The sequence below is a fragment of the Mytilus galloprovincialis genome, chromosome 5, assembly GCF_965363235.1.
Source record: "Mytilus galloprovincialis chromosome 5, xbMytGall1.hap1.1, whole genome shotgun sequence".
Classification (NCBI taxonomy): domain Eukaryota; kingdom Metazoa; phylum Mollusca; class Bivalvia; order Mytilida; family Mytilidae; genus Mytilus; species Mytilus galloprovincialis.
In genome coordinates this window covers 84,386,515-84,458,603 of record NC_134842.1, presented here as the reverse complement: position 1 = coordinate 84,458,603, position 72,089 = coordinate 84,386,515, and the positions used below count along the sequence as shown (strand labels likewise).

Here is a 72,089-nt window from a genome sequence, read left to right as displayed (position 1 = left end):
ACGCATACACAGCTAATGAATAGTATGCATGAATATAGATAAGATCAGCACGTGAAGTCATAGACCGAAAGTTGTAGATTTGTAGATGCCGTTTATAGAATACAAAATTAGATCACAAACATAGTTATTAAAATTGAGAAAGGAAATGGTGAATATGTCAAAGCGACAACCATCCGACCATAGAGCAGACAACAGCCGAAGGCAACAAATGGGTCTCCAATGTAGCGAGAATTCCCGCACCCGTAGGTGTCCTTCAGCTGGCCCCTAAAAATATGCATAATAGTACAGTGATAATGGACGTCAAACAAACTCCAAATTATACACAAGAAACTAAAATTAAAAATCATACAAGACTAACAAAGGCCAGAGGCTCCTGACTTGGGACAGGCGCAAAATTGCGGCGGGGTTACATAATTATGTTAATGAGATCTCAACCCTCCCCCTATACCTCTAGCCAATGTAGAAAAGTAAAAGCATAACAATACGCTCATTAAAATTCAGTTCAAGAGAAGTCCGAGTCCGATGTCAAAAGATGTAACAAAAGAAAATAAATAAAATGGCAATAATACATAAATAACAACAGACTACTAGCAGTTAACTGACATGCCAGCTCCAGACCTCAATTAAACTGATTGAAAGATTATGTGTTCATCATATGAATATCAGGCACAATCCCTCCCGTTAGGGGTTTAGTATCATACTATCATAAAATATATGAGAAGAACATAACCCGTGTCATGCCAACAACTGTTTTTTAGAAATAAATGTGTTTAGTTCCGGTGCAAAGACCCTATCAGAGAATCAATATTAAAGCCAAAATATGCAATCTCTGATGACCTGACAACAGTATCGTAACTATATCCCTTTTTAATAAGTCTATTTAAAGGTTTTGTTAGTTTCTGAGACGAATACTGACATTTTTGTGCTTTACAAAAAATATTTCCATAAAAAATGGATGTGAAATACCTGAACGTATAAGATGTCTGCATGTTGAGTTATATTTACGAATTATTTCCTTATACCGGTGATAAATTTTAGTAAATGTTTTGACCAGTTTGTAATATCGAAAACCCTGGTGTAATAATTTTTCAGTAATACATAAATTTCTCTTGCTAAAATCTAATACGTTGTTACATACACGAGCGAATCGTACAAGTTGAGATACATAAACACCATAAGATGGTGACAAGGGTACGTCACCATCTAAAAACGGATAATTAACAATAGGAAATAAAAAATCATCTCTTTTATCATAAATTTTTGTATTCAGCTTCCCGTTTATGATATAGATATCAAGATCGAGGAATGGGCAGTGGTCATTGTTAGCATTACATGTGTAGCTTTATTTAAAGTAAGTTCTACAGTATAAATTTCTTTAGTATACATACGGAAGTCGTCATTATTGAGAGCCAATATATCATCCAAATATCTAAAAGTATTGTTAAATATTTGTATCAAATGTTGTTTTGATGGGTCTTTGCTAATTTTAGTCATAAATTGTAACTCATAACAATACAAAAACAGGTCCGCAATAAGTGGTGCACAGTTAGTCCCCATTGGAATTTCAATAACTTGACGATATACGGAATCTCCAAAGCGAACAAAAATGTTATGAAGTAAAAATTCAAGCGCATAAGTAGTATCAAAGCATGTTCAATTGACATAGTTCTTTTGTTTATTGCTACTAAAAAATGATAAAAAAGAGTTTGAACATATGTACTCGCATTCCGACTTTTTAAATGCCCAGTTAATTAGAGATGTGAATTTTTCTTAATAAAAATATATAGGGTAGAAAAATCAAAACTTTGAACAGATTCAAAATCACCAATATATGCATGCAATTTATCAAGTACTTCCAACGAGTTTTTGACACTCCAAAAGTAATTAATTCCACTATTTTCAAAGGCCTTATTTCAACAATTTATTATCTGGTTTTTTATTGTACCAAGTGTACTAGTAAGTAAAACAGACAATTTAGTAGTTGAACAATGGACAGTGGCGGGTCCAGGGGTGTTCTGGGGATAGGAACCCTTTTTTGGAACCCTCTCCTTGTGTCCTGGATTGGAAACCCCCCCTTTTTTATAAATGGATGGATCCGCCACTGCCCCTCATGCAGTCGGACAAGATGGACTGATTTTCAATAACCTATCTATTAAATGTTATCATTTTCTACGTATGTTACTTTAAAAGAAGTAACCAAAATCAATATATGCGTTATCTGTCTATATGTAAGTGTCATATATTACCAAACACAATGATAGTCAAAGTTTCAACAGGACATTCACGAAACTTAGGCAGCAATCATTTCATTTTCATGGAGGGGGGGGGGGGCTGTAGATTTTGTTTAAAAGTTTGTTTCTAATTGTTTGAGAAACAAATAATTTGTTTTTGACCCTGAGGAAACAAAAATGTTTGTTTCACCCTCAGCTGCCACTATATGTAATGCTAAAATTGAAATGAAAGAAAAAAATGTTTTCGACTGGTCTCCAAAAAATATTGTCTTTTGCCGAAGGAAAACAATCCACGTTGAAAAGATCACAAATTAACCAAATATCTGGGTTTTTTTCGTGAATTATTTGTCGTAACTTATTGTCAAAAGTTGTATGTGTTCCTGTTTTCTCCTATTTTTCGCACATATACTGTCAGTCGAAATAGAAAGTACAATGATGTATTTTTAGTTTATTCTATTTTTAGATCATGTTATTACTACGCATAATGGGCACTATTGCCACGATTACCTGAGGGCACCGATTACCTCAGGGCATACAGCAGCGGACCTAACTGCCACCTGCGGGTTTTAACGGACAAAATCAGATGTTTGAGTTCCGGCTGACCAGACATATAGTTATAAAATAGGAAAAAACAGCTACCAATACTTGAGACATATATGATCGCTTTAAATTTATTTTGTCAATCAAATTTATTACAAATAAATAAACAAAAACAAAAAATATTGAGAATCCATTTGCTGCAACGAAATCATCTATCTAAAAATGTAGCTGAAATTATTTCTACATGTATACATAACGCCATATAATAAGGTGTGTATTTCCTAAACTCCCTAGGTACCCTCTCTTCTTTTTATGCTCAAAAATAGCCTACCCTAAACATGCTAAAGCTGTATTTAGCTGCATTATTTAATTTGTGCTTTCTTGAACAAAAAAAATCACCATGAACATGATGAATCAGGTTGCCAAAAATTCGGTTATATATTTTTTATTATTTCTTTTGATGAACATTATTTGTATAAACAAAATGGAGGAAATTAAAAACAGAAAGCTTAAATGATCTGATCTTCTTAATTTTCACATCTTTCTTCTTGACTTTATAAAGGCAACATGGTATCAATAATTTATGAATCAATAAGCCTTAATACATGTTATTTCACCAACCTCCTCTAGTCCTATAATATATGCCTTTGCATTATATAATTCACTATTTAATGTTTTCATGTTGATATTTTCATTTTTTATTTTTTGTCTAATGGGTGGCACTTTGATAGTGAAAAAAAATCAGAACAATAAATAGAAATAGTAAATAATGCCCCTGAGGTCATATGTTATAGGACTACACCCTCCTCCATATTTTCTATTATGGTTGTGGATGAATTTAGAGGAAAAAATGGTAGGAGTATGAAAAAAAGGGAATACTTGAACAACAATAAATAATGTTCACCAAAGATTTAAACTTAATTTAATAAAAAAAAAGCTGTATTTAGCTGCATTATTTCATTTGCGTTTTAGAAACAGAAACAAAAGATCTCAGTCATGGTTCACTTAGGTGTCAGAAAGCAAATTTATATATAGGATCAGGTAAATGTATAGTAATTAATCACTGGTGTTGCACAGTTTACAAACAATATCTTAACTTGGAAAAACTTGAAAGATTGAATTTTATATTTAGCCTAAATATTAGAATAATAGTAAATTTACAAATCGTTTTTTATGCTTGCTTATTTTATGTATAATAATTCCTGAAGTATTAGTTCAGGACAGGGACTAAATTCTTAGTATTTTGTATAATTTTTTTAAAGTAATAATCTTTTTCAGTTTTATTTTAACAAGCCTAAACATTTTAACATTTTAATGAGAAAAAATATAATTTTGATCGATCATGTTGATTATTTCCAATTGTTCGGAGACTATTTTCATTGCTCAATATTTACATTAAAATGATCAGATAATTCTAATTACCAAAAATATACAATTTGTCATCTCTTTTAGAAATGGAAAATAAAAATCATGCGCCAGATACCACACCAACAAAAAAAACCCATTTGATTGCTGCTGTTCTGGAATTTCTGTTAAATTTAATTTCAATGGAAAGAAATGTTCCGATTATGAGTTCTAAATTAAAATTAGTTTTTGGTTCAGATAGTTTTGATTTGATTGATGAATTATATCAAAATGAAGCCTCAGTTTGTAGAAATTGTTTTTCCTCATTTTCTCGTTTATTTGATTTTATTTCATCTAGCAAACATTGTTTTTCCTCTTTTTTGTCTCAAAAAAACACAGAAGAAGAGCATGGCCAATTTTTCTCCAGAAATATGCCAGGATTTGGGGTAAAAATAATAGATATAGATTTAGAATAAGAATTAATATATTCTATTTTGAAAAAGCTATATAATTGTTGTAGATTTGATGCCCCACCTAGGAGCATTACATTTGTGTCTGTGGATTATTTCCTTCATCTGTTATTCTGTCTGTCCCTCTTTGAGTTTCAATAACAAGTTGCGGTAGTTTTAAATGAAGTTGAAGTCCAATCAAGTTGAAACTTAGTACACATGTTCCCTATGATATGATCTTTCTATTGTTTAAGCCAAATTACAGTTTTTACCACAATTTCATGTTCCAGCAGTGGCGGATCCAGAAATTTTCATAAGTGGGGGCCAACTGACTGACCTAAGAGGGGGCCCGCTCAAGCCACGCTTCAGTGATTCCCTATATAAGCAACCAAAATCCCCCCCCCCTAAATCCGCCTCTGTCCAGTGAACATCGAAAATGATACTGTGAGTGCTGAATGGGTGTTCTATGTTGGTCTCTTAAGGATAGTTGTCTAATTGGCAATCCCCCATACCACATCTTATTTTTTATATATATATTATGTTTTCAAGATTACCCATGAGAAAAATAAACACCAGAAAACAGACTAGTTTCCTCCATTTATGTATGTAAAAAAAAGGAATAAAGTCCTAAATTCTTCAAGATGAACCATTTTTCCTGTACTTTTATTAAGAATGAATATTGGATTGAGGATAAAATAAATTGGAATTAATTATTTAAGAAACACTTTTACTTGTATTTTTACTGAGTATGACAGAAGAACAATTTTTTTTTTAAATTAGTTGTTTAGAAAGGCTTATTTTTTTTCTTTCAGATTCACATCAACATCAGTTACAGATGAAGTACCAGTCCCTGATGATACTTTGATATTTAGTCAGTAAGTTTTTTTGTAGACTTTTTGTCTTACGTATTCCTAAAAAGAAAGGAATCCAAAAAGTACATGTACAAAATATTTGGTCAATTTACACAAAAATATTACAGAAACGACTAGGCTAATCAAACTGTTATATAGTGTTTCTCTTAAAATTTAATATTGCATTAGGAAATGTAAATAGCCACAGACAATTATTCAATATAAATACAGCTGGAATTTACAACAACCTTGCAATAGCATGTACATACATTTATTTATTGAGAAGAGACTGCCAGATATTTTAGCTTGCAGAGAAACTGTTTTTTTCTTTTTGAAAAAATTATGTTTAACAATTAAAAGATAAAAATCTGGCTAGGATTCAAACTCATGCGTCTGAGATATCATGACATATATAATATATATATAGAGGTCTATAAAAAAAGGAGCAACCAGCAATTTTACTAGGTACCGGATTTTTTAGGAGAGAAGATACTGTGCAGATGAGGAAATAGGGAAATTTGCAAAAATATGTATATTTCAGTTTAGATGGAAGTATTGTACTACATCATGGGATGGCCAAGGTTAAAAAGACTGTAAGGTTAAGCAAGTAAGTTTCATAAATTCACAAGCAAATTTTCTTAGAAGTTTTGAATAATCCAGAGAAAAAAAGAGATGCGTTTAACCGATTATGATCTTGTATGCTTATATAAAATTAGATATATTTATAAAATTATATTTTGTTACTGCTTGAATTTTTTAAACAAAATTAATGCTTTTCCTACATGAACAACCATGTTCACTGCAAATTATTTATATCATTTATGAAATCTAATTTACTTCTTCACACTTCAGTGGCGGATCCAGAACTTTTCCTAAGGGGGGGGGGGGGGGGGGGGGGGGCTGACTGACCTAAGGGGGGGCTGATCCAGTCATGCTTCAATGATTCCCTATATAATCAACCAAATTTTTCCCACGAAAGGGGGGTCCCGGGCCCCCAGGGCCCCACTGGATCCGCCTATGCGCTTCTCAGTCTTCACGCTTAATCACATCGTCCTATACGGCCATAGCTTGTAAAATTGTTTTCGACCTTGTGAATTTCTTCTCTACAAGCTAACATAGTCCAACTATAATGTTCCAAAAAATTAATTTCTGGCTTGTGGACTCAAAAGTTAAGCGTGAAGACTGTCTACTTAATGTGTCTTAAAAATGCTGTAAATATAACTATAAATGTGTTGATATGCTATACTTACTGATTGAAAGTTAAACATATGCTTAAAATTCTTCTGCTTTTTTTGTTGTTGATTGTTATTTCCAAGTGTGACAGCAACATAAATAAAATCTACTTATAAATCAACAGAGAACATGGTTATAGCAAGACACCAAATATCAGAAGATCAACTGCTAGTGTTAGTGCAAATGAGTAAGTTACCTCTTCCATTTGATACTGCCAATCTTATGAGTTTATAATCAATAGTTACAAAATATGAAATTAAATTATCTCATCTAGCATGATTTGTTTAAAAAGGGGATGTTAATAATTTAAATGTTCAATAAAGACAAACAGCACCATAACCAATACATCTTGTATTAGAGCTATTTTCCTAAAGTATGTAGTTTAAAGGTTTGGTTTGCTTGTGTGTTTGCTAATTTGTTTGTATAAATTTTGCACAAGCATCCTATGGCATTATATAGCTTTAGCCCCAACTATCTTTTGATTGAAATTTTAAATTTATTGATAATACTCAAAGAAACAGTTATCAAAAAAGAAAGCCAAACCTTTGAACTACATGCATCAGGAAAATAGCTTTAAAGGGTATTAAATAAAAAATCAATTCTTGATAACATTTTATATGAACTTTATTTTGATTGTATTTAACTAGTGAAATAGAAGAACATGCCTACTGCAAGCCCAAACCCCCCTCTTGTAGGGAACTATTTCAAGAAAGTGTATTGGACTCTTTTATTGAAAACATCAGAACAAATGACAAAAAACAAACAGAACCAGGTATTTTGACTCTTAACCTAGTGGATAGCATATGAATTTAGAACATCTTACATTTACAGGATTTGTTTTTAATATTTTTTTTGTCAACATAAGAAATGTTTTTATTATACTTCATGTTAAAATGCCATATTTTGATTGGCTGACATGAGGGTGTTAATTTACTCTATCACATGGCTGAGCGGGTAACATTTTTTTTTAATGTCACCCTCTCGTCTGGACCAATCAAAATCGATAATTTAAGGACAATGAACTGAATTACATCAAGTAATTAAATACAATGCTTAAGACTTTAAGTTCTGTGTTTTAGCTCAGATTTTAGTATTTAACTGGAAAATAAAAAAATAATAAAAAAAACTTTCCTTACTTTTGTTGTTTTTCTAATACCTTGGCTTCACCGCGATTGACAATGTTTTCTCAAGGTAACAATCTGCTCTATCACCCTCTCCTCTATGTGTTATTTATATAATGTTGTACCTCAAATATTATGTCAAGATTACATTTACAATATACAACTGCCTGCATAATATTTATTCCCTGTTGACCTTCTCATAATAAATGAAATAAAACTGGTAACACAAAAAGAAGTACATTAAGTGAAACAATTTGTAAATTGGACAAAAATTTGAATGCTTTTATTTGCAATGATTGAATTTTAGATGACATAAGAGTAAGTGATGTATTTATAATGCAAAGAGCAAGATCATTGATAAATCAGGAAGTTAAAAATGTAAGCACTAAAAGAATGGGAGAACAAAGTCTGCTACTAACCAGGAAAAAAATGAAGCATTTATCAGAAGATTCAAGTAAATTGTGTGATTCCATGACTAGAGGAAATGAAAAACAGGTAACAATATAAATTACATTATCATGATTTAGAGTAACTTCTCACAATTTGATTGGCTGATATTGCCCTAATAATTTTCTGTAGATTTTTTTTTACGTCAATTGGAATGATCTCCCTTATACCATTGACCTAATAAAAACAATTGAGTTGCTTTATAGGCCTAAAATTTTGAATTTTATACAGATTTAGGTTAAATATGTAACATATATTTTGTTGATAGGTTTTGCTTCTCCTCACCTGATATGAATTTTATTGACCCGATAAATAATCGTACTTGGACAATTGAACACTGTGTAACTAATAATATAGCAGGTATCCTGCTCTGAGCATTCCTGTTAAAAAAAAAAATTTTGTTTAAAACATTTTTCCAAGTATCATTCAGCATACAATTTAAAAATTCCAATCTTCTTTACAGTGCTGTATTAAATTATTGATTTTTTTTTCAGAAAAAAACTTCCATCACCAAGGGAAGATTACTTTATTGAATTCAATGCTCAATATTGTATTCAATTATCAATATAATCATGTTCATGTTTTCAATATTCAGCCCCATTCTACTATTTAGTCAGCCATCAGTCCTACCCTGATATACCCCTGATATACCCTATCTTTTTCGGGTAATTTATACTGATAGCGTTTGACATTTTTAGCCGAACAAATTTATCCATTTTATATAACTTAAATTATTGTATGCTGGTTCATATTCTGGATGCCAATCTTTGCTTCTTTATTATAATATTCACTAACAAAACAATTATGAAGCTTAGAAATGGAAAATTACTAAATACTAAACTTGTTCAAAGGGTATCTACACGTCTCAATCTTCAAAATCGGTTATCTAAAAATACTACCATCGCTAACATTTTTAACAATAAAAATCGTGGTTACCCTTCTATCGATAAGTGTCATGCCAAAAAATGACTTACATGTCCCCGTCTTTCCACTAACAATACGGTAAGGTCCACGTTTAATGGTCGCACATTTTCTTTAAATTTTGAAACTGATATAACTTGAAAAACAAATAGTATTATTTATTTACTCACATGAAACAAACCGGGGTGTTGTATTCAGTACGTAGGAGAAACTGGACGATACTTATCTAAACGCACTCAAGAACATCTGTATCGTTTTAAAAGACCCAATAAATTCAAAAGTATCATTTACCAACACCTTAAGAAGCACAACCATCCTTTTAAATATTTAGCAGTTCAACCTTTAGAAGTAGTAAATAAGCAGCCTGGTGAATCGCATTCAAAGTTTGTACGATCACGGAAAATAATTGAATTAAATTGGATTAAAAAATTACAGACAGTTTACCCTCTCGGTCTACATGATAATATCATGGGAATTGGTAAAATAATATATCTAGAGCCAATTCCGTTAACATTTTGGATATAGTTTCTAAAACTGTTCGTAAAAAATGTTCTCACGGTCGTAGAACAAATCGCAATCATAGAAAATTTCGGGCCAATCATACCAATATTTCGGACCTAATTTCTATTTCAAAAAAACAACGGCAGACATTATCTGTTAACAAAACTCTGTTCGTTACCGGTTAATAAGTTAAATAAAATTTTGGAGGATTGCAACACAATTTCATATAGCAGTCCTAAGTATGAAATTGTTCAAATTATTATGGCATATTGTTATTCTAAATTATTTCCCAAAATTGATCGCCCTGAAGATCATAAAAACATTTTATTAAAATTAAGTATGTCAATAAAGGCTTTGATTTTGTAAATATTGCCGGTATATTTAACGACCATTCTGTTAAAGAACAAATTCCTGGATATTTTGACAATACTGAGCTACCTCTTATTTGTTATATTTACAAGAAATCTACCCGGAAATTTGTGTTTAATTATAGTCAATTGTGTAAAGATGTTAATATCAGTGAAAATACACCCACTTCATGTATTGCAGTAATTACGAATATATTTATGGACCCATTTCCCATGTTATAACAGGAGATCTTAACATCGTTAAAGACCGAGAGTTAAAATCATTCCTCAGTAAAGGACCTAAATATCGTCCCCCGTCTATTATTAATTGGAATGAGTGTCGTAATATCATCCACGACTCACTCCATACTTACTGTATGAAATGGATAAAACGGGAAAAAGCTGACAAAAAATCTTTGGACTCTTTTTTTAATTCAGTAATGAAGATAGTTGATATACGTATTCAACATTTTAAAGAACATTTTACTATTAACAATAACCACAATAAACCTATTTCTCGTATCAAACATAAACTAAAAGAACTAGCCAAGGAATTTGTTTTTGTTCCGGTCGATAAAGCTGCTATAATATTATTATTGTTTGACGTAAATTTTACATTGAGGTTCTGAAAAAAGGAAATCACCAATTCACCAACATTCCAACTGACTCCATTTTCAGAAAACGAAATCTGTAACAAACATAAACTTTTAGCCACCGCTTTACAAGCAGAGTCAAATACAATGAAAGTTCCAACTATCATAATATATTGGCTTCCGAAGCTACACAAAACCCCTTACAAATATAGATTTATTTCGTCTTCAAGCCATTGTTCAACTACTAAATTGTCTATTCTTCTTACCAGCACACTTGGTACAATTAAAAACCTGATAATAAATTGTTCAAATAAGGCCTTCGAAAATAGTGGAATAAATTACTTTTGGAGTGTCAAGAACTCGTTGGAAGTACTTGATAAATTGCATGCTTATATTGGTGATTTTGAATCTGTTCAAAGTTTTGATTTTTCTACCCTGTATACCACATTGCCTCACATTCTCATTAAGAAAAAATTCACACACCTAATTAAATGGGCATTCAAAAAATCAGAATGTGAATATATATGTTCAAACTCTTTTAGGTCATTTTTTAGTAGCAATAAACAAAAAAACTATGTTAATTGGACATGCTTTGATACTATATATGCCCTTGAATTTTTACTAGATAACATTTTTGTTCGCTTTGGGGATTCCGTATATCGTCAGATTTTAAGAATTCCAATGGGGACTAACTGTGCACCAGGTATTGCGGACCTGTTTTTGTATTGTTATGAGTTACAATTTATGACAAAAATAAGCAAAGACCCATCGAAACAACATCTGATAAACAAATTTAATAATACTTTTAGATATTTGGATGATATTTTGGCTCTCAATAATGACGACTTCAGTATGTATATTAATGAAATTTATCCTGTTGAACTTACTTTAAATAAAGCTAATACTAACAATGACAACTGCCCTTTTCTCGATCTTGATATCTATATCACTAATGGAAAGCTGAATACTAAAATTTATGATAAAAGAGATGATTTTTCATTTCCTATCGTTAATTATCCGTTTTTAGATGGTGACGTTCCCTTGTCACCATCTTACGGTGTTTATATATCTCAACTTGTACGATTCGCTCGTGTATGTAACAATGTTTTAGATTTTAACGAGAGAAATTTATGTATTACTGAAAAATTATTACACCAGGGTTTTCGATATAACAAACTAGTCAAAACATTTACTAAATTTTATCATCGGTATAAAGACATCATTCGTAAATATAGCTCAACATGCAGACTTCTAATACGTTCAGGTATTTCACATCCAATTTTTTATGGAAATATTCTTTATAAAGCACAAAGGTGTCAGTATTCACCTCAGAAACTTACAAAACCTTTGAATAGACTTATTAAGAAGGGATATAATTACGATACTGTTGTCGAGTCATTAAAGATTGCATATTTTGGCGTTAATATTGAGTCACTGATAAGGTCTTTGCATCGGAACTAAACACATTTATTCTAAAAACAATTGTTGGCATGACACGGGTTATTTTCTTCTCATATATGTTATGATGGTATGATACTAAACCCCTAACGGGAAGGATTGTGCCTGATGTTCATATGATGAAATCATAATCTTTCAGTCAGTTTAATTGAAGTCTGGAGCTGGCATGTCAGTTAACTGCTAGTAGTCTGTTGTTATTCATGTATTATTGTCATTTTGTTTATTTTCTTTGGTTACATCTTCTGACATCAGACTCGGACTTCTCTTGAACTGAATTTTAATGTGCGTATTGTTATGCGTTTACTTTTCTACATTGGTTAGAGGTATAGGGGGAGGGTTGAGATCTCACAAACATGTTTAACGCCGCCGCATTTTTGCGCCTGTCCCAAGTCAGGAGCCTCTGGCCTTTGTTAGTCTTGTATTATTTTAATTTTAGTTTCTTGTGTACAATTTGGAAATTAGTATGGCGTTCATTATCACTGGACTAGTATATATTTGTTTAGGGGCCAGCTGAAGGACGCCTCCGGGTGCGGGAATTTCTCGCTACATTGAAGACCTGTTGGTGACCCTCTGCTGTTGTTTTTTATTTGGTCGGGTTGTTGTCTCTTTGACACATTCCCCATTTCCATTCTCAATTTTATTTAACTACTGATTAATTTAGGACACCATTTCTATTGGAAATAATGCTGTCTGCATTTGATGAAAAACATCTACAAGGGCAAAAAAGCAGAATAACTGGATCATTGGCTATAGTATACAGCATTCTTATGTTTGCAAGAAATGCGGAAATGAGTGCATTCCAAAGAATGATGACAGCAATTTGTATAAGGGGACGAGCAGAAGATATGGTATTCATAAAAAAAAAAATGTTCAGATACTCAGTTAATTTTTATTTTGAAAAATTTATAGATAAATTTTATATTTACTGTAATACATGTAACTGGAAAAGTCTAAATTCTTAGTTTCAAATGTAATGATTGATAACAAGTAATAGTAAATTACAGAACTATTTATACATTGGTCTGAAATGTATTTCTAGGCACACGTTAATAATTATAGTTATAGAAATATAAATTTAACAATTCATTAATAGATAATAATTTTTTTATTCATAGAAGGTTTGATAATAGTGTCTTCTGTACAAAATGTGTTTGATTAATTTATTACTTTTAGCACTTATATATCATTTCAATGAAAGATGCACATTTTGTTTTGTTTCATAGCTTATTACTAGATTGAACAGAGTAGGTGTTACATTGTCACCAACCAGTAAGCAGAGATTGATAAAAGAAGCAGGACAAATCAGCCATAAAGCTCTGTGTGATTATTTGAAGGAAAAGCCACTGCTAAAAATTGCTGTTGATAATCTGGACATCTACATTAAAAGTCGATGTGTATCAACAGATTTGCATTTATTTGCCTCGAATGCCTTAACTAGCAGGTTATCATCTGTAGACATGGACAACAGAACCCCTGTAGTTCCTGAAGTTAATGGAGATGTTTTAAAACTAACAGAGGCAGAAATTGATAACATGAAGTATTCATATTCAATATTGTTAATAATTTAAGTAGATGAATATAAAGTAATTGATAAATAATCTTGAAATTGTTTTGTAAATTTTATCCTACTTTAATTTTAGAAAGAAAAAAAACCTTTTTGATTTTATTTATATACAACTTTGTTCGAATACTTCTTTTATCTCATTGTGGTGATAAGCAGTTTGAAATGGTAAGTATATAAACACATGCATGCTTTTCTGCTTATAAAACATGCTTAGATGTATATCAGTTTTCAACTAACATCTAACATGTTTACATTAATTTAATGGTGGTGGCTTTTTGTCTTTATCCTTCTTTTCAGCTTAATTGCACTTACAAATTATATGTAAATTCAGAGTTTTAAGTTACTTACCTTAATAGAAAATTTATTTCTGTATTTCTTAAATGTGGATGCCAAAGGATATTATATTCAAAACTGAAATGATGTTTCAATTTTTAATTTAAGTTTTAATAACACCATCAATATCTGAATTTACAGTAGTTTGGTCAGTTTTGTTAGAAATAATAGAATTCAACTAGCTTACAATTGCTGCTTAACATTTCCACTGCATTTATATTTTGCCTTTCCAAGCTTTTAGCACTAACATGATAATTGTACAAACAGAGTCTTTATCAGGAGAATACACTTGTTAGTGTAAGTTGGATCGACCCCAACGGGAGACCAGAAAAAGTACAATGCTACTTATAACATTTAGCAATTACTAATAGAAATTAACCTTTTGGAATATTATGACGAATCTTTCTCTTACTTCCTATTTATTTTATATTTTATATAAAGAGCTAAATATTTCCTATACAAATTTCCAAAAGGTTGAAATCTATGTAATTATAGCTTATGCTTGATTATTGCACGAAAACATCTCAGCTTTGCTTATAGCTTCGCAAATTGTGAAACAGAAAACTGTTTAATAATCTAGGAAGCAGGTTCATTGTGACTTTGAGAATATAAACATTAAAAAAAAACCTGTTCATTTGCATTTTGAGTGTGGTCTAAGTGAGTCTTTGTAATTATGTTTATCAACTCTGAGAAAATGACTTATTAAAATTTGGTAAAGCTTTGTTTTACTAAAACCGGATTTCTTACAAATTTTGAAAATGTGAAATTTTGTTTGGAAATTTAGGTTCCATCATTGTATACCACAAAGTATTGACTGACTGACATTATTATTTGATATAAGTTATTAATTCTTCATTGCAAAGTATAATGAATTTCTTGTTTATCTTGTAAACTGTTCTTAGATCTAATATAATTTATTCAAGAATTAATGTTGAAGTTTTTAGTTGTGTGGAAAGGTTGAGGAGAAAGCTATTTACTTTCAGATTGCAAGAATTTTGAGTACGTTGGATCAATTTAAATGGATGTCAACAGTAGTACCAGTACACATAAACCATGGATATAGTGCTGGAATGTCCCAAAAAAGCCAAGTGTTCCAGTTACCGATCCAACACAAAAATGAGGCCAAATATGAAGATATTCTTGATATCATGGATTCTTATGAGAAACTACTGCAAAAAACATTTCAGGAATCCGATGGTTTGTTGTTGTCAGTTGTAACTCACTTAATTACTGTTAGTGTTTATTTGAATTAATGTTATATTATTTTGACTGAATGTAATGCTGTTATATGATACAGAATAATAAGTAGTTTCGTTTTTGATACTGACTGTATCCTGTGGAATATCAAGACGAGCCCGTTAGGGCGAGTTAAGATATTTCACATGATATAGTCAGTATCAAAAACGAAAGTACCTATTATTCTGTTTATCGGTAATTATGACGTCACACAATGTATTGCCTGATATTTTCAGTGATACAGCCAGTACGTTGATACTCGAAAATATTAGGCAGTAAGATCAAAGGGAAAATATACGAATTACTGATAAATTGAAAGTAATGCTAATATATTGAATGTAATGCTATTATTTTGAATGTAATGCTATTTTGATTCCCTAAATTTTAAAGTTGTTCATTTTCAAAACTGAAATTGTTGCAATATTAACAAAATTCTACACATTTTGATGTTTTTCAAACATGGACATCTTTTTTCTTGTCGTCACAATAGGAATTTCAATAGAAATTAAGAAAATTAAACGTCATTTTTTTTTCTACCACTTATTTGCTGAAAATTGATATTTCACTGGTGAGGAGAAATATTTTCCTCACACCACTCAGGATATGTGAAAAAGCACAAAAATTGAGGAACAGAAAGTAAACAATTTAATTCATCGTATTGCCTTCAACAATGAAAGCAATGAAAAAGCACACACCACATATCCAGTAGTAAAAGGCAGCAAAAAAAACAAAATGATGTAATATATGGCCTGATTTATGTGCAAAAAAATAAATAAACAAAAACAAATATGTAAAGTTCTTATATAAAGTTCTTGATTATTTTTATTCTGGAACAGTTGAAATGTTAGATGAATTTGGAGTTATTGCATCTGGTAACCAACTAACCAAAGTCAGATTTGAAGGCGCAAAAAAACTACGTCTCATGTCTCCAACAACATCGGGAAGACTTGACCATTTGAGACCAGTTGTTATTGAGCTGTGGCATCTTAAACAAGATTACTTAGAAGTTTGTATGAATAAAATGTCTTTTTAATTATGGAATGCAGCCATAATTAGTGATGGTTTGGCCAAATATTACCTCAAATAATGGGGTCAGATTTTGTCTTGTCAACGTATATTACAATTCAGTGCTGAATTATTAAGTCGGATAATTTTGGTTGTTATTAAATTGCACTGATTAAATTGACATATGAATAAAAGGAGATTTGGATTAACCAGGGATCAGATAGAAACCCATTGGCAAAAATACAATTATACTTAGGAGATAACTGTATTGTATTTTATGCTCTGACGGCATCAATTGGGGATTTGATGGTCACAAATTAAGTTTACTGGCGACGCGTTAGCGGAGACAGTAAACGGGTATTTGCGACCATCAAATTCCAAATTGATGCCGTCAGAGCTTAAAATACTATATTGTTATCTCCATTCTAATGAAACTGACAGAAAACAACGTAAACACATGTACTATTTAAAATCTGTCACATGCCGCTTGCGCGTAAGTCCCATACCATCAATTGTCAATTGATGCCATGTAAATAAGTGACGTTATCCAATCAAAATGAACGTTACAAACGTTGTTGCATTAGAATTGAAGTTTCATGTTTTCTGTCTAATATGTTCTGTGTACTATTTTTTGTGATTTTGTCTGTTGATCTTTTAAATTTTTAGACATGGCTTTCTAAGTTCATTTTCAACTTATATCTAAATTTCCAATAACAAAATTATTGCTACTAGCACTCCATGTAATAATCCTCTCTCTATCAAGTAAGAAGTGCAAAATATGAGAGTACCAAGTGGAAAAGTATGTTGATTTTCTATAAAATTTCCATATCTTTAGTATTGAATGAACACATGGGTACATAGTCCTCAAACATGATAACATCTTTATTATATATATCTATAGACAAAGACTTTGTTAAGGCATGTATATCAGTTGTAAACTTTTAACGAGGTCAATGCCTTATTATGCTTATATATGGATCTGCATTTTTTTCAACTGTATCATGCAAGAAATTAAAAATGAAATTGAAAATTCAATTTGTTTTAACAACTGCATAGTTTGTTGCATTCTTGTATTATTTTCATCTGTATTAAACATAACATTCTTGAAATCTCATGATAAACTTGCAAATTTTCTTATCTGATGTTGCACTTCCTCTGTGTTTGTTAAGTGTCTCATGATGTCTCAAATCTAAATTTAGCAAGATTTTTTTTACATTGATCAATAATATACATATAATTCGTAACATGGGATCAATATATGAAAAAATAGAAACAAGGCGTCAGATTTGTAAAATAACAGTTGAATCATGTGATTGTCATATCCAATGAAAACAGTATAATGCTACTCAATATCAGAATAATTATATGTTTCCAATTTTATTTGACAGAAAACTTTTAAAGCACTTTACAAGATGGATTCCATGGACAAGTTAGGTACCTTGGCATTTTGGAGAAACAGACTGAAGAAGACTGATGTTAATAGCAAGGTGAAGGGTCACTTCAATTCCCACAGCGAATTTTTTAAATTTATAGTAAGGGAGCTTATTCGAGAACAGGCATTTGAACTCTTTAACATTAATATCGAAAACACTACAGCTTATCCACAAAATATCAGCAAGGCAAGCAGACTTACCAAAGAAAACAAAATGATGGAATTATCAGGTGAAATACTTCATAAATTTGATGTTATGCGTACAGGGGTACCTTCAGAAAGCAATGACGAATTATTTAATTACAGTACAAATTTAACAATTAGGGGATTACACTACCTACAAATGGAGGACACTGTAAAAGAAGGTGACATTTCTAGAATCATTCCAAACCTGAAAGTGTGCATTCCAATTTTTTATGCACATTCTTGCCTTTCAAAATACTTATTTGAATGTGTCGAATATTACATTACTAAAGTAACCTGTTTTCTTTCTCCTTTGGAAAAAATTAGAGTGTTGGAAGGCAGTATGGTGAATTTGAGAGGTGGGCAAGGCAATAACATCGAGGCGGATTTGGTACAGGAGCATTCCGTAAGGAATCAAAAAGAGTTGATCAGGGGTCTGGGCGCCAATAAAACTGAAACGGCTATTTCTGCTGTTACTGCAGCAGCACCAGTTATTTCACAAATATGCAGGAATTTTGATGCTGAACACAACATTGCAAAAAAAGCTTCAAGACATAGTAGAATTATTTCTACAGAGGATATCAAAGTTGTCAGTGAAAGTTTGAGAAAAATGAGACCATTCTCAAATACTAATGATAGAACATGTTCTTTCCCTAATTTACCATGTCAGCCTTCTGCAAATGTAGATATGATTAAAATGGACACTGACTTGAATGTGATGCTAGGTAGGGTGGGCAGAGGATACATATCTGTAGTTAACGAGGAAGATGGAAATCAAACAGCAGACATTGGAATTGATGATGGAGAGGAAGATGATGAAATTCCAGATATTCCTCTTTGATCCAGGTAAATTCAACTTAATGTATGGTATTGATGATATAAAATCACCGTACATTATTGGTGAGCTTCTGCTGTTCGTTGGTGGGGTTGTTGTCCCTTTGACACATCCCTCATTTTAATTTTATTGTCTTGAAATGTTATAATACTAGTAACATGGCTTAGAAACAGGTAGAAGAGGAGGTTGGTCCAACATTTCTATCCTGTTTAAAAAAAAAAAAAAAAAAAAAATCTACTGCAATAACCAAAACTGTTCCAACTAAAAAAAAATTTTTTTTTTTATTTGATGCAAAAAAGATCACATTTGAGCAAACTTATATTCTTTATTGAACTCAATCATCAAATTTCATGAAAACACCATGTCATCCACAAAAACAAGGTGCTATACAGTCAATGCAATGTAACTGCACAAAAATCACAGATGCAATATCTAGATGTAATGAAGTTATTATAGAAGAGATAATGGAATTGCTAAGTCATGGTTTGTTAAATCTTGATTGCAAAAATGTTAATATTTTGTTTTCAGTGTACATTTTTACTAATGATTACTTAGATCTTCAACATAACTTTTCATTAAAAACAATTCAAGCTGTTACTTTTTTATTTAAGGAATGACTGTAATATTTTTTCTGTCTATGAAGAAATAACATAAAAAAATGTGGTGCACACTGAATAACGTGTGTAGCGGGTTATTTAACAGTGTGCACCACATTTTTTATGTTATTTCGAATAGACAGAAAAAATATTACAGTCATTTCTTATAATTAAATTCTAAATTCCATTTTAAACCATTTTAAACGATGAAAAAACGTTGATGACGTCACGGTCACATGACTAAATTATGTGTATGGGCTCATAACAAACTAACATAAGCCAATCAGAAGACACGTTACATCCAAAATTAAGTTATTCAAAGATATGGTTATTTCATTGAATGGTTAAGACAATGAGAAATACAAAAACTGGAGTAATTCATACTGAGCTGCACTTATATGGCAGTTTAGAATATTCATTTAAAAGTATCATTTACATTATATACTGGTATCATTTATATTACATTTTACATATACAAACACAGAGATATATATTACAAATGTGTTGATGAAAATATTTGTTTTTATAATTTCAGTAATAACTCAGTGCAAGATGACCTGCAATATGTAAAAAGAAGTAGTCTTACATGATGAAGAGGCGTAAATACTTGTCATTAACTTATGTAGTTGTTCGCAAGTGACTTATTCAAATGTTACAAATTATTCAGAGTTACCGTAATGAATTACAGTTATATACTATAAATTTAAAATGTCCTGCAGACATCCCTGTACAATCAGTGTAGTCAATTATCCCCTCATGTCTTGTTTAAACTGTAGAACATTGTAGTTATTACTAGTTTTTTTATTTTCTTACTTTTATAGAACATTGATGGATTGTATATTGATTTTTTTATCTGTTACTATTGGACTTATAATGTTATATGTCACAGACATTGATAACAATGCAAATGTAATAATTAGATGTAGATAACTTATTTCCCTTGCCAATTGTCTCCCCTTTCCTCCAAGATATGAATTCTCAAAACAAATGTGAAAAAAATATATTCTATATTTAGTAAAACTATTTAATGTGTATTTCAGGTTTTTTGTAAATTTGTAACCAAATGTTACAAATTTGGAATTATTCTAGAAATGTCACCTCTTTTTTTTTATTTGTCATTTTTTTTTAAGCATCTATTACCCCTATTGTTTCATTACAAATAAACAGTACTCTTAGAGTTACCATTTGATTTTCAAACAGGCCACATTCTTTAAAAGTTTTTAACAGTTAAAGTGATTTATACTTCTAATTTATCAATGTAATATCCCCTAGTCACCTTAAATTTATCAAAATGTATTTACAAGTTCATTTCATCAACTACTCTTACCAACTGACAGTTTTCACACCTACATTGTAATGAACAAAAACTACAACACAAACAACCTTCAGGACTATTACTTGATTTTTTGTATCCAAATATTTCCAAGAGACATTCTCGATAACAGGCCTTATGCCTACAATAGCATAAAATGTCGTCTTGAATTCCTGGTAGGTTTTTTGCTAAGTCCATATTTGTATAGTATAAAGTTGCAGTTGACATTTGACCTCTCCTTCCAGCTCTCCCAATTTCCTGAAGGTAATTTGTTAAACTTCTTGGTGGTTTGCAATGGATAACCTGGGTCACTGAGGGAGGGTCAAAACCCATACCAACTACTGTTGTAGTAAAAACAAGCCTAAAACGAGGTTGAACACTCTATAGATCTGTGATAATACAAGTCAAAACTTCAGTATCTTGATTTGAGTATAGGCAACCAAAAACAGCATTATTTACTGTAATTTTGCTTACTCCACCGAATGCATAATAAGCATAGCTCATAGCAATGTATTCCATTGGCATAAACATTAAAGTTACAGGAAAATTATTTCTCTCAACAAGTAACTGGTCAATTTGACTCTTATAAATGTTTTCTATTTTTTCATAAGAGGTGCCTTTAACCTTTTCACATACTATGAGTTTTAAATTAGTTTTTTCAGGACTTACAGAAATGACTTTAAAATTGCTTATAAGCAACTGCTTGGATAAAGCATTTAAATGTTTTCCTGTTAGTGTTCCACTTAAACATGCTATAGGGACATTGTTGAAGAAAGATTTCAGAACTACTAATTCTGAAAAACTTTTTCTGAATTCTCTTCCCCTGAAAAATAAAAACATGTTTTATATAATGGGTAAAGTGAATAATAAGACTAAAACTAAATAACTTGTTGTTTGTAATATAAGTATATTTAGAAAATAGTGTGAACAGTCTAACTTTAAAATCAATCCTGTGTTACACAAATTATGTTACATTACCGGTATATATTTTATAATCAAAAGCATTTATACTGCTGATGACAGGTACTGTTTTGTACTGATGATTCCATTTAACTGAATGTGATGCTATATAAATTTTACTGAATGTAATGGTACTGAAATTGAATGTAATTCTATTTTAATGAATGTGATGATATTAAGATTTGTTGATACTTCTTTTTAACTTAATGTGATGCTATTTAGATTAAATTGAATACTACATTTGTATCTAAATGTCAAATGAATGTGATTGTATTTAGAATTAATTGAATACTTTTTTTCTGAATGTGATTTGAATTGAATGCAATACTATTCTACAGAATGTGATTTAAATTGAATGCAATACTATTCTACTGAATGTGATGATATTAAGTTTGAATGTAATACTATTTTACTAAATTTGAAGATATTAAGCTTGAATGCAATACTATTCTACTGAATGTGATATTTTAATTGAATGCAATATTATTCTACTGAATGTGAAGATATTAAGCTTGAATGCAATACTATTCTACTGAATGTGATATTTTAATCGAATGCAATACTATTCTACTGAATAGGATTTAAATTGAATTTAATACTATTCTACTGAATGTGATGATATTAAGCTTGAATGCAATACTATTTAATGAATGTGATGGTATTGAGATTTATTGTTCATCCCATGTTTTTAAATGAATCTGACAAGTAATTGTTGGGTTACTGTCAATAAATTTTAATTGAATGTGATGCTCTTAACTAACTTAAGTGTTATGCTTTTTTGATTCAATGTTATTCAGCGTTAATTGAATATGATGTTATTTTGATAGAGTGTCATTCTATTTTGAATGAATATGCTATTTTGATTGTATGAGTGTGATGCTATTTGAATCAATGTAATGTTAATTTGATTGAATGAAATGCTATTATATTGAATGTAATATATTCTGATTGAATGTAATGCTATTTTGATTGCAGGCAATGCTGTTATATTGATTTTAATGCTACATGTATTTTGATTGAATGCAATGTTGTTAAATTGAATGTAATACTTTTTTTTAATAACGATACTATTTTGATTGAATGGGCTGCTGTTTTATTAGAATATAATGCTTTTTAAATTGATTGTGATGCTATATAGATTGAGTGTTATTTTATTATAACTGAATGTGTTGTTTTTTGTTGTTGAATGTGGTGCTTTATTGATTTAAAGTGATAATATTTATTTTAATGAGATACCATTTTGACTGAATATGCTGCTACATTGATGTACATTAATGTGTTGATTTATTGCTTGACTGTGATGTTAAATGTAATAATAGGTATAATATGAAGAATTTTACAATCTGTTTTACATGTTTAAAACATGGTATATTAACTTTATCTAAGAAACTATGTAAATAAATATTGCCCTCAATCATATGAAATGGTATGTGATATAGTGATTATATGAATTCGAAGAAAAAAAATTCTGTGATTGTAATTATTTTTATGTGGTGCATGTATGAATATATTGGTTTTCTATCTGTGACTCTATTTATTTTGATGTTTGTTCAAATATGAATTAATAGTATTTGTACATGTATAAAATAGTGAATAAACAATTATTGTGTACTCAACGTAAATTGTATGATTTAATGTATTGTACCTATAGTAGTCCAGTCTATTTGTGAAACAATTGCTCAGATTGTGGTAAAAGCATAAAATTTTGCAGAGTGTTAGTTGAGGTCTTCACTAACAGTTATAGCTATGGACCCAATTCAGAAAATCAAAATGGCGGCTCGGGCGGCCATTTTGAAATCATGTCCAAAAAATTAATAAAAATTATTATTAAAAATATGAAAAATATATTACTTTACCAATTTTGATAAACTTTCGTATATCTTATGACAAGGAATATCAACTGAGGACTATTGAAGTATTAGGTGGCCATCTTGAATGGTGGCCATTTTGGAAACGTAAATTTCAAATACATCAGTATTTGCTATCCTAAATTGTTTTTTGAATTAATACTAAATTTTATATGCATTTACAACTAGTTTTTCTTATCATTCATTTATATGACTATTGCTATTCATATAGGATATATTCACCAAGTGCTCAAATAAGGCTTGTATATGTTAACAAATAAATGTATTTAAAAAATACGCGTAAATTCTTTTAATTGCAGTTTAGCATGTAGGGCTTAGTTACTTTTTTACCACCAAAAAATGCGTATATACAATATAAGTTATGACCACTGTATGTTGAAAAGGAATAATACATATTTATTATGTCAATGGAGCTGAAAAAATAATAAATAGACTGGAAACAATTCCGTAACGCCAAGTGAGGACACATGAGGATTTACAATGCCAATCAAATACAAAAAGAGCAGACATAGACATTTGAGCTGACAATCAGTCATTTTTGTAAGCATATAACTGTTCCAAGTTGATGAAGGCCATGTAATGGGAGAAACACTCCAGAATCACAAGGTAAAAGGTACTTATCATTTCAAAGCAAATCTTAAGATCAAAACATATTTTGTCAGGAAAAAAAGTCTAAGAAGAGTCACGGATTGAAAATACCAGTAAAATAACCAGCCACGGTTGTGATGAATTAACAAGAACAATATGATTGCAGGATTTTTATTTTCTTTCATTTTGATGAGGTATCTGACTATCATCATTAAGCCTCGACAATTATGATCGACAGTCGAGTATGTGACTGTCACTTGAACTACTAACCATTGTTCTTTTAGCAAGACTCAGTGCTGGAGATTAATATTTCAGGAGCAGATATCATACTAAATGTTTGTTAAAAACTGCATGACAGGGCAATTAGACAGAATTCGAGACTAAGAAAAAAAGTCAAGAATCTGTAATCCATGGAATGGGGCTGCCAAATTGAGAGAAAAAAGTGACGGCTCACACTCTAGAACAGATATTGTTTTAATATTCGAAATTAATGATATTGGTAAATTGTACAGTAAACGTTCTAAGTAAATATGAGTTGTCATGGAAGGAATGATTAATACAATACTTCTGAAAAATTTAATACTAGCTGCCATAGATGATATGCAAGCGCACATGAAAGGTTGCGTCTTTCTTCGGATTCTCAACGAATATGTTGGGGAAGTTCTGAAACACGCCATGTCTTTTAGTCGTGATGATGAAGGCCTCTTAATAGTCAAAGTAACTAGAATAGTTTTTTAAGAGTTAAGCTTGTTACTATAAAAAGGTTCAAGGGACATTCAATGTAGGTTTTTCCAAATGAATCAGTTCCACAATCTTAAAGACATCTTACTCTCTATCTGAGGACTGATAAGTTGCAGTTGTGTCCTTTCAACGACGAGTTGCACAATTGGACTATTATAGCTGAGAAATGGTAGTCTTGTCTGCCACTCAACGATATTTCTTGACTGTGTCTTGATGTTTGGCCATTCTTACTAAGGAAACTTATGTCTGATGAACTGATTCGTGTCAACAGCTGTTATTGAGTGTCCCTGTAAAGTTATTCTTAGTATCAAGCATATATATTTTGCCTGCTATGGCTATGGTCATGCCTTCATTTTTACCCTTTTATTATCACGATTTCATTTGTTAAAAATCAAGAGCACTAATTTATCTTGTATGCTTATAGATATCCTATGACAGCTACATTTCAATTTTGTTAACTGCGTTGTATCAGTTCTTCTTTCCATGATAACTCCAAGATCTTCCAGGCGTGATCTGCAAGCTTGGAGATTGGTACAATACTTCTTCCAGACCGTGTGCCGTCAATGTATTTCATTATTTAGGAAAGCACAACTCCAAGGATAAAAGATTCCTGGCTTTCTTTCTGTGTCTTTTATTCTGCCTATTTGCTATGTTGTCAAGTTTCATCGATCATCAAGCACGATACGATACGACCAGCTCTTACTTTGGCTAAGGGAATATGTCTTGTAGTACAAGCTAGTGCACAGTCGTGCCCTATTTTTGTCGATTTGAAAATGTCGATGTATCATGGAGATCTTCAGATACATCACCACAGAAAAAAATCATTGCAGTCATTGTTCTTTTTGATCCAGTTCCACTTTACAGTGTCTGTTTTCTTATTGTTTCCTTTCAATTGGCAACTTATCTTCAACATCAGAAGTATGTTTTACTATTTGCTGAGGTCTGAAAATTTGTTTGACATGATTTGTGCCATTTTGCCTTGTGATTCTGGAGTGCTTCTGCAGTTCCATAGCCCACATTCAACTGTTTCGATTTGAGCGAAAAGAAAACCAATTTAGACCCAACATCTTCGTACGCTTGCATCAAAAGAGTGATTGCCAGATCAAATGTCTATGACTGTTCTGTTTGTATCTTCTTGGCATTGCAAAACCTTACATGTCCTCTATTGCCGTTTCACACATTCCTTCCAGTCGAAATGCCCATTATGTTTTTCTTATATCTCATTCCAGTGTTTTCGAAATCTACAATTTTGATCTTTTCCAAAAAAACAAACTTTCGGTCATAAATTATATAATATATATGTAATTTCTGTTTTAAAAAGTTACTTAGGCAAACGTGTAAGTAACAGAAATTTTGATACTGATATCGTTATTTTGTAAACATGTGCATGCCTTATCTGACCTCTTTGTGAATATCCAATATAAATTAGTAAAAAACGTATGAATGCAAACAGTGAAGTAATAAGATTAGCGAATAATTATATATTGGAAATTCATGTTTTCAAAATGGCCATCATTCAAGATGGCTAACAAAAAATCAATATATATGAAGTCCTCGGATGACAGTCCTTGTCAATTGTGATGAATATACCATATGACTATATAATAATTTCCTGTAGCAAGCGCTTAACTTATAAGTCAAAGTGAACACGGTTACTAAGGAAATGCAAATGTGTAAAGGCAGTATTAAGTTGTTCTACTCTATGATGATGTGGAGGACAATGTGATAGAATATGATAAACAGAGTGTGGTTTAACAAAACATGTACATGTACATTTCATTTATTGTTAGATATTTTTAACGTCAATTAAGAACATTTGAGCAGTTGATGTTCTTATAACATTACTTGTATGATATAAAATTCATTATGTCTGCAATCAAGGTTTTGAAAGTTGTTTCAAATGAACAATATCAACAAAACGAATTATTCAGTAATCAGCCAATTTGCTGACAGCTAGGTATACAAATATTTTCTTGCTTTATTTCTATGTATAAAATAAAATTCTCCTGTTATTTTATGTCGAACAAGCGGTTGCATGAATATTGCTTTCAGAGTAATAGTTCATTTTATGATCCCCTTCGTGTCTGCGTTTTAATGCTTTTGTACACAAAACAGAAGAATAACTTGGGGGAGTGGGAAAGGATAGCTTTTTGTCCTGTTTATATAGCTCAAACAAATGCATTTGTATTTATCTTCCATAATGCATTTTTTTTTTATTATATCGAATAATGACTATATAGTTTGGCTTAAAAAAATTCAAGATGGCCGCCATTCAATATGGGGTAATATTTCCAAAACTTTTGTTCTACAAGACAATTTGATTCAGCACTGTTATTCTATCAACCAGATTTCATGTCAATGTCTTCTCTAATATTATTTTCATGATTTTCTATTATTAATCTATTGAGATCAAACGGCCGCCATCTTAAAATGGCCGCCGCTTCCGCCAATATCGATTTTTAGATTGGGTCCATAGCTAAAAATGTTGTCCATGACATATACTACTACTATGCCTAATTTCATGCTTTTACCACAATCTGAGCAATTTTGTCAAAAATCTTCACAAATCGACTGGACTATAGATACTGTAACAAGTTATATATCTGTTAAAAAAAAAACTTGTGCAAATACATATGATTAAAATAGGGTGGTTGGAAAACCTCTTGTTAACAACATTGAAAATTTCTATAACAAACCAAGTTGAGTTAACTTTCAAAACTTTGAAATTACAACAACTGAAACACTTAAGAAACCAAAGTATGTTCCAAAAACTAATAAAATTGTTTTCCTTGTTCAAAGAGAAGTTATGAAAGGCTCAAGTTAACAACTTTTTGTTATTATAAAAAAAAAAACATTTTGACATTTCAAATTGAGTTATTTCCCTTAGTCCATAATGTTACCTTAAAATTTCTTCTGTGTAAACATGCCAACCAGGCTATAAATCAGTAATAAATCGAAAAGATTAATGTATTCCACTTGAAATTGAATTAAATTAATTTTGTTAAATTATCAGAGTTCTGATAAGAGTGATTTTATGGCTACTGGTAATCTGTACTGCAATAGTGTGCATAAACATGATAAAACTACAAAATAACTAACAAATAACATTTTAACTTTCAATAACAATTTCAGAAATTATACAAAATACAAAAGCCTTTAAAAAAATCTAATGTTCAACAATGGAAACTTCTGAATTACCAGTCATCAATTTTGTGACATTCATCAATGACAATTGCGCCAACTTTTCCCTCTAATGCTTGTAACAATTTAACACCATTTTCTGCAACTAACAGTCCCTCAGGGTGTGTCAGAATGATACTGGCACTAAGTGATTCCTGTATGACTATATTATATACATAGATAAGTAATTTGTTCAGTTTGAGAAGTAAGGGCTTGACCTCAAAGGGATTCGATCCCATGCATCACGCAACCCTTCAATGTACATCAATGCCAATATCCATTTAAAAATGAAGATAAAGGCACCAATATGAGGAGAATCTTTTTCACTTTTGAGTATTTAATATTTCTTAAATAATACAGTAATAAATGTGAAAATTTTCTTAGTTTCTCAGACAGTTGATTTCTCATTAATCAAGTTAATGTTTCATTTCGGCAGAAAAAGATAAACCTCAATTATAATAAAGAGGTCTTTCCCATACTGAACTTATTACAGAAAATAAACTCAAATTATTAAAGTTATTTTAACATTCACATTCAGAAAATTTGCTAATAATGAAAACATTATAAAATAATTCCTTCTTATTCAGAATCAGGTATTGTTTAGAAACAAATGCAAAAAAGTATATGTTGCCTTCTTGATGTTATTGTTTTATGCTACATTTTGTATACTGTTTGGTTGCTATTCATCATGTACATATTGATAATACCATGAATACATACCATTTTCACAGCTGTCTTTGTTGTTCTCAATGATCTGGCACTTCTGGCTAAGCTGAACAACCTTGACATTAATCTTGTTCAACTTTTTACATTGATCTTCCATAATGGCATTTAGAGGAGACACCACCAATACCTTATTCTGCACTCTTCCAAGGTCTTCAAATATTTCTTTAAAAAATATAAACATTCAGAGATATACAAATGCAAGTAATATTTTTTGTATGTAGAATCTGTTGGCCGTTTACATGAACTAACCCCATTGTAAAAAATCTATAGAGCTTAATCATTATTATTATTCAGAAGCATACATTTTAGTAGCCTAGAGCCCCTATCAAATATATGTGAGCTGTAGTCATATTTTTTATTTATCATATTGATCATGTTGATGATTCAAAATAAAATTTGCTTAGTTTCAAGATGTCCCCAAAATTGCTTGGTCTTGTGTAAGAGAGGTTGGCCGAATCGCTAAAATACCAGAGATAATAAAATTCCAACAAATCAAAAATGAACTGAAAATACAATGGCTAAAAACATGAAATGCAAAATTGACAAACAACAGTTACATGTACAATGTATATCCAAAACACAAGATAGAACCTACATTGTACACAGAACACCATCCTAACAATACTGGTGGTGATCTAAGGTGCCCAGGAAAGGTAAGCAAATCCTGCTCCACATATGGCATCCAATGTGGTTATACTTGGATACAAACAAAAATATGGAAACAATTATTCAGTATACATGTATCTATCAAATCGTGTTACAGGAAGCACTCTTATACAGTTAGGTGTGTACATGTATTTTCCCATTTTGGCGCCTGTGGATTTTTGAAATAAGAGAGCAAGTGTGGAATAAAATTCTTGTTTGGATATATAGCTGAGGATTAATTTATATGAACATCAAGATTATGTAATGTATGTAATAGAGGCTGTTTCCTGTATGTCAGTCAGTATTTGCATATATCCATACCAAACATTGGTCCAGCATATATTGTAACGTTCTTTTTCAATTTTTTTGGGGGAACAAACTTTGTGATTATACACGATATTAAGAAAAATAATGAGGCGAAATAGACCCATTTTTTATTTGATCATGTCATAAGGTAGATTACTGTCAAGAGTTTCTGAAAAGGAAATGCTCAAAGGCATTGTAATTTTAGTTCAGTTCAAAATTAAAATTTTATGGGGGATATGTGACATTTTCACCCCCTTTTCGCAATATTCCATGGTAAATAAATGCAGAATGTTGCCATGAATACACATAGAGAAATTATTTTTCACCATTTTAACTTTTGAAAATCTTTGGAAGATACTTATTACATACATGTACATATGCACATGTATAAGCTTTCGGGTCGATCCGTCCCACGTCGATCCAGGCCCTCAAAATTTTTTTTTATAAGGATAAGGAATAAAAATAAAGATATATATTAATTGTAATTCATAAATGATTATGATTTATAATATACAACCCCAGCCAGGATTTGATTGAATTAAGTGATTACAAGTGGCATTACCTTAGTTCACAATCATCAGACAATTGTTGAATAAACAAACCAATTATAGACTAATGATTTCGTTTATATATACTGTTCAAATTGTCACAAATTCCTCCATATAGTGAATATAGTTTATTCATATTTTATTATGGGGCCGGATCGACTTGGGCCGGATCGACTTTGGGCCGGATTGACTTGAGGCCGGATCGGTTTGGGGCCGGAACGACCGGATACCCATGTATAACACAAACAGCTAGGTTAATGTATTAGAAAGCCAGGAATAGAGAATGATAAAACATTTTGTGGTTCAATTTTAATTTTATTTTCTTACGGTGAATAGTGGAGTGCTACCATTATATAACTAAACCACAAATTAACAGGTTAGGAACAACTCTTCATATATATATACTTCTTATATTTAGGGGTACATTTCAATTTTGTTGTAAAAACCCATTTTTGTTACAAAAGGGCACACATCTGTATTTTTGAAGATAAAATAGCTTTGCCAGACCTCACAATTATTTGAACTCATCTACATTGAATGTTTCCACATTTAAGTTATTTTTTTCTTTTTAATATTATAAATGATCACTTGCAGACTTGGCCCTTGTCTGAGCCGAGGGACAGTGACTGATTTCAGGCCTGAGCGATTCTTTTTGTTAGGTGGTGTTGCGAACCCGATTTAGGACTGGACAAATATTTAAAAGAGCCGTCAAGATCGAATTATAATAAAAGTTATAGTGTACAAAAATATATATTTTCACGATGTTTCATTGTTTGATTAGTTGATGGAATTAATATACTCACTGGGCAACAAATGGAATATTATACTCTTTCCAAACCCAACAGGCAGATTGACTATAATATTATTTCCCTGGAGAATGTTTTCTATGGAGGAAATTTGTTCATGTTTCAGTGTCAACTGTGGATACAGCTGACACTGTACGTTCCGTATCGTCTCTGTAACATCCATGTTGGACAAGGGTCAAATAAGTATACATACACCAAAATATATCTCCAGTTAGTCCAAATAATTATGACGTCTTGAAAGGCTATTATAATTTTTTTCTTTGACGGTCGATGTAAGGCGTCAAAGAAAAAAATTATAATAGCCTTTCAAGACGTCATAATTATTTGGACTAATCTCCAGTTTAAAATATCATTTTCTAAAAATTACTGCTAGTTTATATTGTAGTCTTTAAAATCTGTATTCAATTATTAATATAGTATAAAATTCCATACAAATAAAAACAATTTGAACATTTTTTTTTTTTTCAAGAATGTTGAAAAAAACCTACGCTAGATATAATATTCGATCTGAAAAACACCCGCTCCAGACGTCCTGAAAGTGTATTTTCTTTTTACAGTCAATTCTCAGTTTAATAATTGATCCACAGCGGGCATTGATATATTATTCAGACCCTCCCTATTACATAAACCCTGTGACTGCCGTGGATAGTAAACTTGAAAATGATATCAGACAGAAAATACACTTTATTCGTAGTAAATGCATTTGTTTCAAAATAAAAATAAAAACACAAACCGGAGGTCTAATCTGACTTAAGGTGGTATGGGAGTCTAAAATAAAAATGATAGAATTTGTTCATACTTTGTCAAAATGTAGTATCTATTGAAACATGATCAAAAATATTATAAAAATGAAAGGTCACCGTGCATTTTCTCAAGCTACAGGTTGAGACAAAATGACAAATTTTGTATGGATTATACAGGAAAACACACAATTTTGTGAATAAAAACTAAACAAAATGATAGAATTGTAAAATAAATTAGGAAAAGATTGCTTTCAGACAATGCTTTGAGAATATCAAAAGAAAAGATAGGGTCACCGTACGTTTTTTCCGGCTAAAAGACAAAATAGGAAAATTTCATGTAGAGTCCTTCAGAAAATGCACTGTTATAGAGTTACCTCCCCTTAAAATGCCAATTTGAAAAATATTCAAAAATAACCAAAATTAATCTACACTTGTAAAAATATTAATATTTCTAAGTTATATTCTTATAAATTGGTTCTTTTAAATGAAAATTCACATTAAATTCTGCATTCCTGCATCAAATTTTGCTAATTTGATAGAAAATATGGACCTTAGATTCTCTGTTTTTTACAATCCAAGATGGCGAAAGACACCCATACCACCTTAAATTTCGTCCAATGACGGATATAAGACAGAAAATACACTGTATTCGTAGTATTAATGTATGTTCAAAGTATACAGAAAAACGCAAACCGGAAGTCTAATCTGACTTAAAATTTCGCCCAATGACGGAAACATATCCGGACGTCTTTTTTCTCGTTTTTCACCCCAAATAACTTAATCTGAATAATCATATGAATGGATGACAAATGCGATTATGCACTGAACCCATGGGACACAGAGGCATGATGATTGATTTATTGTGGAAAGAAGAGAAGCGACACCCAAAATGAGGTCTTCTCGTTTAATAGTATAGATACTGTTTTAACGTGGATGTAACAATGATAACTACATCAACAGCACCATACAATTGCATAACATAAGGGTCAGATTCATTTCGTTGAATTTCGTTTCTTCATTTTCCATTTCGTTTCTTCATTTTTTCATTTCGTTTCGTTTCGCTATATTTCGTTGCGTTTCGTTGTATTTCGTTTCGTTTCGTTATATTTCGTTTCGTTTCGTTATATTTCGTTTCGTTTCGTTTCGATTCCGTTTCTCACTTTATAAGTACCCAAGCTAGCGTTAGGAGTTGGTGGCAGCTGTTTCGGATTTCCCTCAAAATCGTTAACTTTTTTTCAGATCTACTTCCTGTTCCGGTCTTGTTTGCATGAGACTTTCAATAAAATGTATATTTATCAACATATCAACAATAATAGGAAGGAATTCAACACCCCAGGCGCGGATCCAGGGGGGGGGGGTTCCGGAGGTTGGAACCCCCCTTTTTTTTGGACGATAAATGCATTTGAATGGGGACATGTAATTGGAACCCCCACTTTGTCATGGGTTAGGAACCCCCCCCCCCTTTTTGAAACGGCTGGATCCGCCCCTGCACCCAATCATAATAATAACGGTTTGATATGAAAAAAACATGACCTGGCGTGCTTTCCATTATCCGGTTCGTATCGACGGAACCGGTTCAGGATAATAGAACATCCAAGGGCAGACGATACGATCCAAGATGGCTTCCGCTGTACCAGCGATTTCTCATAGTTAGGCAGCAACCATTTGATTTTCTGGGGGGGGCTATGGTTTTTTTTTTCTGTACAAACTTTTTTTTTTCGCCTGCGGCGAAAAACAATCTATTTTTTTCGCGACAAGTCGAAAACAATTTTTTTCTTTCAATTTTAGCATTACATATAGTGGCAGCTGAGGGTGAAACAAACAATTTTTTTTTTCTCAGAATCAAAGACAAATTATTTTTTTCTCCAAAAACTGGAAACAAACTTTTTTTCCAAAAAAAACCATAGCCCCCCCCAGAAAATCAAATGGTTGCTGCCTTATCCTTTTTTAGACGATTTTTTAGATACATCTACACTTTTTGATTATTTTATTCAATTTGAAGATTCAGTTAATAATGACAATTTTTTTACACCTTTAAGAAATAATGTTAACCGTATTCAAAACTATTATGAAACGGTTATTCCAATTTACACCTTAGCCTCACCGGACACAATTACGAACGATTTTTGAACTTTAATTATTTTTTTTCTTCGTAGTATACTTTTCTTGAATTGTTTGTACCAAGGATTTGTATAGTCAAAAAAAGGGAAAAATTAGGAAAACTACTGCACCAATCACTACGAAATTTATGCAATACACGAAGAAATCATATATCTATCAGAAAATATAAATATTTTCACTCATCTCCGGTTTTTGAGGAAGGAGTATAAAAATAGAAAATGATGTTAGGACCGCCCAATAGGCGTAATAGGGTGAGGTCACTTCGGTCAATATGCAAATTCATTCTATGGAGCCGTGTATTCTTACTGCGATCTTAAAAATTATTCATAACACCAGAACCATTTTAAACTTCTTATTTCAAGCATAATATTTGATAAATATAGATTGTAGATACTTACATATCGATGTCTGTTTGTTTAGGCACAGGAGGTTGAAATCCTATCAATGAGGGTCTATAAATATGTCAACTCGACTATCACAGTAGAGCTTCTCTCTTAATTCATATATAGATGCCTCATGTTACAAACTTTCTATCAGTAACATGTCCAATATTTTTTACCTCATTTTCGTGGTTTAGTAGATATAGGAAGATGTGGTATGAGTGCCAATAAGACAACTCTCCATCCAAGTAACAATTTATAAAAGTAAGCCATTATCTGATTATAGGTTAATGTACTACATTGTACTAGACATGTTAAACCATTCAAACGGGAAAAAACAACCAATCACATAAGCAACACGATGAATATCACAGGTGGAGCAGGATTTCCTTACCATTCCGGAGTTGGTTGGCCGTTATGTAAATGATATCGATATGTTCCTAACGTCGTAACAACAATTCCATTCCCTTTCATAAATGTGACCTACCGAATTAGACTATTTACCAGATTTGTTATCTCATAAGTAACACGACGGGTGCCACATGTGGAGCAGGATCTGCTTACCCTTCCGCAGCACCTGAGATCACCCCTAGTTTTTGGTGGGGTTCGTGTTGTTTATTCTTTACTTTTCTATGTTGTCAACTTGTGTCATGTGTACAATTGTTTGTCTGTTTGTCTTTTTCATTTTTAGCCATGGCCTTGTCAGTTTATTTTCGATTTATGAGTTTGACTCTCCCTCTAGTTTCTTTCGTCCTTCTTCTATATAAAAAAAACGAGAAACAGGTATAAATAACATAAACAAACGACAACTACAGTACATCAGTGACTACTTGAAAAAAAGATTTTTATGTAATGTTAAATTCTCTTATCATAAGTAATAGGATAACTATATTTGGTATGTGTGTACCTCCTTGTTGGTCAAGTCCATATCTCAGATACAATAAGCAATAGGTCAAGTATATTCGGTGTATAGAAGGACTGTAAGGTGTACATTCAACAATGATACAGATGGTAAAAAAAAAACTGATAAAAAACGTTGAATGTAAACGTTACCAACCTCCAGTCATATATTGTAGGACTAATCCAACTGGCAGGTGTCATCTGAACTTGAACTCATTTTCATGGTTCAGTGGTTATAGTTAAGTGTTTGTGTTTTGGTCTGTTTTTTGTTATACTGTATGCAACAGTTTTACTCTATTTGGTGTATGGAATTATTGTAAGGTGTACATGTCTAGCTGCAGGTTTAAGTTTATTCGCCATAAATTACATGTATATAAGTCATACTGGTACTGTCAACTGAAATATATCATATTTATCATGTTTGTTTATTTAAAGGTGAATATATACCATAATTTCATTTTCTCTTTTATTAAAGACAGTACAGTTGCTTGGTAAATCCTGACATTTTATTCAAATGAACCATTCTTATATCCTACACATCTTTTTGGCAGGTTGTTTGCTGTCTCAATGACACTGCCACTGATGGTATATTTTATAATTCATATTATATAATTGGTGCCACATGTACAAAAAATGGGTGCCACATGTACAAAAAATGATGTATGCATGTGGAGCAGTAACTTTTGCATACCATTCTAGGGCACTTGGTTTCAATCAATGTTATGATGGTTTTTGTGTTGTTCATACTTTTGGGCTTCTGTGAAATGTGTGTAATGGCAGAGACATATAATATGTATTATATGTCTCTGGTAATGGCTACTAATGTTCGTTTTTGTTTCTTTTTACTACTATTAGCATGATTAGTAATAGTATTAACTTAAATTTTACCATATGTACATCAGGAAGCTGTTTTTCTGTCTCTATTGGGGACCTGCCGTGTTCATGTATGGTGGGTATTTCCCCAGTAAGTGCTAACTGAGAACATAGTTGTTCAACAGTGGACCTGCTCATACGGAAATGAGACCTAAATTCATCTAGCCTTACCGGACGCAATTACGACTGGACACAATTACGAACGATTTTTAATGTTTGCCCCCTGATATGATATTTATGCATGATTATTAATAAATTTATGTTTCTATTAATTAAAAACCCACTACATTACTTGTGTTTTCATGAAGAAAAAGTCATGCGCACTTGGTAAATATTGCAGACGATGAAAAATTCAATTTTCGTAAATGTCAAAATAATGACCCCCTAGCTTGGAAATTACATGAATAAAGCACACAAACTAGTGCAAATTGCCTTCTTTTGTCATTATATAGATAGAAAAATATCTCCTGAATCTGTTCATATGCGTGATGCCCTTTATCTTGCCCAAATAATCCAAAAAATAACGTTTTCTCAGACTCTGGTGACCCTTAGCATTGTCAGAAGAAAATAGTATTTTTTATTGAAAAGTCCCGAGAACTCCGAAACTTAAGGTTGAATATAAATTAAAATCATAGGTTCACTAACTAAAAGGAGAATTCAGTGCTTCTTAGAAGAAAGAACTTGCATAAAAACAAAAAAAATCTGAAATATTTCCTTTTCAAAGAATTTTTTTTGTCACTAATTTCGTCCACAACTACTGCTGGAGATATTGAAGTAAAATACCATATTACACTTCTTATTTTCTAAAGAAATGTGTTTAAGATAAGATTAATGTATGTTTCATAAATTTAGATCGTTGTCATTGAAATATTCTGCTAGATATATAAATATAGTGCCGTTCGTAATTGCGTCCATATTGGCTTGCTAGACCACAGGCACTTGTTTCTATCCATTCGAAGGTCGACTATCCATATAAACACAGGCACTTGTTTCTATCCATACGAAGGTCGACTATCCATATATCTATTTATATGGATAGTCGACCTTCGTATGGATAGAAACAAGTGCCTGTGTGCTAGACCCATAAAACCAGGGCATGAAAATCTTACTAAAGTATCCCAACGTAAAAAGAAAATATGTGTGTTATGATTCAAAATGAAAAGCATTCATACATCTTTAATTCCATGGTACAAACAAGGATTTGTATAGTAAGAAGGATTGGAATCTCGTGGGCTTTTGCATAGACTGTAGTATAATATCTTCTGCGGCGAGAGATTTTGTGAGATTACCCGTGATGCATCTGGAAAATGCTAAACAAGCTCTGATTAATGGCTGACATTTGCATCACCTAAACCACAGGAGGTTGAAATCCTATCAATGAGGGTCTATAAATATGTCAACTCGACTATCACAGTAGAGCTTCTCTCGTAGGTTGAAATCCTATCAATGAGGGTCTATAAATATGTCAACTCGACTATCACAGTAGAGCTTCTCTCGTAGAGAGAAGCGACAGGAATGCAACGCGTTTTTCAATTTTTTTTAACTTTTTTGAATCTGGGACTTTTTGATCGGAATAAACGCTATGCGTCAACTAATAAACATATTGTTACTTCAATTAACCACTTAAACTACTTTGCAGGTCACTAATTATTAATTTACAGCTTCTTTTTACGTCCTGACAGAATCCTTGTCATTATTTTTGGCCATGGGAGGAAGTCGAGGAAATTCCAATCAGCAGTGAATATATGTAAATGAGGTATAGTATTTCATGAATAAACATTAGAACATTGAACTTTTGAACTTTTGAACCATCATGAACTTCCGGTTTCTTTCCCGCAAAATTATTTCTTTCTACCAGAGCTGTCAAAATGGACAATAGACGAGAATTTTCGTTCGCCAAAGCAAGAGAGGGCCATAATTTGCTAATTACAGGCATGTGTGGAACAGGGAAGACAAGTATTGTAAAGTATGAGTATATTTCATCAGCAATTAGTAAAAATGCGTGATAAAAGTAAAACATAAAAGCTCTGAAAATTTGGCGCAAGTTATTTTTGGTCGTATGCCCTGTTTGCCTCGGGGTCCTTGAGGCATAAAGATTGTTCGAGAGATTGTTACTTCATCTCAACATGAAAAAGCATAAATAAAACAGAAAAAATATAATATCTCGAGTTTTATTCTATTTTATTCACGTATGAATTAAAATTATTGATAAAATTTGATGAAAAAAAATTGGCGCATTTTTCTGATAGTATGCCATGAATGAGGATTGGATGTATTCTTGGCATGGTGGTCCTCTTATTATAAAGATTGTGAATTAAATTAAGGCACTGATCATTCATCTTTTGAATGAAAGTTGGGTGTTTTTTTTTTTTTGAAAAAATGTTTGATAATTTCTGACATTTGTTAAAAAAAAAAGTTTTACGGGAGGGGATATAAAAACTGAACATTAAACCCGGTACAAATTTATCAAGACATTGAACCCGTGCTAGGATACAATTTAAAAAAAGGCAGGACAGGATCAAAGTTTTGAGTGAAAAGCAGGAGGAGCAGCTGGACAAATCAATCCAGGATTAAGTTATAAAAAAGAGACGGGACCAAATATCACACATATAGTGAAAAAAAATAAAAATGTTAGACAGAGATTGCAACTAGAAAAAGGCAGCCCAAAATATAGTCCCCCCCCCCCTCCCCCTACTAAAATTAAATCATAGCCTAATTCTAAACTATAAACAGTCATAACCAAAATACCAAACAAACTGTAACTTCTAAGTATGTGTGACTTGTCTTGTGTCTTGCAAGTCAAGAAAATGATTTGTTTCAATAAAAAAAATCTATGTCCCATGCATATTTTCATTGGTCTTATGCATTGAGAAATTTTGACCGGTCACTTAAACAGTTAGAAGTACAAAAAAAATACATTATGTTTCAGAAAAATATTTGTTGTTTCTGTATGCTATAAAACATTAGTTTGTTCCTTTAAAACATAAAAAAGTTTGTTCTGAGAAAATAAAGGTTTCCCACCCCTCTAAAGATGAATGGTTGGTGCCTTTTTAAAAACTTGATATCACACATATAATCACCCAATGCACCCTAAAAATTATAAATTTGTTTTACAAACTATATGATAGAAATGTGTCCTTTATATTGTGTTCAGTACCCAGCTTGGCTTTTATCTTTTATTATCCTTTTGCCTTGATCAGCAGAGTATACATGTGGCAAGTGGTCGTCAATCTCAACTTTACTCGAACACTGATAACCATTCAGAGCGGATATCTCATTTTTGATAGCATCCTGAAAAATAAAGTTCATTGAAGAATTTGTCACCATGACCCTGGTCACCCAACATTTCATTCACCTCCAAATCTATTAGCATAATCTTCAGTCATACATTGTATATTCAAGGCATCACACCCCGGGCTACTAAGTTACATGGGAAAGAATAATGAAATATCCACAATCTTACAGGAGCATAGTCAAAGGCATTTGTGGGTTCACACTTTTATTTTTATTTCTACATGAATAAGATCTGGTGTGTGTGTGTGCCAATGAGACAACTTTCCATCCAAATCACAATGTATTAAAAGTGAACAATTATAGGTCACAGTACAGCCTTCAACACAGAGCCTTACATAAGACAGAACAGCAAGCTATAAAGGGCCCCAAAATGACCAGTGTAACTCAATTCAAACAGGAAAATAAATTGTCTAATCTACATTGTATTTACAAAACTAGAAACAAGAAACACCTAACAAACTACCAATGACAAACACTGAACAACAGGTTCCTGGGTTATGACAGGTGCATATGATATGCAGTTGGTTTGAATATTTTACCAATTGCCAATACAGCAGTATAAAACTACAACACGAAAAGGCACACTGTAAAATGATAATTGAAAATGGCTTAAATTAAAATGGCAATTGAACAAAATACATAATAAAAAAGAAGATGTGGTGTAATTGCCAATGAGACAACTCTACACAAGAGACCAAAGGACACAGAAATTAACAACTATAGGTCACTGTACGGTCTTCAATATTGAGCAAAGCCCATACCGCATAGTCAGCTATAAAAGGCCCTGGAATGAAAAATGTAAAACAATTCTAACGAGAAAACTAACTGCCTTATTAATGTACAAATAAATGAAAGAAAAAAATATGTGACACAGTAACAAACGACAACCACTAAATTACAGGCTCCTGACTTGGGACAGGCACATACATAAATAATGTGGCGGGTTAAACATGTAAGCGGGATCCCAACACTGGGACAGTGGTGTAACAATACAACATATAAGAACGAACTATAAAAATCAGTTGAAAAAGGCTCAACTCATCAGATGGATAGAAATACATCTAACAAAAACAGAATGGCTCAATGTTTGTTAATTGAATGAACTGAAATATGCATATGAGGTCCCCTGATTTGAACAATTAAATGACAAAAATTTCACTTTACAAATTTGTGTTTTCTAGATATTTTTATTTTAGCCTTTTCAATTCTATGGCTGTCAGAATGTATTTTAATATAGTAAATATAATACAGTTTGTATACACCTGAAATTATGAATTCTCTATATATGCAATTTATAGCTAGTTTTGTTGGATTTTAAATAAAGTAATGATTATTAAATGACCAGGGCGATTCATTAATTTTAGCTGCATTGTATAAGTTTCATATTTGGTAAAAGAAAACTGAGGCCAGAGGAGCAACATATTTCGCAATTTTTTAATTGATAAGGCCACACTTAAAAATATTTTGGTTTGCCAAAGCCCTACCCAAATGTTGAGACAGTGGGTAGGTAGGTAGGTAGGTAGGTAGGCATTTTCTTTTTTTTTTTCAAAAAGGAAATTGAAGTATCAGATGTTTATTAGTCTTCATGCCTAAATTTGAGTTTGATGTGTGTTTTATGGTGTTCGTTTTATTTAGCAGTGTACAAGTTTCATAATATTATACCCCCACTCTTATATGTTAATCAGGTCAACACTTGTCTGCCCTGAAATTTTTCATATGAATCGTTGGTTTGCTGCCTCTGATTTCTTCATTTTAAGGAAGGGTAAAAAGGGGGAGCAAGGGTCAGGGTACCACTGCCCAAATTATCCTTTTTTGAAATAGTTAAAAAAAATCATTTGAAGGCGTTTTCAACATAAGACAGGCCCTGGGTGAAATAAGTTTTAAAGAATTTTTTTTTTTATCTTGAACATCATTACAGATTGAGAGTTAAAAACAGCAAAAATATTAAGCAAAAAAAGATCTACAAATAAATCAACATGACCTTATTGCAGTTATTAGTCCCCTACCAACAAAGTTGAAGGGGACTTTAGGTTTGCACTCTGTCCGTCTGTCTGTCTGTCCGTCAGTCCGGCAAATCAGCTTTCCACACTTTTTATGCCCCCACAACTAAAAGTTGGGGGGCATATTGTTTTACCCCCGTCCGTCCATCCGTCCGTCCCATTATAGGTATATAGTTATTCCGGATAACTCATCCTACAGTTTGAATGCTAGGAAGTTTTCACTTTGCAATCTGTTTGTACATATATTAAAGGTGTGCATTTGGTCAGGGTTTTGATTTTTATTATTAATATTTGCTCTTTTGGGAGATAGTTGGACTTAGTAATTTTTGGAGTATAAACATGCAAAAGAGGTGCATAGCGTTTCCTAATAACTCCTCCTACAGTTTAAATGCTAGGAAGTTTTCACTTTGCAAGCTGTTTGTACATATATTGAAGGTGTGCATGTGGTCAGGGTTTTGATTTTTGTCTCGTCTGCGACTTTTGTCGCAAAAAGCGAGACTTAGGGATAGTGATCCGATGGCTGCGTTAGCTCTTGACTTAGAGCTTAATATTTCAGAAGGTAGACCTGGATACTTCATACTTTTCATGGATCAGTGAACAAGGTTAAGTTTACAGGGTTAAGTCCATATCTAAAAACTATAAGCAATAGGTATTCTATATTTGGTGTGTGGAATGATTGTACATGTCCAACTGACAGGTGTCATCTGACCTTGACCTCATTTTCATGGTTCAGTGGTCAAAGTTAATTTTTTGTGTTTTGGTCTATTTCACAGATACTATTAGCATTCTGTCAATTATATTTGGTGTATGGAATGATTGTAAGGTGTACATGTCCAAGTGACAGGTGTCATCTGACCTTGACCTCATTTTCATGGTTCAGTGGTCAAAGTTAAATTTTTGTGTTTTGGTCTATTTTTGGAGATTGTTGAACTTAGTCATGTTTGGAGTATATACATGCATAACAGCTAGCCTAGGTGCATGACATTTCCGAAATAACACTTTGCATCTGTGGGGGCATCATCTGTGTCTCCCAGACACAATAATATCTCAAAGAAAGTCCTACATTGACTTTGTTATAATAAAGTTTCTTTAGAGTGAAGTGTGGGGGCATCACTTTGTCTAGTTTTCGTCATGCTTTAAGATAGTGGTTTGATATTTGATATATAGTACAGCTATGACAAGTTACAGATCAAGTTCTAATTTTTTTCTGGTCAGATGATTTTTTGCAGAGTTATGGCCCTTGGACTTAGAAAAATCACATAAGTGATCAGTTTTCCTCACAGACACTTTTTATGAGGGGCATTATGTTTTCTGGTCTGTGCATCCGTTTGTTCGTCTGTCTGTCCCGTGTCAAGTTAAAGTTTTTGGTCAAGGTAGTTTTTATACGCCCGTCTAAGACGGGACGTATTATGGTATACCATTGTCCGTCCGTATTCCACATTTCAGGCAATAACTCAAAAATGCTTTCACCAATTTCCATGAAACTTAAGGCAATTGTTCATATCTATTGACTTAAGCTCCCTTTCGTATTTTTTTTAATTTCAGATTTTAAGTTTTGGATTTATGGGGCTTTATTCATAAAAAAGGGTGAATTTTCAACACCTGGACAATAACTCAAAAATGCTTTCACCAATGTCCATGAAACTTTGGTGAATTGTTTATGTCTATTGATGTAAGCTCCCTTTCAGTTTTTTTAAATTTCATTATATGCGTTTGGGATTTATGGGACTTTATAAAAAAAAAGGGGGGGGGATTTTCAACACCATCGGACAATAACTCGATTTTTATGGTCCTTGGACTTAAAAAAAATCACTCAAATAATTGGTTTTCCACATTTTGTTTTTTAATGCTTAAAGATATTGACTTGATTGTTGGCATATATTTAAAACATCACAAGTTACAGATTAAGTGATAATTGTGTTCTGGTCTTATGATTTTTTTGCACAGTAATGGTCCTTGGAATTTTGTTTTTGGGAACAATGAATTTTATCTGGTAGGGGACTATGTATTGCCATGCAATACTCTCAGATCCATACTAATCTGTGTCCACACTTGTTCCAATTAATCTCTCGTTTGTGCATTTGGGTTTAATTACGGGTATTTTAAGGTACCAAATTAAAAAAGAAGGCCAAGGGAGGTTTACGATAGTACGCTTTAATACTCTTGGATTTCATTGTCTCGCAAAAAGCGAGACTGTCACTAAGGGATAGTGATCCGGCGGCGGCCTTAGCTCTTAACTTAAGCTTAATATTTCAGAAGGTAGAAGACCTGGATACTATATACTTAGTTCAAATTTTTTGCAATGTTAATTTCTCACTTATTATAAGTAATAGGATAACTATCTATATTTGGTATGTGCGTACCTTGCAAGGTCCTCATGTCTGTCAGTCGGTTTTCACATGACCTCAACATCATTTTATGGATCAGTGAACAAGGTTAAGTTTACAGGGTTAAGTCCATATCTCAGAAACTATCAGCAATAGGTCTTCTATATTTGGTGTGTGGAATGATTGTAAGGTGTACATGTCCAACTGACAGGTGTCATCTGACCTTGAACTCATTTTCATGGTTCAGTGGTCAAAGTTAAATTTTTGTGTTTTGGTCTATTTTGGAGATATTAATACAATTCAGTCAATTATATTTGGTGTATGGAATGATTGTAAGGTGTACATGTCTAACTGACAGGTGTCATCTGACCTTGACCTCATTTTCATGGTTTAGTGGTCAAAGTTAAATTTTTGTATTTTGGTCTATTTTGCAGATATTATTACAATTCAGTCAATTATATTCGGTGTATGGAATGTTTGTAAGGTGTTCATGTCTGTCTGGCAATAATCATCTGACCTTGACCTCATTTTTATGGTTCATTGGTCAAAGTTAAATTTTGCGATTTGGTCTATTTCTCAGATACTATAAGCATCAAGTGGATTATATTTGGTGTATAGAATGTTTGTAAGGTGTACAAGTCTGTCTGGCAACTATCATCTGACCTCGACCTCATTTTCATGGTTCATTGGTCAATGTTAAATCATCAATGATTTGGTTTTCAGATACTGTAGGGATGGTAGAACTATATTTGGTGTAGTCCCTGGTGTCACCAACACCCCCTTCCTGTTTGAGAATTTAAAACGGTTGAGATCCATACCCTGAACCATCTATATTCTTGTATGGGACAATAAAACAAGTAAAGCGAAATAAAGCTAAAATTGGAAATATTATAAGGGTAGTTCAAAGGGGTTTATAATTACAGGGGCTTTTTTGCGAGACTTTGTAACATCCTCTTGTTACAATTATGTATTTTATATTGTATGGGACAATTAAACAAATCAAATGAAATATAGAGGCAGTCTACAGGGGTAAACCACAACCCCTTTTGTAACTATTTGAAGAGAGTACAATATATCTGTTATGCTGGTAGAGCCCATTATAACCCCTTTTGTAACTATTTGAAGAGACTACAATATATCTGTTATGCTGGTAGAACCCATTATAACCCCTTTTGTAACTATTTGAAGAGACTACAATATATCTGTTATGCTGGTAGAACCCATTATAACCCCTTTTGTAACTATTTGAAGAGACTACAATATATCTGTTATGCTGGTAGAACCCATTATAACCCCTTTTGTAACTATTTGAAGAGACTACAATATATCTGTTATGCTGGTAGAGCCCATTATAACCCCTTTTGTAACTATTTGAAGAGACTACAATATATCTGTTATGCTGGTTGAGCCCATTATAACCCCTTTTGTAACTATTTGAAGAGACTACAATATATCTGTTATGCTGGTAGAACCCATTATAACCCCTTTTGTAACTATTTGAAGAGACTACAATATATCTGTTATGCTGGTAGAGCCCATTATAACCCCTTTTGTAACTATTTGAAGAGACTACAATATATCTGTTATGCTGGTAGAGCCCATTATTTAACCCCAACTTTTTTTAAGAGTATGGATGGGTCATGCAATTCTGTATTGTTTTTATTTTCTATTTCTCGTAAATTGTGCTTATTATTTTCTACTCTAAAAAATGTTTTTAATCATCGCAGGCTACAAACTTGCGATATACATACATGTACATAAAGGTTTATTTAAAATAATTGTAGAAACTACAAAACATACGCTCTAAACACCTTTATTTTATGGTGTGCTTTCGTCGTGAAAGAGCTAATGGGTTATTTTCGTACTTCGTGTCGTGGAATTTCGCTCTGTGATTCGTTTTTCATTGATTTATTATCTGAAACTTGTGATTATTGTGGGTTTTTTAACTCCTAATCAATATAATTAATTAAACATACATTCTTTGCGATGAAGGTGTTAAATCATTGTTTTTCATGAACAGTGGTGAAGGTAAGTTGTCGATTCGTGTTTTTTTGTGAACAGTTTTGTTGACTCCTGTAAACTGTGATCAGCAAATTTAACATTTCCTGCAACGCGATGAAAGAAATAACCCTCTAACTCATATGATATCGGTTCCTTGGAGAAATTCGCTAGTTTACATGTATGTGCTTATCATTGCCCATATTAATGATAATTGGTCTTTCCAATGCGTCTTGTTTAGAAAATTCAAAATTAAAGATATCTCATTTTTTAAGCATAGAAGGTAGTTATTAAATACATGTATAGATATAACAATTAAATTAAAAGTAAATGATGAATAAATCCTGTGATGTTCTAACATTAAAATTTCAGTTAGATGCATTCTTACAGTAAATGCATTCAGGCCGTTTATGTACCAATCGGTGATCAATGGGATATATAACAACTGACATTATTCTGGTTAATTACCCCTCAAAACCCAAGTTGCTTAACACACTCTTGTCATTAAAAATATAAATTATAATCTATTTACCTTCACAGGATTGGCTTCTTGAAATCTGTCTACAAGTCGTTTATATATTTTTCCATCTTTTATTGTCCCAGAATTCATTTCAATGTCACAATAAGAATTTCTTGGTCAAATTACACACGCTATTTCTTTTTGGCCCTTTATGGATGTCACAGATTCCATGTGATGAAATAATGAAATGTTTCGCTGAAACATTTACTCCCATTTTATTGGCTTTCCATTGTCCCAGATTTCATTTCAATGTCACAATAAGAATTTCTTGGTCAAATTAGACACGCTATTTCTTTTTGGCCTTTTATGGATGTCACAGAGTTGATGTGATGAAATACCCAAATGTTTCGCTGAAACATTTACTCCCATTTTATTGGCTTTTCATTGTCCCAGATTTCATTTCAATGTCACAATAAGAATTTCTTGGTCAAATAAGACACGCTATTTCTTTTTGGCCCTTTATGGATGTCACAGAGTTGATGTGATGAAATACCCAAATGTTTCGCTGAAACATTTACTCCCATTTTATTGGCTTTTCATTGTCCCAGATTTCATTTCAATGTCACAATAAGAATTTCTTGGTCAAATTAGACATGCTATTTCTTTTTGGCCCTTTATGGATGTCACAGAGTTGATGTGATGAAATACCCAAATGTTTTGCTGAAACATTTACTCCAGCTTATTGTTTAGTTTTATTGGCCTTTCATTGTCCCAGATTTCATTTCAATGTCACAATAAGAATTTCTTGGTCATATTAGACACGCTATTTCTTTTTGGCCTTTTGTGGATGTCACAGAGTTGATGTGATGAAATACCCAAATGTTTTCGCTGAAACATTTACTCCCATTTTATTGGCTTTCCATTGTCCCAGAATTCATTTCAATGTCACAATAAGAATTTCTTGGTCAAATTAGACACGCTATTTCTTTTTGGCCCTTTATGGATGTCACAGAGTTGATGTGATGAAATACCCAAATGTTTTGCTGAAACATTTACTTCCATTTTATTGGCTTTTCATTGTCCCAGAATTCATTTCAATGTCACAATAAGAATTTCTTGGTCATATTAGACACGCTATTTCTTTTTGGCCCTTTATGGATGTCACAGAGTTGATGTGATGAAATACCCAAATGTTTTGCTGAAACATTTACTCCCATTTTATTGGCTTTTCATTGTCCCAGAATTCATTTCAATGTCACAATTAGAATTTCTTGGTCAAATTAGACATGCTATTTCTTTTTGGCCCTTTATGGATGTCACAGATTCCATGTGATGAAATACCCAAATGTTTTGCTGAAACATTTACTTCCATTTTATTGGCTTTTCATTGTCCCAGAATTCATTTCAATGTCACAATAAGAATCTCTTGGTCAAATTAGACACGCTATTTCTTTTTGGCCCTTTATGATGCTTTATGGATGTCACAGAGTCCATGTGATGAAATAATGAAATGTTTCGCTGAAACATTTACTCCCTTTTCTCAAAGCCTTTTATTGTCTGAGAATAAATTTCTATGTTAAGACCAAAACTAGAGGCTCTAAAGAGCCTGTGTCGCTCACCTTGGTCTATGTGCATATTAAACAAAGGACACAAATGGATTCATGACAAAATTGTATTTTGGTGATGGTGATGTGTTTGAAGTTCTTACTTTACTGAACGATTTTGCTTCTTACAATTATATCTATCATGAACTTTGCCCATTAGTAACAGAGAACTATATTTGGTAAAAATTTACATAAATTTACCAAATTAATGAAAATTGTTAAAAATTGACTATAAAGGGCAATAACTCCTTAAGGGGTCAATTGACCATTTAGGTCATGTTGACTTATTTGTAGATCTTACTTTGCTGAACATTATTGCTGTTTACAGTTTATCTCTAACTATAATAATATTCAAGATAATAACCAAAAACATTAAAATTTCCTCAAAATTACCAATTCAGGGGCAGCAACCCAACAACCGATTGACCGATTCATCTGAAAATTTTAGGGCAGATAGATCTTGACCTGATAAACATTTTTATCCCATGTCAGATTTCCTCAAAATGCTTTGGTTTTTGAGTTATAAGCCAAAAACTGCATTTTACCCCTTTGTTCTATTTTTAGCCGTGGCGGCCATCTTGGTTGGTTGACCAGGTCACGCCACACATTTTTTAAACTAGATACCCCAAAGATGATTGTGGCCAAGTTTGGATTAATTTGGCCAAGTAGTTTCAGAGGAGAAGATTTTTGTAAAAGATTACTTTAATTAACGAAAAATGGTTAAAAATTGACTATAAAGGGCAATAACTCCTAAACGGGTCAACTGACCATTTTGGTCATGTTGACTTATTTGTAGATCTTACTTTGCTGAACATTATTGCTGTTTACAGTTTATCTCTAACTATAATAATATTCAAGATAATAACCAAAAACAGCAAAATTTCTTCAAAATTACCAATTCAGGGGCAGCAACCCAACAACCGATTGACCGATTCATCTGAAAATTTCAGGGCAGATAGATCTTGACCTGATAAACATTTTTACCCCATGTCAGATTTGCTCTAAATGCTTTGGTTTTTGAGTTATAAGCCAAAAACTGCATTTTACCCCTATGTTCTATTTTTAGCCGTGGCGGCCATCTTGGTTGGTTGACCGGGTCACGCCACACATTTTTTAAACTAGATACCCCAATGATGATTGTGGCCAAGTTTGGTTTGATTTGGCCCAGTAGTTTCAGAGGAGAAGATTTTTGTAAAAGTTAACGACGACGACGGACGACGGACGCCAAGTGATGAGAAAAGCTCACTTGGCCCTTCGGGCCAGGTGAGCTAATAAAATCTTACTAAAAGCTTAAAATCTTTAAAAGGTTAATTTTTTATATAAAATGTGATTGATTATTGTGACATTAAAGTCGAATTCCTCTCTTCATAGCAACATTGGACTTATTTCTAGCTGGGTTCAAAGGACATGGTGTTGTTGCTGTGAAAAAGGAGGCTGTTTTTCCAGAATTCGATTTATTGGAGACAGTGCATTGCCCAAGAATTATAGCCGTATTTGCAGGCCCATACTGTGCTAAAGTTGGGTTTGTGTTGGCACCATTCCTTATTCCTCTTTGTTGGCCAAACAAGTTTTCCACTAAATCGGAATTAAGATACCCAGGGTTAATGCTATTACCATTCTTAAGCATAACTTGACAAAGTGAAATAAATCCCATTATTGACGAATTAATGTCTTCTCGGGTTTCTCTGGTTATTAAATTTTTGGAGTCTACCATCATAACAGATTTTTTTACAGTCTCTTCCCACGAATTAAAAAAGTTAAGAATGTTCATTAGTTTTGCAAACTTTGGATTATCCATTGATGAAACTGTCTGATTCTGGGTACAAAATATTTCTACCAACTGGGAGGTATGTTCAAGTAGCTCTACAGTTGATGCCAACATCTCAGGCCTGGGTAAAGTTGCCTGATACGATTTCATGAGATAAAGCATGTCCTTGTTTAATACATGAATTGCCAATTGATTGCGCATTTTTGATGCAGGTGTCAGATATATATGTTCCTCTGTAAGCTTATGATGTATTGCAAAGCCATTTTGAAAATTGAATTTAAATGCTTCAATCCAGTGCTCCCATATTATTGGTTTATCATTAATAATGAGATATCTTCCAGCTTTTGTTTTGTGTTCCTGTTTACTAGACTCTGTATTATTTCTAATTTTTTTAATGACATGCATTATATCCTGAATAGCAAACATTTTGTGACTTTTACAAAAAAAATCACGAAACACAAAATCATGTTCCCTGGGATTACATTTGTTAAATAACATATTTGTGAAAGTGCGATTGGTTGAGGCTCCATCAGCCATAACATAATCAATAGTAAAGCCATGATCATCCATTATATCAACACACTTCCAAAATGTTGTGTAAAGTTGATGTGCTGTTGCCGGATAAGATCCAAAATATGCAATAGGCCATCTGAAGCCAGTAAGTCCATGGAAAACAAACTGGAGAGCATGAGTGGCAAGCGCCACAGTTTTTTTTCCTTTACAAATTATATCAATATTATTGTTAGTGGTGTCCATATCAACAAAGCCAACAATATTCCAGGAATCACCAGATTTTGTGATAATTAGGTCATCCTGAATAGACATTTCGTCTATTACAATTCCTCCATGTTTTCCAAATTCAGAAATTTTTTGTTTTTCCATTTCTTTAGTCATCCAAGTAATATTACCTTGGTTAAAACCAGGAGTTTGTTTTACAGAATTTTTATAGTACTGCAATAACCGTTTTGATGGCAATTCAAGAAATCCAGATTGTTTAAGGTCATTGTATGTTTGTGGAGACCTTATAAAAAGAGTTAGGCACAAACTAATTATTTTAGGGTCCCACCTTCTATGATGAACATCTAAACCTTTTTTGCAGTTATTCAGCTGCGATATCAATAGAAGTACAAAATTTTCTGAGACATCCGTTTTTAAAACTAACTTCAAAATTTCTTCTAGATCATCATGATCCTTCTTTGAAAGTTGGATTGAATTTTTCACAGTTTCATCAGGAATAGAAATAGGTTGATTTTCATCGATTGGATTTTTCACAGTTTCATCGGGAATAGAAATAGCTTGATTTTCATTAATTTGAGTGGTTATAATTTTATTTTCAGGCAAAGGTTTCAAAGATTCTGGTTCAATACAATTCATACTATTTTTCATTTCTTTTAAAGCTGGTCTTTCATCGACACATTTTTTTTTAACGTTCAGTTGGGATAAATTTTCATTTTCATTAAGCCGTTTCTTGCTTTTATTCTTGGATTGTGTTTTAGAATATGAATCTACACATCTCATGCAGGTTACACTTTTTCCGATCCAGTTTAACATAATTTGACAGGATTTTGATTTCAGTGTTTCATAACTATTTTCAGGGTCATTCAACAAACAACAAGTTTCCTTATGAAATGCACTTGAATTGACTTCAGCATGAGTTTTTATCCCAGTACAAAGTTTAAGGGAACATATAACATTAAGCATACCATCCACATTTGCCTGGTTTATCTGCAGTGGAAATCCACTTTTGAAATTTGTATTATTCAGTGTCAGCCATGTGTCATCTTTGCCAAATGTTACATCACAAAATTGTTGTTCATTATTAAGCAGAGTTGGTAAAGGACATCTTATTTTATAATGATTTTCTTCCTCAAGAGCTGAACAATAAGCTGGAATAACTACAGGGCTGCTATTCTGAGGCCTCAATTTTAACTGTTCGTATACAATTTTTTTTTTGTAATCACTTTTAAAGAATTTATTGGTAGAACTGACACCAAAAATTCTTGGTATCAGCTTACCTACTAAGTCTTTACTAGGAGGTGCTTGTTTCTTCAATGAGTAGAATGCCAAGCAAGCTTCATATATGTCCAGCAATTTTGTCTCGCACTCCTCCTCCTCTACATTTACATAATTAACTGCCAACCTGCAATATAAAAAATAATGTAAGTGCTCATGTTAACATCTAGCAATATAACCCAAATAAAATATATGGTTTTAATTATGATATATTTTTACAGTATAAAAATAAGATGATGTGTTAATGTGGTATGAGTGCCAACCAGACAATACTATCAAAGACACAATGTAGTTTTATAAATTATATTTTCGCACTTATAGCTTACAATAGGACCTTAAGTAGAGCCATATAGCTTTCAGTAGGGCCTTCAACGTAGATCGGTATAGCTGAAAGTAGGGCCTTCAACTTAGAACCATGTATAACTTAAAGTAGGGCCTTCAACATAGAGCCATGTATAGCTTTATGTAGGGCCTTTAACATAGAGCCATGTATAGCTTACAGTAGGGCCTTCAATGTAGAGCCCTGTATAGCTTAATGTAGGGCCTATAACATAGAACCATGTATAGCTTAAAGTAGGGCCTTCAACATAGAGCCATGTATAGCTTAATGTTCAACAACCCTTTCCTTTTTATTTATATATAAGAGAAGTGGTGTAACAATATGACACACCAAAAAAATACAGACTAAGAATTAATTTTTAAAAGTATAGTCAAGTCTCGAGTTTATATATATTATAAGAATGATCAGATTAGATAAGCTTACATACAAATATTGACAACATGATGCTTTTTAATTAGCTCTAAGAATTGGTTTATATTTCAGAACTAATTGTAATATTTTCTTTATAGAAAAATTGTGCAATCGTTAAAATTAAATCTTAATGTGGCAGTTACTGCAACTACTGGAATGGCAAGTCTGCAGATTGGCCATGGTGCAACTACTTTGCACCATTGGGCCGGGATACTTGATGGTCGTCATACATATGAAAAGTTGGCAGAATTATTTGACAATGATGACCAGTTTTCTAATGCCAAGAAGAGAATTGAAGAAGCTGATACACTGATAATTGATGAAATATCAATGCTGTCATTAAAAGTGTTTGAAATGGTTGAATTTGTGTGCAGGCATGTCAAAAAGAATACCAAAATTTTTGGTGGTATACAGGTATTATTTGCTATTATAATGTGTTTGATAATGTGTATGAAATGACTGACAAAGGTACATCAGCTATGCACAAAGCAAACAATTATACATGTATATATTTTTTTAATTTTTCAGAATAAAGTAGCTAAATTAAGGACATTTAACTTTTTAAGAACATCAGCCAAACAATAGATACAAATATATACCACTATTTAGATGTTCAGCTCACTATGATTTTTCTTAATTGTCTTGTTCTATATGAGTTAAAGAATTATGGTCTTTCATGCATGATTTAAAATGGATTTGTGCAATTAAATTCATAATTATTTATATTAATATAAAAATTCTATCTGTGTCTTCATAACTTAGAAACCAAATAATTACAAATGATAACATGTGATATGAGTGTCAATGAGATAACTCTATCTAAGTCACAATGTATAAAAAGTTCAACAATTATAGGTCAAAGTACAGCCTTCAACATGGAACATTAGTTCATATTGAATAGTAAGCTATAAAGGGCAGCAATTTAGGTTTATTATACTCCCACTTTAAAAAAGGGGGTGTACTTTTTTACAAATGTCTGTCCATCACTCAGTCCGTCCCATGAAATTTTTGTCGCATAAATTATTGATTTATATATCACCAAGATCATAGAAAATGTAATTCATGTTTTTTTCCCACAGGTGATAGGATGTGGTGATTTTAAACAGTTGCCACCAGTACCAAATCGCCGATATGATGATCACGGTGCATACTGCTTTGAAAGTGATAAATTCAATTTGTCATTTCCTCATCACATAAATTTAATAGAGGTAAAATATGTTCAATTCATGCTAAAACCCTATCAAGTATATATACCGGTACATATTTTTGGATCAGATTTTTCTCCCTTTTATTCAGGTTATTGTGTATGCTATTTTAATTATGCCCCACCTACGATAGTAGAGGGGCATTATGTTTTCTGGTCTGTCTGTCCCATGACCGGTCAGGGTAGTTTTTGATGAAGTTGAAGTCCAATCAACTTGAAACTCAGTACACATGTTCCCTATGATATGATATTTCCATTTTAATGCCAAGTTATAGTTTTTAACCCAATTTCAAGGTCCACTGAACATATGATAGTGCAAGAGGCACAAATTTGATACATTAGCATGACTGAGGACAAGACTCATAAAATATAGGGAGCAAACATTTATTGCTATGCCTGTCTGTTCCTTGGTCATTGATTTCCTGATGATATCTTGAGTATCTATTACTTGATTGAAATAAATCTTGTACCCATGGAAAACTGTATATTTAAACAAGGAAAAAATTAGTATATTGTAAAAGCTTTTATTTGTCCTTCAAAGTAGTATATAATTAGGGCCCTGTCTAGTGGCAGGTCGACATATATATGAACAGTCTGTCCGTCTGTAACAAACTGTGTCTGCTCTATATCTTGAGAACCATTATCATTTCAAAATTTTGTAGGTCAAAGTTCTAGGTAAAAAACTTAGGTTTCAGTATAGAACCCCATGGCCATGGTCTATTGAAAAGATTGTGTCGGCTCTATATCTTAAAAAGCATTATGATTTCAAAGTTCTTACTTGACATGTATATCAATTGACATCAGAGGGTGTGTCCTTTTATATGTAAAAAGATCAAAGTCAAAAGCTTAGTTAACAGTTGAGATTCAAATGTCATATGGTAAAGATAATGTCTTGTTATTTACAGCGGGGCCCACAGTGATGGCTTCTATCTCTTTGATGTCTATATAAAAAAAAAGATTTGGTGTAATTGCCAATGAGACAACTCTAAACAAGAGACCAAATTAAATGAGAAAGAAATTAACGACTATAGGTCACCGTACCCCCTTCAACAATGAGCAAAGCCAATACCGCATAGTCAGCTTTAAAAGGCCCCGAAATAACAAATGTAAAACAATTCAAACAACGGCCAAATTAATGTATAAATAAAAGAACGAAAAACAAATATGTAACACAGCAACAAACGACAACCATTGAATTACAGGCTCCTGACTTGGGACAGGCACATACTTAAATAATGTGGCGGGGTTAAACATGTTAGCCAGATCCTAACCCTCCCCCTAACCTTGGACAGTGGTGTAACAGTACAACATAAAGGAACGAACTATAAAAATCAGTTGAAAAAGGCTCAACTCATCAGATGGATAGAAATACATCTAACAAAAACAGAGTGGCTCAGCACTTAAACATCCCAACAACAGAATGACTATTAGTACTGATCTGAAAGTACTCGCAGTTACTGACAGCTAGTTCAAAGCCAAAAACGACTATTAAAAAAAATCATGCAAAATGTTAGTTAATTTAAAATCTTAGAAATTCAAACAATTTCTGAATTGGTAGCTGCTTCACACTTCTTGTAAAACATTAGCCACTTAAAGTATTTTGATTCACTTTTTTTTCAGGTTGTCAGGCAGCATGAGGTTATGCTCATTAAAGCAGTAAACCAGCTTTGTGATGGAATGCCAGATGAACAAACTGTTTCTTTCCTAAAACAACTGGATCGTCCATTGAATGTACCAAATCATGAAGTCACAAAATTATTTGGAACCAATTTTGATGCTCAGTTTATTAATCATGAAATGTTGGAAGAAATAGATGAAGACTTGGTGGTTTACAAGGCTGAAGATGAAGGGAATGTACGTATTTTGAGAGACTGTGTGGCTCCCAAAAGCCTACTGTTGAAGAAAGGTGCCAAAGTCATTTTAGTCAAAAATATTACTCAGGGACTTTGTAATGGCATGCAGGGAGTTGTACACCATGTGGCAAAGGATAGTCTTCCTATTATCAACTTTAATGGAAAGTTAGTTACTCTTGAAAGAGCTTCCTTTGATGTTTTTGATCTGAAACAACAGAAGAATTTGGCTAGCAGGAAACAGTTTCCTGTAATATTGGCATTTGCACTTACTGTACATAGAGCACAAGGACAGACACTGCAAAATGTGGAAGTTGATTCTTTTTCATTTTTTGCTCCAGGACAGATGGGTGTTGCAGTTGGGCGTGCAGTCAGCATTGACGGTTTAAGGCTGGTTAATTATAACAGTTCAGCTGCTAATAAGAAACATCCAGATATTGTTTATGAATTTTATGACAGAGTTTTTAATGATTTTTTAGATGATTTATCCTGTTGTAAGGATACATTTGTTATGCCATCTGTCGAATGTCCCCCGCCAGATGACCCAACTGATCAGGATCCAGATGATACTTATATTTGTATGGACATGGATGAACTGCCAGTTTTAGCTTCACCATGGGATATTTTTGAATTTCAAACAGAAAATAAATCTGCGCCATTTATGTCGGATATATCTCCTGATTTCTTCGTATCATTACCTTTGGAAGACCATGTGAATTATCTATATTATAATGTTGATGCCATTGTTAGTGCGAAATTGGATAAATCTGATAATTGGATTAATGCATACACCAAGTTGAATGAATTTGTGTTATCTGATAAACATATATTGTCTATTCAGAAACTATTTAAAGTGAACAATATAAATAAATATCAGAATAAATTGTCATCCAAAATAGTATTTTGGTTAATGAATAAAGAAATAGAAAAAAAAGCTAAAGCTGTAACTGCTAAACAGATAACTGACATTGAGGCTGAAACAAGCATAGAGGAAGAATTGTCCTCAGCAGGAAAAAGCAAAATTAGGTATTTGACTGGAGCCTGTGTCCAAAAAATTACTAAACGTTTAAAAGAGTCTGTATTAAGAAAAATGGGTCAGAGCACCAAAAAAAGCAAGCTGGCTATGAGGATGGACTATAAAAAACAGTGTTTGCTGAAGCAGTTTCGCATTAGTGAATTAGATGTTGCTGACAATGATGAAAGTATGGTTGAAATTGATTTTAAACAAGGACCATCGAGGGGTTTAACAATACCAAATGACAGTGTATTTAACTTTTTCCTGTCTTTACATAGTGTATTACAACATAAATTAAGTCTGAAACAAATGCATTTATATTTGGAAGACTTGCATAACCATTGTAGGAATGCTGTTGATAATGATGATGTACTAATTGGCAAATGGATTTCATTATTTGATATTCAGGATGATGGTAAAATTGAAGATGAACTATTTTTAACACTTATTATGGAATTATATCGGGATGTAACTGAACATTTTATTAGAATTTCTTTTGTTGATTCTTTAAAATATTTCAAAAGAACCATTCCAAGGAAAAAAAAACAGGCATTAAGGACAAAAATACAAGCCTTGGGCGATAGGCAAACCCCTTCTACTTCGAAGGTTGTTAGTCCTAAAAGGAAGAATAAATGTAGTAAAGATGATGAACACTTATCTCTTTCAAAAAAGAAAAACTTGGCACATGAATGGTCTGAAAGTGAAATATATATTTGTTCCTTATGTATGTTGGAATGCGATTGGGAACCAGCAGAAATGCAATTTGAAAGTATTGCATGTGACAAATGCAACTGCTGGTTCCATTACAAATGTGTAAATATCAAAGGAACAGAGAAATTTTTGAAGAAAGACCAGAATAATTGGTTCTGTCCTAATTGCAGCAGAAAAGGTAAAGGAAAGGGAAAAGGTCGTGGTAGAGGAAAATCCACTTGATTAATCTAGACTTTAATTTAAAAAAAATATAATATGATGTCAATTTTCATATACATACATATATATGGAAAATTTATCAATTCAGTGAAATGCTTCATTATTTCATCACAAATCAAATGGAACATTGCATAGAAAATTATTCAATTCAGTGAAATGTTTGGTTATTTCATCACAAATCAAATGGAACATTGCAGCAAGATATGTTTTGAGTCAATCGCACGTTTACAGAACCATTCATGTGCCAAAAGAAATCGCAATCAGTGAAATGTTTGGTTATTTCATCACAGCAAAAGTCAGCCATGTATGCATTTAACTTTCAGCAAGATGTTTGGTTATTTCATCACAGCAAAAGTCATCCATGTATGCATTTAACTGTTTCAGCAAGACATTTAGTTATTTCATCACAGCAAAAGTCATCCATGTATGCATTTAACTGTTTCAGCAAGACATTTAGTTATTTCATCACAGCAAGAGTCATCTATGTATGCATTAAACTGTTTCAGCAAAACGTTTGGTTATTTCATCACAGCAAAAGTCATCCGTGTATGCATTAAACTGTTTCAGCAAAACGTTTGGTTATTTCATCACAGCAAAAGTCATCCATGTATGCGTTGAACTGTTTCAGCAAGACGTTTGGTTATTTCATCACAGCAAAACTGGGACATGTATGCATTAATCTGGTTCAGCAAGACGTTTGGTTATTTCATCACAGCAAAACGGGGACATGTATGCATTAATCTGGTTCAGCAAGACGTTTGGTTATTTCATCACAGCAAAAGTAGGACATCTATGCATTTGCCAATATACTTAGGAGTAAGTCATCTGTTTCAGCAAGACATTTAGTTATTTCATCACAGCAAAAGTAGGACATCTATGCATTTGCCAATATACTTAGGAGTAAGTCGTCTGTTTCAGCAAGACATTTAGTTATTTCATCACAGCAAAAGTAGGACATCTATGCATTTGCCAATATACTTAGGAGTGTGTCATCTGTTTCAGCAACACATTTAGTTATTTCATCACAGCAAAAGTAGGACATTTATGCATTTGCCAATATACTTAGGAGTAAGTCATCTGTTTCAGCAAGACATTTAGTTCTTTCATTACAGGAAAAGTAGGATATCCATTTGCCACTTGGTATATTCAGCGAAATGTTTGGTTATTTCATCACAAGAACACTGGGACGAACCTTTGCCACTGGAACATTCATTTCAGCAAAATGTTTGGTTATTTCATCACAAGAAACTGGGACGAACCTTTGCCACTGGAACATTCAATTCAGCAAAATGTTTGGTTATTTCATCACGAAAAAAATGGGACAAGCCTTTTCAACTTGGTACATTCAATTCAGCAAAATGTTTGGTTATTTCATCACGAAAAAAATGGGACAAGCCTTTTCAACTTGGTACATTCAATTCAGCAAATTGTTTCGTTATTTCATCACAAGAAAACTGGGACAAGCCTTTTCAACTTGGTACATTCAATTCAGCAAAATGTTTGGTTATTTCATCACAAAAAACTGGGACAGGCCTATGCACTTGATCATTTTATTCAGCAAAATGTTTGGTTATTTCATCACAAGAATCTGGGACATGCAGTTGCCACATTCTGGGACATAACTGGCGAAAAGGAAGTTAGTAGAAAGGTATGTTTTATTAAGCCACATAATTTTGTTATTTGAGGTTAATTTCAACTTCTTTTTGAGATTTCCCCACTAATAATAGAACCTGATGTATAACCAAAGAAAACATGAATATAAAAAAAAGAAGTTGTGTGATTGCCAATGATACAAATCTTCACAAGAGACCAAATGACACAGAAGTTAAACAACTACAGGTCACTGTACTGCCTTCAACAATGAGTAAAGCCCATACTGCAGAATAAGCTATAAAAGGCACTAAAATGACAAATGTAAAACAATTCAACCCAGAAAACAAGGCCTAATTAATGTAAAAAAAATGAACGAAAAAACAAATATGGACACAGCAACAAGCCACAACCAGGGTTTGGGGGGGGGGGGGGGGGGGGGGTGATGTGGAGAAGAGAATATATTAGGTTGAATTCATGATTATTAAGTTTTGCAGTCTGCCTGTTAATATTTTGAATATGAAACATTATTAATTTCACAATTTATATGTAACTATTACAGGAGGATATAAAATAGTTTCATCACAAGAAAACTGGGACATGACATTGCCACATAAAATTCAGCAAAATGTTTGGTTATTTCATCACAAGAAAAGCGGGACATGCCATTGCCACATAAAATTCAGCAAAATGTTTGGATATTTCATCACAAGAAACTGGGACATGCAGTTGCCACATTCTGGGACATAACTGGCGAAAAGGAAGTTAGTAGAAAGGTATGTTTTATTAAGCCACATAATTTTGTTATTTGAGGTTAATTTCAACTTCTTTTTGAGATTTCCCCACTAATAATAGAACCTGATGTATAACCAAAGAAAACATGAATATAAAAAAAAGAAGTTGTGTGATTGCCAATGATACAAATCTTCACAAGAGACCAAATGACACAGAAGTTAAACAACTACAGGTCACTGTACTGCCTTCAACAATGAGTAAAGCCCATACTGCAGAATAAGCTATAAAAGGCACGAAAATGACAAATGTAAAACAATTCAACCCAGAAAACAAGGCCTAATTAATGTAAAAAAAATGAACGAAAAAACAAATATGGACACAGCAACAAGCCACAACCAGGGTTTGGGGGGGGGGGGGGGGTGATGTGGAGAAGAGAATATATTAGGTTGAATTCATGATTATTAAGTTTTGCAGTCTGCCTGTTAATATTTTGAATATGAAACATTATTAATTTCACAATTTATATGTAACTATTACAGGAGGATATAAAATAGTTTCATCACAAGAAAACTGGGACATGACATTGCCACATAAAATTCAGCAAAATGTTTGGTTATTTCATCACAAGAAAAGCGGGACATGCCATTGCCACATAAAATTCAGCAAAATGTTTGGATATTTCATCACAAGAATCTGGGACATGCAGTTGCCACATTCTGGGACATAACTGGCGAAAAGGAAGTTAGTAGAAAGGTATGTTTTATTAAGCCACATAATTTTGTTATTTGAGGTTAATTTCAACTTCTTTTTGAGATTTCCCCACTAATAATAGAACCTGATGTATAACCAAAGAAAACATGAATATAAAAAAAAGAAGTTGTGTGATTGCCAATGATACAAATCTTCACAAGAGACCAAATGACACAGAAGTTAAACAACTACAGGTCACTGTACTGCCTTCAACAATGAGTAAAGCCCATACTGCAGAATAAGCTATAAAAGGCACGAAAATGACAAATGTAAAACAATTCAACCCAGAAAACAAGGCCTAATTAATGTAAAAAAAATGAACGAAAAAACAAATATGGACACAGCAACAAGCCACAACCAGGGTTTGGGGGGGGGGGGGGGGGGGTGATGTGGAGAAGAGAATATATTAGGTTGAATTCATGATTATTAAGTTTTGCAGTCTGCCTGTTAATATTTTGAATATGAAACATTATTAATTTCACAATTTATATGTAACTATTACAGGAGGATATAAAATAGTTTCATCACAAGAAAACTGGGACATGACATTGCCACATAAAATTCAGCAAAATGTTTGGTTATTTCATCACAAGAAAAGCGGGACATGCCATTGCCACATAAAATTCAGCAAAATGTTTGGATATTTCATCACAAGAAAACTGGGACATGTATGCCATTGCAACCATGTTAAATTCAGCAAAATGTTTGGTTATTTCATCACAAGAAAACTGGGACATGCCATTGCCACATTAAATTCATCAAAATGTTTGGATATTTCATCACAAGAAAACTGGAACTTGCCATTGTCACATTAAGTTCATCAAAATGTTTGGATATTTCATCACAAAAAAAACTAGGACTTGCCACTGCCACATCAAGTTCAGCAAAATGTTTGGATATTTCATCACAAGAAAACTGGGACTTGCCACTGCCACATCAAGTTCAGCAAAATGTTTGGATATTTCATCACAAGAAAACTGGGACTTGCCATTGCCACATCAAGTTCAGCAAAATGTTTGGATATTTCATCACAAGAAAACTGGGACTTGCCACTGCCACATCAAGTTCAGCAAAATGTTTGGATATTTCATCACAAGAAAACTGGGACTTGCCATTGCCACATCAAGTTCAGCAAAATGTTTGGATATTTCATCACAAGAAAACTGGGACTTGCCACTGCCACATTAAGTTCAGCAAAATGTTTGGATATTTCATCACAAGAAAACTGGGACTTGCCATTGCCACATTAAGTTCATCAAAATGTTTGGATATTTCATCACAAGAAAACTGGGACTTGCCATTGCCACATTAAGTTCAGCAAAATGTTTGGATATTTCATCACAAGAAAACTGGGACTTGCAGTTGCCACATTATTGGACATTACAGATTAAAATGAGTGATTAGAGGAAGGTATGTTAAGCCATATTTTTTTTTATTTGATTCTTTATTACACAATATCAATCAAAACCAAGCAGTAAATTATAGTTCTATAAAATCAAATCAAAGGTTTGAGGTCATTTTCAACTTCTTTTTGGGATTTTTTTCTTTCATATTTGTTGATAGAACTTGATTTTATACCATGAATACCAAAGACAACATGAATATAAAAAAGATGATGTGGTGTGATTGCTAATGAGACAACTCTTCACAAGAGACCAAATGACACAGAAATTACCAAATATAGGTCACCGTATAGCCTTCAACAATGAGCAAATCCCATTTTCTTAAGATTATACCATAGCAAACTATGATATTATTTAGTTATACCATGGTTTATTTTTAGCAATTGTTCTATTTAAAAGCGACCTTGACCACAATTATACCATAGTTTTATGATGTCACAACAATTTGAATTCTTTTTGAAATATCTTTTTGGCTCTGAAAAGAGCCTTTTCAGCAAAAGCTGTAAACTCATCATCAGCTTTAATCTTCTGATTCCCCGTTGACAAGATTCTATTTCTTCTGACATGTGTCCTTGCTGCTCTCCCTCATTAAAATTTATTTAAATCGATTCTTGTCCATCATCAGCTTTCACATCTTTGTGTCGTTTCGTCCATGCAATTCATCCTGAATCTCCATTGCAACAAAATTATAGCTGGACAAAAACCATCTTTAAACATTCATTCTTAAAATTGTCCATGTAATGTTATTTTTACGTTTGCAGCAATTCGTGAAAGTCCTTGTAATTGTCATTGTCAAGGATTGGATCTTTTCCTATATACAGGTAAATCTAAATCTTCACATATTTGAGTCAGGCTAATGTCTCCTTCTCCATCATTATGTCATCCCAGACTTTTTTATTTTTTTTATTTTTTTGGGTCCGAATTCAGTATGCCTGAAGTTAGAATATTAAAATTTAAATATAACGTATACATAAATCCGGACATCCTGGCATTTCAATTTTTCAGGTGGTTATGCCAATAGGAATCCTCTAGATTTTTCCTCTATTTGAAGGTAATGACTGAATATTTTTATTGCTGATTATTTTTTAACCGATGGATATAGTATGAAAAAAATCAAAATGGAGATATTATATAGTGTCTTTAACAACATTAAAAGAGTAAAATTGTGATATTTAACTGGTGTCGATACATATCAATTAAATTCATTTGCATTGAAGTCTATGAAAAGTCTAGAGGATTCCTATTAGTTTCATCTCTCAACATTGTTTACATAACAAAAATGCCCGAGCAAAAATGCTAATCATTGATTGGTCAGTTATAAGTTGTGATGTCACTGCAAATTTATGTATGTATAAAAAAGAGGATGTGGTGTGATTGCCAATGAGACAACTCTTCACCAGAGACCAAATGACACAAAAAATAATGGCCTGATTAATTTACAAAAAAATTAACAAAAAACAAATATGTAACTCAACAACGAATTACAGGCTCCTAACTTGGGACAGGCACAAACATACATAATGTGGCGGCTTAACCATGATAGCGGCATCCTAACCCTCCCCTAACTTGAGACAGTGGTAACAGTACAACATACGAACGAACTATAAAAATCAGTATTGTTTGAAAACCCATGGACAACCTCACAAGACAACGTCCAGGGATGTCAACAAAAACCTTGGTATCATTTACAGTACACTGAAAAACTATCCAAAAACTATAAAATATGTATAACATAATTATTTTCATAACTAACTATTACAGGAAGAAGTGAAATATTTTCATCACAAGAACACAGGATGTTAACTGGATTTTTTTTCAGTTAAGTATATATATATATTAATCAGTAACTAAAATAGAAAATCAAAAATGCCCCAGATTTAACAGTCAGGGGTATGACTCAAACAAGTGATTTCATTATCGCTTATTTCAGTGATTTTCAAATTTCAGTAATCACCTATTTAAGTGATTTTGGTGTTTTCTTTGATCTTCAAATGCTGATTTCACTAATTTTCCATGAAATGGCAATTTTTTCTGAAATTTGTCTACATAGATCAATTATCTCTTTATCTTGATATATCATTTTTATCAGTGCGCTTGGGCAGCAAGTTAGTGCGCTGAAGCTTTTAAAAGAACCCTTGGGACTATTTCTGTCTTCTATATACTATATTTCTAGAGTTTACTACTCTACCAATAACATAAAGGTCAACACATTTATGTAATCTGCTTTGTTTTCTTTATAATTAGTATGATTTACTTCAAGGTTTTGACCGTATCTACAAATTATCCCAGTTTAAGCATAATCCAAATAAATTTTAAAAACTGACAAAATAATTTAGCAAAAGAGCATTTTTGCATGTATTCAGTTGTATTTTCAATAGAATAGTTTTTTTAACCCTATGTAAATCTAGATTGTGGGTAAATTATTGAGAAAATGTTATAATAAGTGATTTAATGTTTACATCTCAAATCACTTATGCAAGTGATTTTAAAAAGTGTTTCTAATTTTATAAACATTTTTCATTTTTCAATAGCGCAATCACTTTAATAGGTGATCCTGAAATCACTTGTTTAAGTAGTACCCCTGACTGTTTAATGTTTAGTCAATAAATTCAATGTTTTAAATAATATCAAACGTACCAGGCTTTTAATGTTAACCAGACACCTGTTTTGTGTAATCAACACTTATCAGTGACTCAAATCGAAATATAAGTTAGGCAAAAAAAAAATCTAGAGCATAAGACAAAATGATATTTGATATAAGTGCCAATAAGACAATGTAATAGTTATGTAATTTATGACACAGGTATTGACTCACTCCAAAGAGCAAGCTATAATGGCCAAGGCATTGCCAGTGTAAAACAATTTAAAAGGAAAACCAACACATACAAAACAGGAAAAACTGATGACCAATAAATGATTTTTTCGTGGTAAAGTCAATATTCCAGATACAATAAGAACTAGACTTGCCATTGCGAGCAATAGCAGATGTCACCCCGTTCCCCCATTGCCAGGCCATCTGGCCGTTTCCATGACAACGGCAGCCATTTTGAAATTTCCAAAAGTCAAAAAACATATCTTTATATGCTAAATCAACTGTCTATAAAGTTTCATAAAATTTGGAGAATTTTGAAAATTTTCGAGTTTTTTGCCATTTCTATGGTAATAATAATAAGCTAATAAGAATAGATCTTTTATATTTGTCGTTTGGAATGATTGTAAGGTACACACGTCCAACTTTCAGGACATTAAGTTTTACATCATTAAGAATTGCATTTTACAGTCAATACATTGTAGTACTTTTATTATTTCAGTGAAATATTTGTTTATTTCATTACAGGAGCACAGGAGCACTGGACATTTATTGATTCTTTCCATAGCAACACCACCAACAGCAGCAAAAAAGTTCAAGCATTTCAAGAATGGAATGTTCTGTCCAAACAAACATGTCTATCACACCTTCAAGAGCTGATATTGGAATCATTATTAGTAGAATGGAAAACAGGGATAAAATCTAGCAAAAGGCCCAGTCGCACATGGCCCCTAGATTTTGAGCTGGGCTACTAAATTACCTGGAAAATATACTGACTCAAAGACAGACTGAAATACAGACATTGACTGAAGAAATGAATGAGGACAAAGAAAAGATGGGAGCAGATTACAAACAAAAGCTTGCTAATATAGAATCCATACTGAAGAAAGAAATGGCAAATCAGAATGATTTAATGAATGAATTAAAACAAAATAAAGAAATAAAGAGTCAATGAGCTTCAGTCTGCTCTTCGTGAAAAAAGAACAAGCTATAAAACTTCTCTAAAAACCAGTAAAAGTGCTTGGGACTATGAACTCATTAATTTTAGGGAAGAGTATAGTGTGAAAATGTCAGAAATTGAAAGAGAAAAAAACAGACAAATAGAGGATGTAAAGCAAAGAAGACTGAACATGGAAGAATCATGTCATATTCTGGAAGACAAATGGAAACATCCTTGGCTGAAAAAAATAGTTTAAAGCAACAGGTAACAATTTAACTAGATAAAAGTGATCTTGTTCATGTATTTTTTTGCATGTTAACTTTTTATACATTGTGATTTGGATGGAGAAGTGTCTCATTGGCACGCATACCACATCTTATTTATATTTGAATACTTTCATCAAACTTTTATTGAAAAAGTCACCTTTAAAAAAAAATAGTGATAAAAACATTAAAAAAAAAACAATTGAGACATGATGACAAAGCTATACATTTTGTATGAAGCCATTCTTAGATTGCGTGCACGATCAACGGTTTGACAAGCCTATTATATTGCTCAAAGACCATTCAATTCTTATAATTACATATTTTTGCTAGGATGAAGGAAAAAACAATCTCTATCATTTTTTTGTATATATTTACCTGTACATATAAAGCATGTGCTATCATGGGTGTTACATATCATTGTGCTATGAAGAATGACGTGAGATTGTTGTTAGCCAATCAAAATAACAGATTTATATGTTGAAATATACTAGTACTGTAATGTAATTATTTGGATTAAAAGGGGTGTTTTTTTTACCTGCGTCACCAACGGTGAAAGCAGGTCTAGTAACCGCTCGACTCCGTCCGTCATTCCGTCCGTCCGAAAGACTTGCATATCAACTTTAGTCAAAGATTTCTTGGCTTCTATGAAAGGGAATGATTTTATATTTGGTCCAGAGCTTGATCATGTTGAGTTGTAAAGTGTAAGCAATTTTTAGATCTGCGATGCAGCCACTTCCTGTTTGCTGATAGTTTGAAATTTAGCTACTCAGTGTACAAGGAAAATTTTTCGTCAAAGTTTTCTTGGCTTCTATGAAAGGGAATGATTTTATATTTGGTCCAGAGCTTGATCATGTTGAGTTGTAGTGTGTAAGCAATTTTAAGATTTGCGGTGCAGCCACTTCCTGTTTGCCGATAGTTTGAAATTTAGCTGCTCAATGTACAAGGAAAATTTTTCGTCAAAGTTTTCTTGGCTTCTATGAAAGGGAATGATTTTATATTTGGAACAGAGCTTGACTATGTTGAGTTGTAGGGTGTAAGAAATTTAAAGATCTGTGGTGCAGCCACTTCCTGTTTGCCGAAAGTTTGAAATTTAGCCACTTATTGTACAAGGAAAATTTTTAGACAAAATTTTTTGGTTTCTATTGAAGGAATTGTTTTAGATTTTCTGTAGAGCAAATATATGCAGTGACGCAGGTCCAGACCAGTATTGGTCTTGAATGCTGGATACTATCCATGCATGTCTGTGTCCACACAGTAAATTAATTATAAATTTCCGGATCTGCATTATTCATCATACGTAGCTGTTATAGTTTTAAATGATAAAAGCAAACAGTTTTACAATTTTTTTTCTAATTATTCATTTGACAATATATAGTTTTCTTATTATTTCAGTGAGACGTTTCAATATTTCATCACATGAACACTGGGACATCTATAGAAACAAGTGGGACATGCAGTTTATTGATATTCTAAATAAAAAAAAATTGCTTCCAATTTCATTTCAAGCTTTTGTATTTGACCTTTAGAATGAGAAGATTTATATTCAATTATTTACACCGCCTCGGTGATGTAATGGTTAGTGTGGTCGCCTCGAGTGCGGTAGGTTGTGGGTTCCACCCTCGGTGGGGTCAAACCAAAGACTTGAAAATTGGTATTTGCTGCTTCTTCGCCAAGCACGCGGCAATAAGGAGTTAGAGCAAAGACTGTTCGGCCCGGACTGTTCAGTCAGAATAATGTGTCTGGGTAAGTGAGATATATTCCTGCGAACTGTTACCTTGTGAGCTAGCATGTTAAAAATCCAGGTCAGTGTGTCGGTCGAGTACAAAGCAGGGTTAATATTCATTAATCATTATCATGTTCTCATCCTGAATATGCATCTGACTTGCCACTGGACGTTAAACAACCATCCATCCATCCATCCATCAATTACTTATTGTTTGATTGCTGGTAACCCTTAATTTAACTGCTACTGTAATTTCCTTCCACTGTAGTGTAATTGTAGTGTAGTTTGTAATTGAAAACAGACAACCATTTTGACTGACATATTGCTATCCACATAAGTTGCTTTAAAAATCTTCCCTTCTATAGACTGATCAGAATCGTATTTAGAACATCTAATCGTATAAATAAGAAGATGTGGTATGAGTGCCAATGAGACAACGCTCCATCAAAGTCACAATATATAAAAAGTTGATAATTATAGGTCAAAGTACAGCCTTCAGCCTTCACCACAGAGTTAAGTTTCTGTTAAAATTATACCCCATGACGCCATCAACCAACATGATGAAAATAGAGTTATTTTTTTCAGTTTCATGCAGTTTTCAATTGATATTAAGTACATAATTTTATAATGATAAAAGAAAGGTAAAACCGACTTGAAAGGGACAATCAAACTTGAATGTAGAAAGGAAACTTACATAAACATGGATAGATATGTATTTCATTTTTTTTCTGCTTACAGACCCTTTGCATATAAGCTTATTCCATACAGAGATTAATAATTCAATTAAGTGTGTCCTCTATTTGAATTGAAAATAACAGGTTCTCTGGTTATTGCAGTGGTCAGTCTGTCTGTTGACCATTTTCAGTGTTGAGACTACAGAATTTAAGATTTGGTCCATTTTCAATAGTGGCCTTTTCTAAATCTTGCTTGTAACAGAGTTGCAGGAGATTCATATTGGTTTTGGTTTAAAAAACTTACAGATTATACTCTCAAGATTATTTTTGTGGTATGCTATTAATGAGAGACATGTAGATAATTTGCATTGACTCTTATACCAGTGGTGCTATTTATATTTATAGGCTTTCAAATCTTATTCTATTTTGATATTGGTATAGAAAGCCTCATAATTAAAAAGTTGGTCTATATACAAGGTCATAGGCATAGGCGGATCCAGGGGGGCCCCCCCTTTCGTTGGAAAAATTTGGTTGATTATATAGGGAATCACTGAAGCATGACTGGAGCGGGCTCCCCCTTAGGTCAGTCAGCGGGCCCCCCCCCCCCCCCCCCTTATGAAAAGTTCTAGATCTGCCACTGATAGGTCAACCCTTGATTTGTAGTGTACACCATATATTGTTACATGAATGGTGTGATACTTTATGAAAGTCATTCTGCATACATGGTCATAGACATATGTCAACATTTTATTTATATTATGCTTTATATCTTGGTGAATAAATATAATCTGGTAAGTAATTCAAAGGTTTGGTCTTCTAACAAGGTCGCAGAAATATTGTATGTTTTGACTATTTGTATAGTTCACAAGAATTGTTGCATGCATGCTTCATACGAGAACTAAGCTACAATTGTGGTCAAAAGGCAGATTATTTAATCTAATACATTGGTTTGAGTTGAGTTTACCCGAAAGATATCTTGTATACTTGCAGCTGTTAATTATATTTATAAACTGGTAATTTAAACTAGTAAACAGAATACCCAATAAAAATCTAATCTGGTGATTAGTTAAAAAGTTTTGAATGATCATGGACACAGGCCCATCTTCTTATCACTAGTCTATGACAGATTATTATGGAAGACAGTCGTCCTACAATATTTAAAATTGTTGACGAGCAAGCACACTACAATATATCTGTTTATGTTATGACCAAGCATTCATGCATGTGGTGGTATGTCAAAAGAAACTGCTAAAAACTGCCAAGTATTTAGACCAAAAATTGAGTTTACTGCTACATACCAAATAATAGGGTAGGTGGGTAGAAGATCAAATATTTTTACTATTGCTTCCTTATTATTAATATATAGAAATAGTTTATAAAAAAAAATGAAATTCTGTTTCTATGCAAACAAGAGGTATCCTTAATTTATTTGATTCAAAGTATGGTTTTTTTTCCATAAGATGAAATGACTAACTTGCAAATTCATAACCTAAGGTTATTTGTCAATAAAAAAGCAAAAGTAGGTAAGGTGAAAGTACATAAGTACATATCCACTCAGATGTGGGTGGGGTTTACAGAATGGAGAATAAGGAGTGGGGGCTAGAATAAAAAAAAATACCTGCAAATATTACAGAACAGTCAAAAGTATATCTGAAAGCAATTTCCAGACAACAGTAAGCAAGTAATTATTACATAATAGCCATTGTTTTTATACAAATAAAGTTTGATGTGTGAAAAAATTAAAGAATACACTAACAGGAATGATCCATCATTTCAAGATTTAACAGACATAAATATAAATTTGATTAGACTTCATGAACTAATGAAATAAGGCAAAATAAAATTTATGTGTGCATTCAGTTACATCTAAAAAAAGAAAGTTACATGAAGAGAATTTTTAAAGCCTTTTTTACATTGGGTCTATAAGAACAACATTCTTACTTTAACGGTGCTTAATGAAAAATGACAGAAAAATCTGTAGGGTAGGCAATTAGTAATTTTAAGACTAAAAAGTATAGGGTAACTGAAAACTCACCCCATATATTTTTATTTGTCCTAACCAAAATGAATGATTATTATTGCACCATCTGTAATATGTATTTAATTAATTATTAATTATTTTTCTAAAACCATAAATCATTAGTTGTTGAAATCTTTTCAATTTTTTTTGACACATCCATTGATAAAATTTCAAGAACCTGGGCATATTTTTTTCCAAAGTACTAATATATTTTTCCAAATAATCATTTAGTTTACATCCCCTTTCTACAAATATTTCTAACATAAGGACCCCTTCATTTTTTTAAAAGTGCAAATCAAGCTATCCACTGCTGGAACTGATACTGAACATAAATAAAAAAATTACAAATTTCTTATTTTGGTCTGTGCTCCCCCTTTTTTGTTTTCACTTAGAAATTCTAATTAAGGATATAATTGGGCAGGTTACAGGTTTTAGGTACTGATGAAAACGTGTATTACCATATAACTGTATCTATTTGCTTTGACATGATCACTTGAAACAGTAATAGAAAGAAGAATTCTTCAGATTATTGTGAAATTTAAATTTCCCGCATGTAAACTTTTTACACAGAAGAGTTGTTTCCCTTGAACTTCCAAGCGAACAATTAAATTTAATGAAGGGACGGATTTTTTAATAGTTTGACATCATAATACTTTAGGAATAATTATGAGAAAGTACTTGATAAATTTGTATGATTTATTTCGACTGTTTGTTTAATTAAATACTATACCTCATTTACATATATTCACTGCTGATTGGAATTTCCTCGACTTCCTCCCATGGCCAAAAATAATGACAAGGATTCTGTCAGGACGTAAAAAGAAGCTGTAAATTAATAATTAGTGACCTGCAAAGTAGTTTAAGTGGTTAATTGAAGTAACAATATGTTTATTAGTTGACGCATAGCGTTTATTCCGATCAAAAAGTCCCAGATTCAAAAAAGTTAAAAAAAATTGAAAAACGCGTTGCATTCCTGTCGCTTCTCTCTACGAGAGAAGCTCTACTGTGATAGTCGAGTTGACATATTTATAGACCCTCATTGATAGGATTTCAACCTACGAGAGAAGCTCTACTGTGATAGTCGAGTTGACATATTTATAGACCCTCATTGATAGGATTTCAACCTCCTGTGGTTTAGGTGATGCAAATGTCAGCCATTAATCAGAGCTTGTTTAGCATTTTCCAGATGCATCACGGGTAATCTCACAAAATCTCTCGCCGCAGAAGATATTATACTACAGTCTATGCAAAAGCCCACGAGATTCCAATCCTTCTTACTATACAAATCCTTGTTTGTACCATGGAATTAAAGATGTATGAATGCTTTTCATTTTGAATCATAACACACATATTTTCTTTTTACGTTGGGATACTTTAGTAAGATTTTCATGCCCTGGTTTTATGGGTCTAGCACACAGGCACTTGTTTCTATCCATACGAAGGTCGACTATCCATATAAATAGATATATGGATAGTCGACCTTCGTATGGATAGAAACAAGTGCCTGTGTTTATATGGATAGTCGACCTTCGAATGGATAGAAACAAGTGCCTGTGGTCTAGCAAGCCAATATGGACGCAATTACGAACGGCACTATATTTATATATCTAGCAGAATATTTCAATGACAACGATCTAAATTTATGAAACATACATTAATCTTATCTTAAACACATTTCTTTAGAAAATAAGAAGTGTAATATGGTATTTTACTTCAATATCTCCAGCAGTAGTTGTGGACGAAATTAGTGACAAAAAAAATTCTTTGAAAAGGAAATATTTCAGATTTTTTTTGTTTTTATGCAAGTTCTTTCTTCTAAGAAGCACTGAATTCTCCTTTTAGTTAGTGAACCTATGATTTTAATTTATATTCAACCTTAAGTTTCGGAGTTCTCGGGACTTTTCAATAAAAAATACTATTTTCTTCTGACAATGCTAAGGGTCACCAGAGTCTGAGAAAACGTTATTTTTTGGATTATTTGGGCAAGATAAAGGGCATCACGCATATGAACAGATTCAGGAGATATTTTTCTATCTATATAATGACAA

General features: G+C 32.5%; 1 protein-coding gene and 1 long non-coding RNA gene across 5 annotated transcripts; one reads left to right on the top strand and one right to left on the bottom strand.

Moving 5' to 3' along the window:
- Window positions 1-37,264: 37,264 nt before the first annotated feature.
- On the top strand, window positions 37,265-67,123 carry LOC143076563 (uncharacterized). 3 transcript variants are annotated; one of them, XM_076252390.1, is made up of 12 exons: window positions 37,265-37,348; window positions 37,418-37,673; window positions 52,231-52,546; window positions 53,212-53,340; window positions 54,957-58,779; window positions 59,284-59,497; window positions 59,996-60,209; window positions 60,711-61,616; window positions 62,371-62,430; window positions 63,371-63,427; window positions 64,947-65,622; window positions 67,017-67,123. In XM_076252390.1, exons 2-5 carry the CDS (start codon window positions 37,669-37,671, stop codon window positions 57,132-57,134), a joined length of 2,628 nt encoding a protein of 875 aa, XP_076108505.1. In that variant the 5' UTR covers window positions 37,265-37,348; window positions 37,418-37,668; the 3' UTR covers window positions 57,135-58,779; window positions 59,284-59,497; window positions 59,996-60,209; window positions 60,711-61,616; window positions 62,371-62,430; window positions 63,371-63,427; window positions 64,947-65,622; window positions 67,017-67,123. The 3 variants fall into 3 exon arrangements, with proteins under 3 accessions (XP_076108505.1, XP_076108503.1, XP_076108504.1); XM_076252388.1 differs by lacking the exons at window positions 37,265-37,348; window positions 37,418-37,673 and adding an exon at window positions 37,682-37,883; XM_076252389.1 differs by lacking the exons at window positions 37,265-37,348; window positions 37,418-37,673; window positions 62,371-62,430 and adding an exon at window positions 37,682-37,883.
- Window positions 38,643-71,180, bottom strand: LOC143076565 (uncharacterized). Of its 2 annotated transcripts, XR_012978695.1 has the most exons (5): window positions 71,166-71,180; window positions 70,772-71,096; window positions 69,640-69,671; window positions 46,069-51,508; window positions 38,643-39,208 (listed from the first exon to the last, which is right to left on the bottom strand). It is a non-coding gene; the product is annotated as an uncharacterized LOC143076565 (long non-coding RNA). The 2 variants fall into 2 exon arrangements; XR_012978696.1 differs by lacking the exon at window positions 69,640-69,671.
- Between the last annotated feature and the right edge of the window lie 909 nt (window positions 71,181-72,089).

What these genes read in the sequence shown, in the direction of transcription:
- LOC143076563 (XM_076252389.1), top strand. Translation starts at nt 37,786, where the DNA reads ATGGACAATAGACGAGAATTTTCGTTCGCCAAAGCAAGAGAGGGCCAT. An exon ending in AAATTTTTGGTGGTATACAG is followed by an intron (nt 52,547 to 53,211) that starts GTATTATTTGCT and finishes TTTTTCCCACAG; the next exon opens with GTGATAGGATGTGGTGATTT. An exon ending in ATCACATAAATTTAATAGAG is followed by an intron (nt 53,341 to 54,956) that starts GTAAAATATGTT and finishes CTTTTTTTTCAG; the next exon opens with GTTGTCAGGCAGCATGAGGT.